This window comes from Lagopus muta, chromosome 18, assembly GCF_023343835.1.
Source record: "Lagopus muta isolate bLagMut1 chromosome 18, bLagMut1 primary, whole genome shotgun sequence".
In the NCBI taxonomy this organism is placed as follows: Eukaryota; Metazoa; Chordata; class Aves; order Galliformes; family Phasianidae; genus Lagopus; species Lagopus muta.
This window is the reverse complement of record NC_064450.1, coordinates 91,775-152,722: the sequence shown is the minus strand read 5'-3', so window position 1 is coordinate 152,722 and position 60,948 is coordinate 91,775. Positions and strand designations below refer to the sequence as shown.

Below are 60,948 nucleotides of genomic sequence, written 5' to 3'. Positions count from 1 at the left end.
CTGCTGCAAGGGGGATAGGTCCGCCTAACTTGCACCCCATCTAGAAAAATCGTGCTACAGATATAGGCAAAACTAATACATAATCAATAGTTTTCCCGGAATTCGGATACATATTTATTACACCCCCAAGAGTTCATTAGCATGCAGATCCTCCCCTCTTGCGCGTGCATAGTGGGTCATAGGATGAAGATTTGTTGTTTTCCTCGCGAAGGCTTCTAACCCTTTTTGCTGTAAACTCCTGGCCTTTCGGGGGGGCATCCCCCCAAAACCTGTTTCTTCTTGCCCTGTGGACATCTGATCACCTCCCTGCCAAATGTCCTCGGGCTGTTCTCAAGCCCTTATCTTTATGGCCATCATTCCCCTCACTATCCCAGACACAGTGTCTGCCATCCCTTATTTTCTAACAAGCTTTACATTCCTGCTTCTATAAACTATCTCTAACTATTCCCCTTCACTCCCCTTATTCTCAGTCACTGTGAAGCCTTCTTGCCTTTTTACTTTCACCTCTGGGGCCCGTCTCACCTTTCAGTTCCAAGAAGTTATTATCATATTACCCACCCCAGTTGCTGAGTTACTGTGACTTGCAGTTTGTAGTGCAATTCCTAAGTCACAGTCTGAACCAATACGTGAGCATGAGTGCCTGGTGCGAGAGAAGGCCGCATTCCTCGGCTCACCCCCCCAAACATCCCTCCCTGTAGCCTCTGTTTTGCCTTTGTTCATTCTACACCCTCTTGCCTAGTTCACAAGTGAAATGCCATTCTGAAACAATTCTAAAGAAACATGTTCCTCATAACTTGTCTCTCAGTACCACACTTAAACGTTTCCTGAACACCTCCAGGGAACTGACTCCAGTCCCTCCCTGGGCAGTCTGTCCCAGTGCCCAACCACTCTTCTGGAGAAGTTTTTCCTAACTCCAACCTGAAAGAACTCTTGTTGCTTTCAAGGTTCTTTCATTTCTTCACAAAACTGTTCAAAATCTTCATCTGGGAGGGAGCATGTGAACCTAATGAGATTCAGTAAGGTCAAGTGTAGGGTGTTGCACCTGGGTTGGGGCAATCCCAGATATATGTACAGACTGGGAGAAGAATTCATTGAGAGCAGCCCTGCTGAGAAGGATTTAGGCATCCTGCCAGATGAAAAACTTCACCTGAGCCAGCAGTGAGAGCTTGCAGCCCCTTCCGGGTTGCATCAAAAGAGGGGTGTCCATCAGGGAGAGGGAAATGACTGTCCCTCTCTTCTCTGCCCTTGTGAGGCCCCATCTGGAGTACTATGTCCAGGTCTGGGACCCCCAGCACCGAAAAAACGTGGAGCTGTTGGAGCGAGTGCAGAGGAGGGCTGCAAAGATGGCAAAAAAGGCTGGAGCACCTCTCCTCTGAAGACAGACTAAAGAGCTGGGCTTGTTCAGACTGGAGAATACTCTGGGATCACCTGATGTGGCCTTCCAGTAATTAAAGGAAACTTATAAGCAGGAGGGAAGTCAGCTTTTAACATGGGGAGAGAGCAACAGAGCAAAGGGGAACAGTTTTAAACAAAAAGAGTGGAGATTTAGTTTAGGTATCAGAGAGTAATTTTTCACTGAAAGGGTGAGGAGGTGCTAGAACAGGCTGCCCAGAGAGGCTGTGGATGCCCCATCCCCAGAGGTGTTCGAGGCCAGGTCAGATGGGGCCCTGGGCAGCCTGGTCTAGCTCTTGATCTAGCAGTTGGCAACCCCACCCACAGCAGGGGGGACTGGAACTCGATGATCTTTGAGGTCCCTTCCAACCCTGGCCATTCTATGATCCCATGGTTCTGATTCTAAGGTTCTGTATCTCCTGGCGTTGAGATGCTAAAAAACAGAATTGATAGGTCCAGTGTACAAACTGGAAAGTTTTCCAGAGCATGCAACACAGCAGGCGCCAAGTGAGATGCATGACCCTATCCTGTCTTTCCTGCTGATACAGGTCATGGCGTTCAGGATGTCAACTGGCAGGAAGCTTTTCTAGAACAATAATCATAGGAAAACAAGTTGGAAAAGGAAGTGACGAAGAGACTCACAGATGTTCAGAGGACTTTTTCTGTTTAGGAAGGTTTCTGTTTGGAGGAAGTTCAGCCTGTTCAGCCTGGAGAAGAGAAGGCTGCGGGGTGACCTCATTGCAGCCTATCAATACCTGAAGGGAACCTACACCCAGGAGGGGAGTAAACTCTTCAAAAGGGCTGACAACAGCAGGACTAGGGGAAATGGTTCTAAGTTGAAGGAGGGAAGATTTAGGTTGAATGTTAGGGGGAAGTTCTTTACTAGGAGAGTGGTTAGGCCCTGGAACGGGCTGCCCAGGGAGGTTGTGGATGCCCCGTCCTTGGACGTGTTTAAGGCCAGGTTGGACGGGGTCCTGGGCAACCTGATCTGAATGTGTATGTTTGGTGGCCCTGCTAGGCAGGGGGGTTGGAACTACATGATCCTTGGGGTCCCTTCCAACCTGGGTGATTCTGTGATTCTGTGATTCTGTGAAGTAAGGCCTCCTACTTATTCCTGTGGAAACTACAACAGATACAGAGAGACCAATAACAATGTTTGATATAGCAAATTCTCAGCTACCAAATGCTGTTTCTTGACACAGCCACTGATATCAGCTTTGCATTTTCACCAGCTCGTAACAATCTGCACTGAAGGATGACCCACTGTCTCTGTCACCACTGATGAAATGCAACACTCATGGCCCCACTGTGCTCACATCCACTGTTTTGTCTCCAGAAATGTTCAGCAACGGTCATTGAATGTCATTGGGTGCCACTTTATCATTTTACTTCTGCAGTGTGCGGGAGGTTTGATTGGGCAGGACCAGCACGGTGAGCAGATCCCCTAGTATTGACTGCCCAGGCGGCTTTTCCTACACGTGGGTCCCAACATTTGAATGTCTCAGCACCCATTGCTCTCGGTGTAGCTGTTCACAGTCCACTGTACTGTTTGATTTTCCCAGAGGCTGCGCATGATAGGGAATGCAAGGAGCTGCCGGGCTGTGAGAAGCGGCGGCTGACCATGATTATTAGGGAGGAATAATTGCATGCACCAGTACAGGCTGGGGATGAGCTGCTGGAGAGGAGCTCTGCGGAGAGGGACCTGGGCGTCCTGGTAGACGACGGGTCGGCCATGAGCCAGCAGTGTGCCCTTATGGCCAAAAAGGCCAATGGCATTCTGGGGTGCATTAAAAAGAGCGTGGCCAGCAGGTCAAGAGAGGTGATCCTCCCCCTCTGCTCTGCCCTGGTAAGGCCTCATCTGGAGTACTGCGTCCAGTTCTGGGCTCCCCAGTACAAAAAAGACAGGGATCTCTTGGAAAGAGTCCAGCAGAGGGCCACAAAGATGGTGAGGGGCCTGGAGCATCTCTCCTATGAAGAAAGGCTGAGTGCACTGGGTCTGTTTAGCCTTGAGAAAAGATCACTGAGAGGGGACCTGATCCAGGTCTATAATATCTAAGATGTGGAGGGCAGAGAGGAGAAGCCAGACTCTTTTCTGCAGCGTGTGGAGACAGGACAAGGGGAAACGGCCAGGAACTGCAGCATAGGAAGTTCTGCACAAATGGGCACAAAAACTTCTTTAGGTGAGGTGATGGAGCACTGGAACAGGCTACCCAGAGGGGTTGTGAAGTCTCCTTCTCTGGAGATGTTCAAGACCTGCCTGGACACCAACTTGTGTGACCTGGAGTAGGAACTGCTTTGGCAGGGGGTTGGACTCGATGACCTCTGGAGGTCCCTTCCAACCCCTTCGGTTCTGTGGTTCTGTGACCCGCCTGGTGACCAGGAGCAGCTCCTGGCTGAGCCGGGCAGCCCCGAAGGAGGGGCGCTGATCCCATGGATCGAGGCGTGTTGGAGCCTGGCAGTCAGGCGTGCGCCTTTGGTTCTTGCTTTGCTCAAATCATCAGCAGCCGAACCCGAAGTCATTTGTCGCTCCAGAAACAGCGGTGGAGGCACAAAGAAACGCGCTTCATCCCGCCCTGAACACCGCCGCGCACCCCCGCTCGGCGCTTTCCTGGCGGCACGGATGCGGCCCGTGCTCGCCGCTCTCCAGGAAGGCCCGCACCGAGCGGGGCGGCACGGGCACGAGCTCGGCCTCGGCCTCGCCTCGCCGCGGTCCCTCACGTCCCCGTCCTCCTCCTCCCGTAGCCCTGGCCGTCCCGGACACCGGAAGCGGAACGGGCGCTCGGCGACAGACATCGCCGCGGGCAGCCGAGCCGGGGCCAACGGGGACGCACGCGGTGATGACGCAACGACGGCGCGACATCGGAACTAAAGGACCCCACGGGCGCCGCCCCGCCCCGTTCTGCGGGCCGACCAATAACGGCGCGGAGGAGGCGGGGCCGAGCGCGGGATCTCCGCCAATGGCGGCCGCAGCCTCGCGGCCCCGGCGATGGCGCCGGCGGAGCCGTGGGGCTCCGTGCGGGGAAAGTGGTGCTCCGCCGCCGCGCGTCCCCGCTGCCCCGTGCCTTGGGGACGCCGGGCGCTCAGGGGAAGGCGGCGCGGGGGCCCGTCCGTCCCTCGTCGGCACCGAGCCGTCCTCCGGAGTCGCCGTTCGGACGGAAGCCGGTTGGGAACGCCGTCGTTTCTCTGTCGCTCTGTGCGTTCGTCGATTAAACGTTTCCCGTTCGTTTTTCGGCTCTTCTGCCCGCGGTCGTTTCTGTAGCTCCGGTAAGCCACCCCGTCCCCGTGCCCACCGCAGGGTAAGGACGTGGCGGCGCAAACGGCCGTGTCGTAGCACTGCGACCGTCGGCCCCGTTCCTCCCCCGCATCCCCTCCCCTCTTCGGCACCGCGCGGGAAATGCTTGGGGTGGGATTTCGGGAGAGCTGGGGCGGCTCAGCCTGCAGAAGAGGAGGCTCGAGGGGATCCGGGGCGCGGCCATCGGTCCGTGCAGGGAGGCGCGGAGAGGTCGGAGCCGGGCTGTGCCCGGCGGTGCCCAGCAGCGGGACCGGAGGCACTGGGCACACGCTGCAGTGCAGCAGGTTTGTCACTACTGAGCCCCCGGCTCGGGTCAGCGCCGTTGGATATTTTTGCCGGTGATCACGATGCAGGAGATGAGTGCATCATTGTGAAATCCAACGGGCATCCTAAGGCACGAGGTGCTGCTGGCATCCTGAGGTTTTTAAGGGGCAGCAAGGGGACCTGGAGGGCTCAGGACAGTAGCTGGGGGCTCTTGAAGGGGCTTTGAGGTGCTGTGGGTTCGGAATTGTTGGTATAGCAACAAAGTGCTCGGTGACTGAAGGAACTTCTGTGTCACAAAAGGCTGCTCAGAAGTGCAGAGTCAGTTTAGGACAAGTAAACAATCCTTTGAGCTTACTGGCACCACGTCAGCTTTCCTTGCCTTGTGTTGTGCATCATTTCTAGAACTGCAGAGAAACGGTGCAGGGGTATCTTATGCTGCTCAACTGTGGGTGTCCCTGTCTGCACAAGGTGCCCTAGCTTCCCTTGCACTTGCCAGCCATCTCATTGATGGAGAGCTGCTCAGGCAAATAAAAATGGCCTTACTTGGATACTGAATCAATCACCACTGACTGTAACAAGGTTGAGACAGTCAACTCACAGAGACAGCTCTGTATAAGTGTTGACAGCCTGGAACTAAGTCTTGTGGCTTGTGCTTTGTGTCAGCATAAAAGCTGGTATTTAGAATGTCCATATAGCTTGAAATGTTATAAAGCTGGTGGAAGAAGATCTCTTGATTTCTTATGGTAACTTAAAATCAGAACATTCAGAATATCATAGGAGTGAATATCATCAGGATATGCCACAAAGGGCTTATCTTTTATGCTCAGATAGGCAATCTTTTCCTGCAAAATGTTTTACATGGGGGGATGTCTCTTTGCCTGCTGAGGCTCTCCTCTTCCATGAAACTCTTATCTGTGAGCCTGTAGACATGTCAGTATTTCCACTGACATAATGCAGCAGCAGCCATTTGCTGCTTAATCTTGTGCTTTGTTGCTTTTTTTTTTTTTTTATTGCAAATGTGGTGCTGTTTTCCTATTTTGATGTTGACAAAAGGTATTGCCTGGGTCTGGTTCACTCTGGTCTGCCCAGTCAGATTTGGACCCAGGATTAAGTCATTTTATGTGGAAGTTTTGTACTTTTGCCTATGACTGCTGCGGAAGAGATTTAAATCACTGAATTAGTGGTGGAGAATTTTCTTCCATTACCCCTTTCTCAAGCCATCAAACTGCCATACCTGAGCACTGTTCCATGGCCAGGATCTGCATGCAGTCTGCTGCAGTGTGGTGCTGCAGTGTGGCACTGCAGTGGAAAGGTTCCTTTCTGTGTTAGAAATTGAGCATGAGCACTGAAGATTTGAGTTTGCAAACTTGATTTATGCAGCTTCAGTTACTCAACCTTTTTCTCATGCTACTGATATACTAATGTGAAGGAAAAAATGTATTTTTAAGTGTTTCACTGCTTGGTAGCAAAGGTAGAAAACCTGAATTTATTAGCATTTTTTGTAATAAATCTTGCACTCTGTGCTCTGCACCTCATGGTTTAGAGTGAACCCATACAGAATTTAGCTCGTTCACTTCAAAAGAAATTGTGTTCTCAGTAAAATGTAGTACTGAATTGACAGCTTTTGTTGACAGATGTTCTGACAAATCCTGCTTGTGAACTGGCACGGATCAGTTTTAGCATGTCAGGTTTCAGTAGGCCTGTGGCTTTTTGAAAATGGACGCATCGTGTTGGTGTGGCTTGTTCTCAGGACGTGTCTGTCTGTAGAGGAGGTTTTAGTGTATGTACTAATGGGAGTGAGAAATTCTTGTTAGCCACAAAGAGGCACAGCCTAAATAGGAACAAGAAAGTCTCTGTGTGTTCCTTCCTTTCTGCCACTGTTGCAATGTATAGAACTTGTTTCAAGTTTTGCGTTTATTTGAGTTACTGCCAGTTTCTAAAGGAATGATGTATTTCTCTAGATAACTGCATGTTGTTTCACTGAAACAGCTGAAATTTAAAGCGAATGTTATGAACTCAGCCGTCATCCAACCGCAGCCGGTATATTTTAAGAGCTTAAGGCTTTGGACATGGGAATGTTTTCTGCAAGCCTTGTACTTGCAGCAAGCCAGTTGCTCTGCGTGCAGTAGGCACACAGCGAAGTGGTAGAAGTGATAAAGCTCATTCCAGCAAAACCAGAGGCACAGGCCTCAGTTACCGCAGTTACTGTAGTGCAGGTTTGTGTAGTTTGCCTTGCGTGAGCTGTCTGAGTGTCCAAACTCCTCCTCTCGTTTTAGTCCTAAGACTTTGAAAGATTCAAGCTTTAACTGTCATTTTCTGTGCCAGCCAAGATGGCTGGGTGTGGGAGGTGGGAGGAAGCAACAGAACACGTGCTCTAGAAATACTGAACATGGAAGCCAGGCAAAGGATCTGGCAAAAGTTTGATTGAGGGAGCCAGAGATGTACTCTGGCCTTTAAAAAATGTCTATCCATCACTCAAGTACATTCAAGAAAAATAAAACCTGATATGCCTAACCAAAAGGGGCTTAAACTGTATGTCCGAAAACTTCAGATGCAACTGTAGGAGCCTAATTTGCAATGCTTACTCTTGAATCTTTTCCAGATGTTTCTTCCATATTATTTGCCTGTGCTAGCAGTCCATATGCTTCCCTATGCTTCTTGCAGATAACACTGCCAATGTCAGGACACTACTGGAGTTGGTACCTCTGTGGTACCTCAGTGCTTAGGAAATTCTAGTCATGGCAAGATCCACAGAAGGGTCTCTAGGAAGCAATAGTTTTCTCTTGATGAATTTAATCTTATGTTTGCCTGTTTTTTGCATTTTCACCATCACAAAAAATAGGTCTTTATTCAATGTAATGCATGTACCTTATTTTTTTTAGTACAGTATTTTTATTCATACATCAGGGCAAACTTTTTTAATGACAGGTGAATAAGCTAACGCACACTTCTTCCAATTTCATCCTCAGTAAAGATATGCAAATAAATTGTTTCACTGGGGTACAATTTTTGTTCTACTCTTTTTTCAACATTTTGCAAGCCAAAATGTGCAGTTCCATTTTTCCAAGTAACGAAACAGTTGTATTATGCAGTTACCAGCTGAACTGATGATGGTGTGTAGCCCTGCCCTCCCAGGACGAGGTACAAGGTACACTGTTAACAGAGTCCTCTTTTCTTAGGATCACCTTGTGAGACAGTTTAGGATGTACATTTTGTTAAGGACAACCAGATCCACTCTTTTGTTAATGTTGATGCTACAGTTTGGCTTCCTCTGATTGAATGATCCTATTCATCTCTTGCATTAGGCTGCAGCTGCAAAATGAATCACCAGGCATGTTAGCAGGGAAACACGGTAATGGAATTTGCTCCTGAAGAGGATGCTGACAGTAGACCTTGGTTGCCTCACTCAGGATTTGTCTGAGCTGATCTCTGCAATTCTGTCAGGTATTGTAGCCATGTTACCGTGACCATGTTCTGTTCAAGAGAGGAAGGGTTGGAAGCCCTATGGGGAAGGACCTGGGGGTCCTGGTGAATGAAAAACTGAACATGAGCCAGCAGCGTGCTCTTGCAGCTCAGAGGGCTGATGGTATCCTGGGCTTCATCAGAGGAGGGGTGGCCAGCAGGGACAGGGAGATGATTGTCTCTGCTGTGCCCTCGTGAAGCCACATGTGGAGAACTGCATCCAGGTCTAGGGCCCTCAGTACAGAAGAAATTGGAGCTGTTAAAGAGGGTCCAGAGGAGGGCATGAAGATGGTTAGAGAGCTGGAGCACCTCCCCTATGAAGACAGGCAGAGGGAGCTGGGCTTGTTCAGCCTGGAGAAGAGAAGGCTGTGGGCAGACCTGATTGCTGTCTTCCAGTATTTAAACAGGAGGTGAGTCAACTTTTCACAAGGGTAGACAGTGATGGGACAAGGGGGAATGGTTCTAAGCTCAAGGAGGGAAGGTTTAAATCAGATGTCGGAGGGAAGTTCTGTGGAGAGAGAGAGCTGAGGTGCTGGAACAGCTGCTGGAACACAGCCCAGAGAGGCTGTGGATGCTTCGTCCCTGGAGGTGTTCAAGGCCAGGTTGAATGGGGCCCTGGCAATCTGGTCTAGCACCAGATTTGTGGCTGTTGTGCCTGTGGCAGAGGAATGGAACTAGACGGCCCTTGGGGTCCCTTTCAACCCAAGCCATTCTGTGATTCTGTGCAAGTCTGAAAATCCATTGTGATGTTATGTCTGGCAGATGTTACTTGTTCCATTAAAGAGAAAGTGTTTTGTTTTGTTTTGTTTTTCCCTCCCTCTTAGGTGAAACGTATTGGGTATTCAAGGAGCCTTCCTTAGCCTCTCTGTGGAACCAATTTACTTCTCTAGCATCGTCTTGGAGAGTTTATATCATGGGAATCATCTATCCAGAGCCGTATACCAGAGGATGGCAGAGATAGAAGATCTACCACCTCTTTATACACTCAACAGACCTTTACTTAGTGGCAAGTACCTAATGGAGAGAGCCGTACCGGTAACTAAGTCTGTTCCAGTACCATTGTGATTTTGCAGTTTTTCAAAACGTTGAAAATATGTCTTGTGAGTAAATTGGTTTCTGGTTACAAAGCAGAAGATACAGTGTAAACCTTGCAGGGATACACAGACAGAGATACCATAGCAAGAACCCATGGTGAGTTAAAAGATGCCAAAAAAGCCAGGGTATGAACTGAAGGCACTTTCACCTAATTGCCATCTGGAGTGTACCCTAGCAACAGGTGAGGCAAGTTGAAGGCCCTGGCTTAATGAAACCTCTTGTCATCTATGGATAGTGCATTAGCTCTCATTTTCACTTCTCTTACAATTGCAGGTATTTATTGAATAGCTACGTCATTTATCAGTCTTCCAAGATGAAAATATTTGGCTCACAATCTTTAGGCCAATACCCAACTGAAAGTGGATGAAGAGACAATCTCAGATGTCGCTGATTGTATTTTATTTTGTTATCCATCTCTGTTGGTTGCAGAATTAGTTTTAGCACGACACCCAACTTGTTTGCATGACCTAGCTGTCACAATATTTTTATTTTCACTTCATAGTTAATGCACAAATGCTGCATTTAGAGCCTGCTGGAATGTCCTGGAGAAATATTTTTATACCTTTTTAAGTATTAGCTGACAGACAGCAGAACAGCCAAACAGCCAACCCTGGCAAGTAACCAGCAGCTGCTGTTGAAACTTCAAGCATTATTCTTTAGCACCACACAGATTCTAGACTCTAGTGGGGCTGAGAGTATTTGAACTAATTTAATAAAATAATAATTTAAGTAAGTTAAAAGTGAAGTTCTAAAGTGTCTTAAAATCTAAAAAAAAAGCTAATTACACTAATGTTGTGAAAGCTTTAAAACTGAGATCTGTTATACTTCCTGTCGTTGTGTGTATTGCGTTGTTCTGTAGAGCCAGGCTTTTGTCACGTCTGTTTATTTTCTAGGAAAAAAAGTTAAAAAAAAAAAAAAAAAGACCAGTATTTTAAAGCATGTTTGAAGTTTGACATTTTAAACATGAACATTTTAAACATGACATTTTTTAAAAATGAACATAGGGAGCTTGTTATGTATTTAATTTATTTCGTAAGGATTCCCTGGACCAAAACATACTATAATTTCAAGTGACATGTATATCCTTATAGTAGCAAGTAAGTAATAGAGACAACGTGCACAGTTCCAAACATTCTATTGTTATATTGACCTAATAGCTGATGTGTGGAGTGTTGCTGATATCTGATGTCTGGGAATTTTAAGAAATTCTTCAAGACAGCAAATTTGGAGCAGGGCACCTTGGCTTTGTACAAATCTTTTGTTCTGAAATAGTGTTAGATGACTGTCTGTCATGACACAGCATCATCTGTTTAAACAGCTCAGCCAGAACTCACTGGGCAGTAGAGAGAATTCAGAAGTGTTCTCAGCTATTGAGTTTCATGAAAATGCATATCTCAAAATGCACAGGAGCCTTGCTTGAGAGGAGACACTCACAAGAATTAGTCTGATGGATTTTCTTGTGCTGGATTAGTCTTGAAAGCTAGTTTTCTGATCTGTGATGTTGGATTCAACTGGGGCCTAGGTGTAGCTACACATCTACTGTTTGACTCACTTATTTCACAGTGTACTCTTACATGGAAATAAGCACAGCAGGAGTAGCTCTCCCAAATTTCATTCTCTCCCTTATTTGCGCCATTGTGGGATCATTACTTGTTTTTAATAATGTAGTCAACTAAAAAAGAAATAGCTGTTCAGTTATGGCATTCTGTCTTTCCCCACTGTCTCCCGAAATATTTAAATGGAAATATTTAGCTGAGAAAACATTCTAAGAGCTGTTTTTTAATCTCTTACAAGATGACTTTTGTGTCTGCAGGGACAGTTGCGTTAAGATGAAGTTACCTACTCTACTGGTAAAAATAATCTTTCCATCAAATGTTCTTTCTTTCTTCATAGGAGATTTTCTAGTTATACATCCTTTCCCCATCAAGTTAATTGGAAGCATACGTATCAGAGCAGCAGTTTTCCAGCTGAGAGTGCAGGAAATTCCTCATATGTATTACCAGTTATTTATCTTTAGTTAATTTCATCTGCCTTGAAGAGAAGCTCCAATCTGTGAATGTACCTATGCTCTTTTGCAGACAGTCTAGATGCAAAAACTCAGTTCATATTTTGTATTCAATAAGATGTTGACAACCGTGGAAGGAATTTCTGAAGATTTTAAATATTCATGCTTCAGCAGCTCTCTGAATGACTACTATGTTTGCTTTTTAATTTTATTGAGTTAGCTCGTTTGCTTTTTACAAAAAAAAAGAAAAAAAATCCTTCAGCAGACTCTGGTGATTTTTGGAGTTTCCTGGCACTTGTCATCTCTTCCACTTTGGTATTTTTAGCCCCTTACCTCCTTTGGATGAAACTTGCTGCGAGCTCTGTCAGGCTTTGCTAGTATGTACACGCTGGCCCAAAGAAGTGGTGACCTTTGATTTTGCTTATTAGACCTGGTTATAAGAATATCCAAGAAGTTCAGAGTGATGTTCTCTAAAATATTGTAGTTGTAACACTTTTCAAAGGAGAATGAAACACTCTACTTTCTATCCTATCTTTCCTCCCCATTACTAGTCTCAGTTAATTGTGTTGCGTTCATGTCTAGCCCTTGAGAGAGAAGATATGATCTACCTAAATGACTGTGAGATGCTTTGCTTTTGCAACCTTAGTTTCCTGTTCATGCTGCCTGTGATCTGCCTGCAGAGACTCCTTTGGCATTTTTCCACGGTTCATGCAGATAAGTGCTGCTTACCAAGGTGTCATTTAAGTGTACTTGAAATTCAGAGTCATTTTTGTTTGTTATGACATCAAAATGACCTAAGAAATGCAGTTGTGTAACTGCTGCTGAAATACACTGCACTTTGGATGTTATATTCGATGCCATCTTTATTTGAAAATCGCTTCTATACAGCCTCCACTGCATGAGCAAGGCAGTAGAGAAATGTAAATTGTCTCCAGTGTTTGCTGAAAGAATTGCTCACACTCTGGATGTGTTGGTCTGGGGAGGGAATCACTCACTAAAGGAATATGTAGGGCAGAATTTTGTTTTTTAAATGGAAATATTGCTTTTTCACAGTAATAAGAAAAGGAGCAAAAGGCCTTTTTTGCGATACTGACTGATACTGTTCAGTGGCACGTGAAACAAGAAAAAGTAATAGCACAAATATTTTTAAGTTAAATTAAAAATGTGATGGACTCATTTCTCATGTGGTAGCCATGCCTACTCTTGCCTCAGTAGGTTTGATAAGTTCTCCAGTATGTGCTGCCTTAAGCAAGTGACTGTTTCACATCAGCTTCATAAAACAAGCCTGAATTTACATGCATATGGAGAGTCAGAGTTTAGATTCTTTTTGTTTCTGCTCTCAATTAATAGTTCTTTTATGTGTAGACCTTCTATTATGTGACTCGTGGAGTGGTAGGGTTTGTTTGCTCTGCAGTGTTTGGTCTTTAGTGGCACAGAAGCAGTTGTGCATGATCCACTCCAGTTTTCATGTGACTCAATGCATGGATTTTTTGGCAACCATTCATAATGAACAGCAGAAGTTGTGACAATCTCACCTGAAAGAAACTGGAAAATAAAAATAAAGGAAACTGTCATTCCAATTCCATTTTTTCAACTCCTATTTTAAGCAAATGTGGAATGGTGGGACTGTTTATTATTTCCTTGGCATACTGTCTGTCGGTGACTGACAGTGACAAGGTCGAAATAAGCCAAGCATAAAAACACATCAGCATCAGAAAATTCAATATTTCAAAATGTTCATTTAGTAAGTGAGGAACTGGTTATCTGAATTTTGCTTTGTAATTTTGCATCTAGGACCTCACAGCTCTCACATACTCTCATCTTTGCATCCTATAAGTGGGTGCAGGACCCAGAAGTGCTTTAAGACCTTTAAGTGCTTTAAGGGCCAATAAACGAGTCCTGTGCTTATCTGCTTTAGGCTGACTTAACTTTGTTAGGTTGTATTTCAAATACCATCAAGAAACACATCTTGCCGCAATGCTAATGTTGAATTCATACAAATTTACTAGATTATTTTAGATGTAAGTCCTAGCAGAGACTCAGACTAGATACAAAATAAACTTTCAAAGAGTTATATTAAAGTAAAAATGGGATTCTTATTTATCAGAAAAAGAAAAAAACACCCCTGTCTCCCGTCCCTTTCTCCTCCCCTCCTCATGAGAAATTGAGACATGAAGTTTCACCACCCCTGTAATGTGTGTGAGGCCACCGTGCTGCACAGCCATTTCACAGTGCTTAAACTTAAGTGAAACTTAAACCACTCGCTGTGCTGGTGGCCCTGGCTGCTGCCTGAGAGCACTGGGGACGTGTTGAGAGCATTCCTGAGACATGCAGAAAATGGGCTGTGACATTGGAGTCCTTCAGTTGCTGTTTCTGGGCATCTTCAGCAGTAATGAGCATGTGAAGTGGAGAGGCAGCTGAAGCACAGCTGGATTTGTGAGAAAAGAGTCAAGTGTCTGCTGGTTTTGACTTTCTGCATAGGATGCTGAGCTTGGGGCTTACTTTGTCTAACTTGGATGCCCAAGCACCTCTGGCTATGTGTGTGCTAGTTGCACCATGCCCCTGTGCAGTTGGTAGGAAGGAAGTGCTCTCAGGTGAGACATCCTCTGCTGATGAGAACCAGAATGAAGTCAGACCCCCCTATGAAGGTCATTCCTCTTCTCACAGCTATAAGGAGGGAGTAAAACTGAAGTGTTACTGGTTCCCAGCTTGTCTTTCAGGCACTAAGGCTTGCATTTGAACATGTAAAACATTTATGGAAGCAGCACTGCACTACCTTTGAAGGCAGTCGTATTTATGTAGAAATAATGGTAACTCTAATAAAACATACTCTACAGCTACTGAAATGTGGATGCCTTCATGCCTTAGTTTGCAAGACATTCTGTCATCTCACACTACTGCTCTGATCTAACTCCATTTTTTTACGAGGGAAAGTGAAAAAACACTTCCAAATAGGATTGACTGCTTTAAATAAGATTGCAGTTACAACCTGTTAGCTGAACTCTAATTGTTTGTGCTGAGACATGATGAGGGTTCATCATTCTGCACTGGTTTTAAAGTGCAGTCATAGGGAGCCATACATTTAGCTACTTGAACTCTTAGAGCAGCAGAGTGAAAGGGAATTGATGGGACAGTTACAGCTAGGGAAGCTTTGCTGGATCTGCGCTGTCCGGAACTCTGCTAGTGTTGCTAGTGAGTGGGCTTTGAGGGCAACAATTACCCTGTGCAGTACTCCAGCAGCATTTCTTCTTCATAGTTATTTGCAGTCAGTAACTCATGAATTGGTTTGCCCTGTAAACCAGACCAGATATTCCTGATTTGCGTGTTGTCATTTAACCCAGCAAGCTGCTAAGTACCACTTTTCAGATATCATCGAGAGACATTACCTGTCCTTGGAGTTCAGAGCCTTAAGCTTATTGTATAAGGGCACCTGGAGAGGCGAGGCAGGTAAGAAGAGGGTTTGCCTCTGACACCGAGCAAAGACCTGTTTCCATCTGTCCACATCTCTTAGGTTCCCTCCCTCTTCCCAGTGGTGACCGACTTGGGGTGTATCACCCCAGTGCCGCCTTTGGTGGTATGGCTGTCCTTGATTTGGCGCAGCAATGCTCGTCAACTAAAAACGTTGGTGTATTATCAATGTCATTTTCATCCTGTGTTCCAAACACATCACAGTGCCAGATGCTCTGAAGAAAACTAACTCTATCCCAGCCAAAGCCAGGCTAACATGGCAAGGTGCTAATATCACTGTCCACATGGAGCTCTACTACAGTCTTCTACGTAATCCTCCACTGAGAAAGCTGGTTTCTTGTTTCTCCCCCCGATGCTTACCTGCTGAGCTAGGAATGACAGAGCGAGAGGGGATTTTTAATCACAATGAGAATGAAATATACATGGCAGTATTTCCATGATTTGGTGAAAAATCTGCAGGAGAATGTCCCCATAAGGAAGAATTGCTTGTGGTGTGATTTCAGTAGCCTAGTAAGAAGAATGATCAGCAGTTAGCGTTTATTGTTGTCATTAATTTTCTCTTCTTTCAGGTATTAGCAATGCAGAAGCACGCCAACCAGGGAAAGAACCAAATTTCAGTGTAAATTGGACAGTGGGAGACAGTGGTCTTGAAGTTATTAATGCTACAACTGGAAAAGATGAAATGGGGCTTGCATCTCGCCTCTGTAAGCATGCTTTGTACAGCCACTGGATGCATGTTCATGCAAAGGTATATATTCCAGCATGGAACATTTTTCACTTCCAGTTTATTCTTTATGGCATTTCCATGTGTATCTTTCTGTATTCAGAAGCTGTTTTTTGCACCTGTCTTAAGCTGAGCCTGACATTAGCTACCAGTCCGCACCGTAATGGAAAATAACACATTCATTTAGGTTATTCAGTTGTATAACGCCTGGTACAAAATGCATGCGAGGGTCTGATAATCCTTGGTTATAGTTCAGTAAGCAAAAGCTCTTACCTCCTTTCTTTTTGCCTTCTCATTTTAATTTCTTTGGAAATATAATCCCAGTTGCGCTGAAACCCAGCCTATAGAAATTTCACTCTGTCCTTAGAAAGAAAAGAGACAAATAGTATACACGAGCTGCTTTTCAGTGTCTAGATTTTCTCTGCCAAAGGACAGAGGTAATCCAGAAGAAGCTAAAGGCATGCTAAGTGTAGTGGAGCTACCACAGCACTGCTGAAAAGTGAAGTCCAAAGATTGCTTGTCTCTGTATGTGGTTTGGTTCTACAGGAGGGCATGGCTTGCAAGAGGGGAGGTGTGGATAGTTGTAGTGAAACTGAATACAGAGCTAGAATGGCTGGAATTTATATTGTGCTTTTGGCTTGTTGCCTTTGCCTGTACATTTGGTTGAGTAGTTCATTACCTTTTCTAATTGCTATTTTAATAATTCAGTTGCTTTGCAAATGTTGGTCTGAATAAATCATTTGCTCTCTTCTTTTCTTGTCTCTTTCATCTGCACAGCTTTCATCCAGCTTGCGCTTGAAGATCTTCAAGCCTAACCTGTACCATGAAACCAAGCAAGGAGCCACTGAGTATCAAACTGCCAAAGAGTGTTTATTTAAAGCATTCCTGAAGGCAGGACTTGGAACATGGGTGGAGAAACCCATAGAACAGGATCAGTTTTCACTCACAGTCTAATTCACAGTCTGCACGTCAGTTTGGAAGGGGAGTCGCTTTGGAAATCCTGGTGTCCAGCATTGCTTTCTGGCATCTCCATACCTGTTAAAACATCTTTTTACTGTTTTTTCTTTTTCAAAACTTGGTAGTAACTGTTTTGGTTTTGCCTAAGTATTGAAACTCAATGATAATCTGGCACATAATTGTGTATTTTGTTATGAGAAAGTAATTTCTGGTGTATTTCTAGAAATACTTTTACTGTAGAAAATCTGCAGTAAGGCCGTCTGTCCTTACAGTATACAATGACTCATTTTTTCTGGGTTAAAATAATTGCTTTTTTAATTTGATGTCATCAAGTGCATGAAGAAATAAATATTTATTCAGATTTTACACCACACTTGTAAGAAGTAGCTTAATTTTGTAAGAGGAAAATAGGCAACAAAGATGATTCTTCTCCTCTTTTAAGTTGTTTTTGAATTGCAGATGTTGCTAGCATCATCTACATCATCATACATGCTAGATGTTGCTAGCATGTAGCTAGACCACTGGGCCAGGATGAAGTCTGGACAAGTAGTTTTCCCCACTTCCTTGCTCTTTAAAACCAGCTGCTGAGAAATTCATGTCTTTGATGTATGTATTTATTAGTCTATGATCCCATTTTTAACATGCAGCTTTCTATTCTGGTTTTAAAAATACATTTACCTCCCATTTACACACATTGTGAAGTCTTTTTTTTTTTTAAACCATTGTAAACTGGAAACAACAAAACGATTATTTGTAAGTTAAGCAGTTTAGTCTATAATGTGCAGAACTCTGTTTAGATGTAGGTGATTTGTATATCCTTTGAACTCATTAGAGTTACAATAATAATTACAACATGACAACTTAGGAAAATTTGCTCATTTTGAGGTCACTAAGCTTGAATGGCCAAAAAAAAGTCATTCAGTGAACATTAATTGTTCTCTTCTTAAAGAAATGAAAAGCTATTGTATGGACAAAAAGGTTGTTAAAACTTCTCTTCTGCTTTCATTCAAGTTGTTGTGTCCTTTTCAAAATTTCATTACCTTTTGGCTTTACATGTGTGATGGTCTTCATGAAACTAATTGGGTAAGTTGCTCTTAAATGTGGTTTAATTTGCTTTGACAGTTAGTTAGGTCTTCTTCATAAAGGTGTAAACAATTCAGCTTTATGTAAAAATGTAAAATAGAAAGAAAATATTTTGAGATTTGTTTGATTAGCTGGTGTACTAAAGGCACTATTAAAAACTCTTTTTAGTATATGATATTTAGGTGTGGATTAGAGAATGTCTGAAACCAGTTATCTGCTCCCAAAGTCTATGTCCAAACCCATCCTGTGGCTCATACCCTTTCAAGTGTCATGCTTGCTTTTTGGAAAGCCCCTTGGTGATCATCATTCTTTTGCAAACAGTGAAGGAGATGTTCCTTGACACAGAAGTTTCTGACACAAAACCCAAGCCAAGTGTGTCTAAGCTGAGGGGCCCTGTCCCTCAGCTCTACATCCCCACTTCTTGCCTGCGCTGCCCAGGACATCAGATCCATGGGCTGGTCCATACTTTGAAGTCAAGGGTTGTTTTGAGACCTGCATGGGGTCAGAGATGCAGCTTTGGGTTGTGTTGGCACATTTGTGGGGGAAGTGAAGTGGAGCAGAGGAATTCTTCAGCCAGCCCTATGGCTAAAGCCTTTGCCTTCTGAAGCTGTCACTGAAGTTACCATACCTCAGACCAAGCATCTCTTGGGGGGTTACCGACTACTTGGACCACTGGAGACTTTGTAGAAAGCACTTCTGGCCTATCATGAGCGTCAAGGAGACATGCTGCTTTGTTATTTCCCAAGTAGGAACCCGTTTTCAACTTCAAAAAAGGTCAGGCCTGATAAATCACTAGTGTGTTAGTTTCAGCCTCTGGATTAGTGTCTTGGCAGTGGTGCGTGGAAATGCAATTGGTGTGCTTTTGATGGTAGTACGGATAATAGCAAGCACTGCAGGAAGGCAAGCAAATCCACGGATCCCTTCAGAAAAGACTGATGCTTCCAGAGGGTACCAAGTTTTCCAGGTGCCAGTGGAACAAATGTGCGCTGTAGTAGACAGGCTGTGTTGATTCAGCTTTGTTGGCAGCTTAAGCTGTACTGTCTGTTTCTGCATTACAACCGGGAGTGCTCTCATGGCCTCTGCCAGCCCTACGAAGCAGGAGGGCAACAGTTTCTGGATGCAGTCTGGGCCTTTGCCATTGTCATCTCACTGAGGTTCAGACTGACTTATTCTAAAGCTAAAAGTAATCAAATGATTTTTGGTCAGAATTTGCAAATGCTTGGGCATTTACTATTGAGATCAGTCCCATCTTGTGAATGTTGCAGAAATGCCTTTATGGCTGTAAATAAATCTGTGCGTATATTTTGCAGGATTGAGGGAAAGCTGGTTGCTCTGTGTGCATTTTTGTGGGATCATTAGCATTAGTAAGTGAGACACACATTTTTAAGGGACTCAGTCTGTTGATAAATGAGGTCTGTTTATAATTTCAAACAAATAACTTTTACCCATCTTTCTGAATTACTCAATGAGACGTTGATCTCTCTTTGGATTTTTTTGAACACTAGGAAAGTATTAGCTCAAACTATTTTTTTTACTAAGTCACAAATATGAGCAATATATTTAAGTATTATTATAGACATAGTTTTTTAAGCTGTTCAAATGAATAATTTTAATGAAACTGTAAAGGAAATCTGTTCCATGTCACAATCTTTTGATGAAGGAATGGTGCCAGGTTATTTATGAGGAATGAGTTCTCTCGTTTATAATTCCAGGATTTTAAAAAGTAAGAAGTTTTCCAGGGTTGTATGCAATCCATATCTGTCTTGTGGGAGTCAATAAAATACTGCTTGGCTTCCTTCACTTGTTTGCTCCTTTTTGTGCAGTTAACTTGTGGAAAATTGTGAGGGAAGTCCTCAGTCCCCTCAAGGATGAGCTGTCACACTGCCCCAGCCTCTGCTTTGCCCTTGGCTGTTCCACTCAACACCATGGGCTGGGCGTGATTGCTGATGCTCCTGTATTCCTCGTAAGTCACCATCACTGGACATGTGTGAAGAGCAATGTATGTCATTTCAAGCAATTGTGAAAAATAAGACAACTCTGCTTCCAGCAACTGCTGAATTTTGTGGCTGACCTTTCTGTTCTGTTGATTTCCTGTGCATTTTGGAAGGCTGATCTCCTTGTGAGAAGCCTCACTGCGCTGCATGGGAAGGGTGTACGGGAGCTGGCCTGAGCAGCAGTCTGCAGTGCCACTCCATGAGCTGCCTTGGTTCTCTTATTTATATGTTTTTGCTCCAGTGTTTGCCTCAGGACCTTCAAAGGATTTACATGAAGAGGAACAACTTTAATGCCAGTGAGTACTTGAAAGCTAATCTAAGGTGTTTTTCTTCACGTGACAGCCTAGTGATAATAAAGTTTGTCAGTAAAACAAGATTTAGAAGTTTGATACGTATTTATTCTACGGTATCATTTCAAGAAATGTGACCAACTCAACTTCCTTTCTACTCCCTGCTGCTCCGTGCTGGAGAGCCCTCTGGGCAAGATGCAGGGAGCACAGGCCAAATGAAATAGCTGCTCAGATGCTGGTGTTTCCTGGCCACCACCTTTCCTGGTGAAGTCCCAGCTCAGCAGGTTCCCAATAGATCTGATGGTTTCAGGATGCACTGGTTTTGTTGCAGTTTCTTTACAGCAACAAACAGTCCAGAGTATTTGCAAATCGACCACCAGGGAAGAAGGTTGCAAGAGTCTCTGTGGCAGACAGGCTGGGCATTATCGCTGCATGTTGTATGGTATTTTACCATAGGCAGGTGTTCTGATCCCCCTGACATGCAGCTGGATAAAAATAAAGGCCTGGTTTTTCTTAGAATATCCATTAGATGAAATGAGGCTGTAGATCAATCTGTGCATGCATTTTTGCAGGATCGAGGGAAAGCTGGTTGGTTAGATTTTAAGAAATGTACGAGCATTTTACTGTCAACAAGAAATGAGCCCATGAAATCTTGATGTTTGAAGATAATCTGCACCCTGGTGTTACTGTGTTGCTACAGTTTGCATTGCTTTTCTCATCTCATTGGGTTTTAAAGCTTTTATTAAACTTAAAAAGATGAGAGTGTTTGTTCTTGAAATGGAAATGTGTTTTCCTGAGCAGAGCATCTCTGAAGCCCAAGTATGGCACTTTGAAAAAGCAAATTCTTCAGAGCGTGAGTCACGAGCAAGCAAAACAGGGCCACAAGTAGACTAATGGAAATACCTAGAATGGAGCTGAGTCCCAATGATCCTTCTTTATGAGATATATCAAGAGGATCTGAGCAAATGTTTAGTGACTGTGAAATTCCCTTTTGGAATTTAATTGAGGAATTTCTACTGATAAAGCATTTTCTTTCTTCTTTTTTTTTTTTTTTTTTTTTTTTTTTTTTTTTTTTTTTTTTTTTCTTTTCCCAACAGTAGTGCAAAAGGAATAATTCTTAGACTAGAATTGTGCTGTTCTTGGAGTTGTGAAATAAAAATGCTAAAATAAGCTTATCTGGAGTCGGAAGTTCAATAGTGCCATGCCTGACAAAGTTGAAGCTTGAGGTAATTCTTAAATTATTTTTTAAAGAAAGTGAGGATTATTTAAAAAACAAACTTATGAAATCACACACAAAGGAAAAAAACAACCAAACAACCAAACAAAAAAACCAACCAACCCAGACTCCCATCTTATTTCATCGGAATTCACATGCCAAGCATTAACCCTTGGCAGCTGGCTTTGTCGTTGATTGCTTCCCAGAGTGTGCTTCTTAATAGTATTTTGTTTGTTGGTTGTAGGTGGTGATGTCAGTTCTCAGATTTGTTAAACTTCACACTTGGGTCAACACAAACAGGTTTTGCAGGTCATCCTGGCTCACCAGCACTCCCTGCACTGTGGTACCATTCCTTTTGACCCCTTCGTTCACTCCCTTTATCAACCTGATGATGATTTGCGTGTGACTCCTCCATGGTATATCGAACTGCCTAACAGACTGGGAAATGAACCTAGGGATCTATCTACTATCCATTAAACGTGGTCACAGAAGAAACCCATCATCAAGCCCTTTGCAACGTGATGTAGCGTCATGGAGTCATTAATTGTTACACCAGTCCATGAGTTCCATTCGACACATGGTTGATGGAAAGCGTCTAAGCTTTGATAAGAGGTGTGTACGTGCTGGGGTTGCCCCTCTTGTAGTTTATATTGTGGGCTATCCTATACACACTGCTCTCTGAAAATTCTGTAGACTGTATCAATATGTGAACTGGCCAAATCAGTTTTTATTCTGAGCCATTTGGACTGCTTTGGAGATGGTCAAGTGGAAAATTCTATTCGTATTTAACCTTAGAGCAACGTGCAGAGTTGCAGTGTGGTACAGTAATCTGTAAAAACTGCCCAAATTGAGTGTTAGTTCAGTTCAGAGATGACCGCTGGACAGAGAATCTCTATGATAGGAGAGAACATATTTGCTCTAGATATGGTCTGGGCAAAACATCAAAAGGTCTTTGAAAACACTACCTAGCAAATCCACATGTTGTCAAATTAGACGAGACATGCTTTTGAAGAGTTAAACTCACAAGAGCCGCAAGTACTGAAAGTGGCATTGCAACAGCAGTTACTGCTTGATGTGCTGTTACTCAAGACTTAGCAGAGTGCACGTGGCATGTTAGATCTAACCAGAGGGTAATGTATTACTGCTCATAATGCCACAACCTCCATAGAAGAAGCTTTAGACAAAAGAGATCACAGAGCAAACATCTGAATTGTTCCACTCTCTGCTGATATAAGTTGGTTTGTTTACCAATAGGATTAGTACATTAGTTTAAGAACCTGTATACTAGTTTAGCAAAAGGTATCCACGAGTGATAGTTCTGAAACCTTTACATTTCAGCTTGAGTGGGCGAATATCTTGTTTTCCTCAATAATTTTGTGCTGGGGACATAATAGAATAATATATCTTTTGCCTCAAGCGGTGCAAGGACATTTCCCTCGGGCTCCACATGCACTGTTGTTGAAAAGTGGATCACTGTGTCCTAAAAATCAATGGGAATCTTCCAAATGGGGAAAGTGGATGGCAGTGGGTCAGAAGTCCCATAGTAAAGCTGATAGTGGGAAATGGGAAATAATAGGTGGGCAGTCGACCATCCTAGGTAGCACTGGGCATCCAAAGGCACATTAGCACATATCTGAGTCCTTGAAAAAGAATGGATTTGTATACCAACGAACTGCATATGCATGTCAGAACTATTCAAATATAGATCCTGAACTCTGAGAGGGTGCGCTTGCTTGTCATGTCACCTGGTGCATGTTGCGAGGAATAAAGGAGTGGCACTTTCTGCACCACAGTGGAGTTAGTTCTGTCAGCACAGGGACTGATCCCACTGAGACTGGGGAAGGGACTGGAGCTTAGCTGCTGCGATGCTGCATGACTCCCTGGGAACGGCAGCAAATCCCAAAACAATGGGTCTTGCAGATGTCAGGGTAACCCCTCTGAGCTGAAGGAACACAAAACCAGACATGTCCCAAAAAGCAGAATCCAAGTTTAAGGTAAATCTGAAATCAGAATTGGTAAAGACTGTGCAGCCTTTGGCACAGCACAGCAGGCCTGGGGAATGCCATTTGCAGCTGGCTGAGATGTTTCCTGATGGGTTCAGCAGATGAGCCCACAGAGGTCTCTCATAGAGGTGGTTCTGCAGTGTCTCCTTGAGCTGTGGTAGGTTTCTGTATCGTTTGTGAAAGCTTTTGCTTTTTAGAAATATGTGTGAGCAGCAGCCAGTTCTGAGGTACCTCTGTTGGTACGGACACGGACCTGATCTGAGACAAGTGGGGGTCTGCTATAAAACCAATCTCAGTATCACAGCAGAATGCCTGCTCCAGGTAGTTCACTGAAAGAGAGTAGAAAACAAGCAATACAATTTCTACAGTCACAGTTCTGATAAGCAATATGTGAATATTTATCCTCAGAATTACTTAAACAAATATATGCCACCAAAAAAAAGTGAAATGGCTGAAATGATGATGAATGTTTCTAACCTTAAAGACATCCTCTGCCTCATCTTCTTCCTTAAAAAACAGTTGGGAGTGGACAAAAAGGCCAGCTACAACTTGCACACCAAAGAAAACACAAAACCTTTCCAGTATCTTCCTGAAGAGTGAAAAGAAGTTGGAAACTGGATAGTTTCAGACCATGTAGGCTTCAACATCTGGGAAGCCTCTGTTGAGGGAGTAAAGGGTCATTCATCTGAATAAGAGCCATGACTTTCAGGACAGCAGCTACTGCCACTCCTTTCCATCCAAAGCTGTAGTTTAACTTTTGCTGCACGTATTTCATGCAGCCGTCCATTCGTTCTGCAGTGCACTAAACGATGCAAAGGTATTAGGTCAAGGGAAACAATCAAATCTTCTTAATCTCCCGATGTGAAATCTTTCTCAGTATCTTGGAATAGCACTGATCACCTGGTAAAGTACAAAGGAAAAAAGTTTATCCAGTGGCAAAAGTTTAATTACAGTGCCATCTGCTGAGACCGACATCTCGAGGGAAGCAGGATATATGTTGAAGCCCAATGTGCTATTCCACCCCTGGTTTTCTCAGATGTACCCGTGAACACCACACATCTATGTGATCTATCTGTCCATGGATCTATAATGGCAGAAGTAGAACATTATAGCTAACTATACCAGAAAAGAAATGCTTGGCACTGCAGCTGACCAGCCTTTCAAGGGAAGGTGAAAAATCTACCAGCTTAAAGAGGACAGTGATATTCTAGAACCAGTTGAAATGTGCTACTTTTTTCACTTGACAGAAGAGGAAGTGCTGTACCATTATACGCACTAAAGATCTTGGCTACTGCTGTAGCACCTGCTTGAAACAATTACCATCATCTGTGTTCTCCTTTATCACTTTGGCCATCTCTCTGATTAAAATAAATTGCATTACAATGGCCACAGAAATTACAACATGAAATGAATAATAGCAAGGTTCGTATTTGTTTCAGTGCATTTGGCTGTATAAGGAAGTATCGTGCAAGTGAAACTCCCTTCACTAGGAAAGCATCATGGACATTATGGTATCATGGAACTGTTGGACTTTGTCCAGGTATACGCCTGGAAAAAAAAATACAGATGAGAGAAACTAAAAGGAAAAACTAAAAGGGATCAAAAAAATCACAGAATCATAGAATCATAATGAAAAGATTCAGTAAAACCCAGAGCTTACCTGGTGTCTCTATTGTAAGCACAACCATAGTTGACAGAAACCTCATAGGCATAAAGGGACTTGTAAAGAAGAGTGCTGATTTTGATTCACTCTTTGCACAGCGGCTGGAAGAACTGTGCACATCTCCATTATTCCTTATGCCTGTGAAAATATCTTCAGCAAGTCTCATAATCATTTCTGCCATTGTTGGGTCCTGAATCAAACAGTGCGCATGTTGAGTGTAAACATGAAAGCACACGAAGCTCCCATCTACTCTGTTCCCCTAAGGATTACGTGTGAAATACCAAATTGTTCGATCGTGTGTCACAACAGAATCTGCACAGAAGATACTGCTTGCATTAGAAAAGCAACTGAATGCCATCAGCACAGGGCCTTATCAACACTAACTGCACAAAGAGACTAGGGAAAGAGGGCCCGTGATATGCTGACTTTATTTGAGCTGCCCCTGCTTGCAGAGGAAACCCCATTTCAATCAGTGCAACCTATGCTGCCCTGTGCAGATGCCTGAAGTCACGAGCTGCAAAAGCGTTTGCAGATCTAAACATGAATGTTCAGAACGCCATTCAGGGAAGGTACAGTAATTCAAATTTTCATCACAGACTGTGCAGAAATATTGCTTCCCATGCTGCTCTGCCACACTTTGCCATCAATTTCAGCTAATCTCGCACATGAAGTGAACAAAAATGTGTTTCCTTTCCTAACTGCCAACTCTGCTAAGCACATTTATAAAAATGTATTTCCTGAGATGCTTAGACACTACTGCAACAGCGATTGCATATGTACGTAAAAATATGTTTTCATAGACTGTGCAAAAATCAATAAAATGATCTCAGAAAGTTTCATTTATGAGAAGTTTTTTTTTTGCCATACTTTTCCATTTCTCTGTTACAAATTGATGTTTAGCAAAGACAGCCAGGTTTCTATTATACATACACCCTGAAAATGTCCACTTTCTATGTGTACTTAAAATACAAAATGCCTGAATATCTGCAGAGAATTTACCTTAGTATCATTGTCTAGCTGCCTTACAAACCAGTGTATCAGTTTCATCAGGGGCATGTGCAGTTTAGGATTCACAAACGACATGCACTGGAGCTGCTCCGCAGCCACAGGCAGAAGCTGTAAAAACACACAAAGGCGAAGTTATATGCAGAATGTCGGCTTAGCATGTGAGCAGTCTACAAGTGAAAACAAGACTCCAAAAACCAAACCCAAACAAACCAAACCAAGATCTCAAATTACTCCTGAAGTTTGTCAGATTGCATGTGCAAACACGCACTGGTCAGGTCCTCTAGAGGTAAAAGAATTATCTCCTTACTTAGATTTTAAGTTTTACTCAGGTTTGCATGCAAAGCAGAGGTACGGTGTGTGAACTCAACTATCAAGGCCAATGCCAGTCCCTACAAACTCTGCACAGAATGAAGGAAAGCAATAAAGAACTCCTGAATACCACATTGGTTTCCAAGCCTTGTTATCCCCAGAGAGATGGAAGGAAGGGCTTTCAGTAGAGCATAGCATCATCTGTTATGAGTCATTATCTGAAACTTTGACATCCAACGTAGACATTAAAATATTTTTAATTAGGTGTGAGAATCTCTGTAGGAAAACATGAATTCTATACAGTGTTACACACAACATACAAGATAAATCACCAGCTGGCATAAACCACAGGTAATAAAAGACAGGCTGAAACTTGCAAGTTGAGACTGAACACGACACTTCTCCTTCAAAACGACGGCTCTGTTTTATAAGTGACAATGCAGCCATTCCATCTGACTGCTGGGATTAATACTGACTTAGTAACTGTCATTCTGCTTTCATTGCTCTATCCCAGGTCTATACAAAACAGGCTGACCTTTTCTACTCTCACAGTAAAATCAGTCAGTATATACGTGAATCTGAAAACACATGAACCAGAGCAAACTCAAGTCCCTTTACCTTCAAACACTTTCCTGGATGTAGGTTCTTCCGCTACACTGAGGTTTCTGGCCGTCCTCTCTTTCTTCTCGTTTCTTGAGTTTGCTAAGGAGCTCATCTAAGATCCAATCCATAAGGACAGTCAGGAGCCCATAAACTTCAGAGTTCGGTAGTAGCTGTAATATATTCACATCATCAGTTATTTCAGCTTTCACCTTGATGATCTTCTAAACCAAAACAGTAGCAGACAGACGTGCACGCCAGAGCATATTAGTTCTGACAAATCCTGCATCATTTAATGGTTAGTGAGACAAAGCTCAGGACAGAAGTTACTGAGAGCCCATAGAAGACATTATCTCTGCAGAAACAGTAATGTGGAACAGGCGGTGCCTGCTCTGCTGGGCCTTGTATCCAGGGATTGAGAAGCCCCCGCTGGCTATTGGAGAAATACAGGCAGCTCCTTGTTAAAAGGAGTCTGCAGACAGCTCTCACTGGTGCGGGTGACCATGCTACAACCTGCACGGACCTGTCTTTGTGCCAAGGGCAGCAGGGAGTTCTCCTGTGAACTTGTTTAGTTAGTAGAGATCTTCTCTTGTAAGCAAACTAGACAGCAGCATGGATAACCACAAAGGAGGAGTATAAGCAGAGTCTAATTTTGACAGACGAGAGAGAAGGTGAGAGGAAAACACAGGAAACAAATAAAAAGTAGATACACAATATAAAATTCCAAGGACAATTTTAGCAACAAGCTTTATTCTTTCCATTTACTATCTGCCCTCCTCTATTCTTTCTGTAACTGTTGCAAACCTCCACACAATCCCAGCCCAGCTCACAACACCTTAGCCCAGGTACCACCCACACCGAGTACCGCCCACAGTAACTAATTAACTATTAGAATGAAAAAAAGTAGCAGCTACGTTTTCTTATTTCAACAGCTGTATGGAGAAGGTTCCACTGCTGAATGGCTTTTGTGAGTGATTTTTTCACCTTGCCCAATTCTTACCTTATCCCCTTTTGATGCTGCCCTCACTTCTTCCTGCATGAAAGGTGTCATCTGTTGTGCCACTTCACAGGTATCCTTATACATCTCTGCCATTATAAACTGATGTTTCCACTACAACAAAAAAGAACCGTGAATTCTATTTTACTTGTTACCTACAAAGGAAGCACGCAAAATAAGGAAAATCCTTACTTCCAGATAGCTGAAACAAACTTCTCCTGTCCTTTTTTTGTTCATTCAATTACTTCTTCTCTACAATCTCATCATTTAACTGAAAGAATTGAAAAATACTAAAATATCAGTGAATGGAAAACACTTTTTTTTTTTTTTTTTTTTTTTTTGTAAACAACACTCTGAAATCAGAGTTGCTGAGCAGCAAAGTGATTTAATAAACTGTGCTACTCTTTTCATAAAGAAGTGATGAAAAAGAACATACTCCAAAAATGCCTAAAGAATTCAGAAACAGAGAGGGTGAGAGGTATTTATACACAATCACATCATCCCTGTATTGGAGAAACCAAATCATCAATTTTTGCAAACATCCTGTTCAGATAATTAGCAGTGTTAACTCAGACTGACACAGTAACTGATTGTACGAAATAATTCCTCTTGCCTGTTTTCTTAAGGATTCATTTGCTTCTTTGAGGTCATCCCGACATTTTGTCATCTCCCTCAGTGTCATTTCAAGCTTATTCACTTCTGAATCCTTCTGTAGAAATATCACATTTCAAACATTATTAACTGAAGTATTTTATAAACAACTAAAAGCTAAATGGAATTTCAGTATTAAAACAATCCAATAAACTTTTTCACTTAATCTCGATTTTGCTCTGCAGATGGGTCTTTGTTTTTACCTATGGTGTGACACTACAGCTGACTAAAGTGACTGATATACTCTTGAAGTAGTATCATTCCATAAAATATACTGTTTTTCTTTAAAATCTCTCTCTGAAATCTATTAATCCACACATACATGGTAGGAGGAATTTTACTAGCCAAAGCCTTTTCTAGGTTTGGATACAGCTGTAACTCCTTTCTCTTCCTGAGAAATATAAGATCTGTGCCTCACTTACAGTGTTGGAAAAGACCTGAGGCACAGTGAAAGGAGTCAGTGTTTGCTGCATGTTTTATTCATCACAAAGTGAAAATATTCTTGTCGTAGAGGTTTGAGAATAATTTTCTGAATTTAGTGACAAAAACTTTTGTAAAGACTTCATTCTTACTTTCATGTTTTGAATTTTAACTGCTGTCTGAGTGTCTTCAGCACTGCTGCCAGTGTCCCAGGCAGATGCAGAAGGAACCTGCAGATGTTGTCCTGTATTTTTCTCCCCAGGAGTTGGTTGAGGTAGCAGCGCTTTTACTTCCCAATTCAGTCTCACCTGTGATGCCTACAGCAAAGAAAAAATATTTGTGGAAAACAGATTAAGAGGTAGCTTAATGTGGAGACAATTTTTGGCACCTACATTGTAAGTTATCCTAATGATACCCATAACATCTTAAAGCCAGGCTAGAACTTTTCAGATAGCACCATCATTTAAGAGTGGCACAGGAACTGCATATTCATAAGGCTTGGTTTTCTGTTGCTGTCAGGGAACTTCCATGCAGTGATGAACATTTCAGTCTTGCAGTTGTCAGTACTACTAGCTTCCTTTGACATTTACTTCCATTTCTGATAGCTGAATATATGCTAACTCTTTCAGAAACATCAATCTACAAAAAGTAGCAAGAAAAATGGACTTGCAACTTAGGAGTTTCAATTTAATTCAACACTATATAAAAAACAGCACACACTGTTCTAGCCGTGGAGAAGTGCTAGATTCAAAGAAGTAGCTCAGGTCACAGAATCATTTATGCACAGGTAGTTATGCTCTAATTATGTGAAGAGGAAGTAATTCTACAATTATTGAAATGGTGCTGACATTTCTGGTGCACTGGTATGGATTCTAAGGCAGGAAGTAGGCTTTAATCACACCATATTTTCAAAGCCCTTCTAACTTCTTGTTAGAACTGAGCAATGGAGGATAATTCTGTATTCATTCAACCTCCCTTTTTTACACTTTGAGATAATCAGCATGACTTGTCTCATAATTGTTTACAGTATGCTGACATCCAGTTCCAATCAAAGAGATCTGTATCCGTATTTTCACAAATTCTCTTTTCCTTAAAACATTTGTTGTTTTTGTTTTGTCACAGCCAATTTTCCTTTCTCTTAACAAAACGGAATTTGCAGGACCAGTGGTGCTTGTCATTGATTCTCCCTCATCTGATCTGCTTCTTGCTATTGAGTTGGTTCTCCCAGGAGTTCTGTTCTGCCACAAGCAAATGACAAAGGATCATGCCTTTGAACTAGAAGAACAGTTCCGTTACTGAAATTAAATAAAGAAATCTTTCTGATTTTTCTGTTCAAGAATACTGCCAGTGTTTTCATATTTAACTGTTGTAGTGGAATTTCAAGGTCTCAGCCTGAACCAGTGGCTGAGCTCCACGAGTACATGAGTGTCTGGAGTGAGCCACCCCTCTGTCTCCATGATATTTCAGGTCCCATCTGAGTCTGCACAGGTCCCCATTCCCCCTGCCATTCTCTGCTGCAGCCCAATGGTACGAACGAGATAGGGTCACATTCCTCTGCTCATCCTTTTCTCTAAACTGTTACCAGGAGGGGTGAGTTAATTTCTCTTGGATATCTTTTCCTATGGCACCTATTTCTCAAATAAAGGCTCTGTCATTACTTTGCTCTACAACTGGTTGAGACTTTGACTGTAGTTCAGAATACACAGGATTCAAAGTTAAAGCTAGAGGTTACCTTATGTGCAAAAACTGTGACACAGGTGGGCAGCACATTTCCTATATGTAGGACAGAGACTTTTCATGCTTTTTTCCCTTTGCAAAAGACAATTATGATTATTATTTTTTTTCACTAGTTTATCCTCTGGGAAGTTCTTTTCATGTTTTAGATGAGCTCCCACGTGGTACATACAAGGTTCTATTCCCTTTGGCCAATAATTAGATACACACTGTAAACTGCTTTTCTACAGTCTATGTAAAACAAAACAGAACAAAACATGTACAGTTTCCATAGTTTACAACAATATTTGTTCATTCTAAGATCAGGGTTTTCTCATTGTCCTTTATTAACCTAGAGCATGGTTGTCCAACGTTTTGGCTTACCTGGGCTGCACAGAGTAACGGGAATTGTCATGGGCTGCATATAAAATCTATAATAAAATGCATGTTTTACATATTTTTGTAAAAACATGAAAAACAGGGAACAACAAAAACTAGTGGGATGTTAGACCTTGCTTTTGTGAAATTGATACATCAGGTTTGTTCAATAGCAGCGGTTGCCACTCCTAGTGAGTTCTCAAGGTGTTCACCAGCAATTTTTGATGAAATATTACTCTTCCGGTGCTTCACCTTTGACAATAATTTTTCACAAATGTACATATGTACAATCAATGAAAGGACAGATGCTATAGCTATGAAATGTACCAAAGGGCTGGGCTACGCGGTCATTACACCAAAGCAGAAAAGATAGAAGTCTTACCGACATCCTGGGCTTGCTTATGAAACTGCAGTGGAACGGATCTCCAGAAGAGATCTTTCCCCACTGGCAGTCAGCTCTTAAATGGGCCTAGGAGAGGTGGAGCCAGGCTCCATCCCTTCCGGCAGCACAGCTGAATTGCCTTCACCTGTGTTCCCGTGGCTGACTCATTGCTCACCTCAGATGATCAACCAGAGGTTCAGGCCGTCATTCAGCAGTTCCCATACAATGTACAACCAAAAAAGTGATATGAATTACAACTTTTCTGGGCAGCCTGTTCCAGCAGCTCACCACTCTCTCCATGAAATAGTTCCCTGACATCTAATATGAACCTCCCTTCTTTTAGTTTAAAACGGTTCCCCATTGCTCTATCGCTGTTCATCCATGTGAAATTTGACTTCCACTCCTGCTAATAAGCTCCATGTAAGTATTGGAAGGCTACAACGAAGTCTGCCCTCAGCCTTTTCTTCTCCGGGTTGAACAAGCCAAGCTCCCTCAGCCTTTCTTTGTAGGAGTGGTGCTCCATGCCTCTGATTGCCTTCCTGGCCCTCCTCTGGACCCATTTCAAAAGCTCTACACCTTCTCTTTGTGGAGGGTCTCAGGCCTGAAGACAATACTCCAGATGGGACCTCACAAGGACAAAATGGGGGGAACAATCACCTTCCTTGCACTGCTGGCCATCTCTCCTTTGATGCAGCCCAGGATACTGTTGGCCTTGCAGGCCTTAAGTACGAATTGCTGGCTCAGGTTATCTTTTCCATCTACCGGGACCCCTAAGTCCTTCTCAGTAGGGTTGCTCTCAAGGAGTTCTCCCAGTCTGTATGTGCGTCTGGGACTGCAACAGACCAAGTGCAACACTTTGCACTTGATCTTGTTGAACATCATTACTTTCTTGTGGGAAAAATTTTCAAGCCTGTTCAAATCCTTCCAGGTGGCATCCCTTTCTTCTGTTATATCACCTGTACCACTTAACTTGATGTTGTCTGCAAACTTGCTGAGGGTGCACTTGATCCCATCATCTATGTCTATTAATAAAGTTGTTAAAGAGCACTGCTCCCAAGAGATACTACTGGAAGTCGCTACTCCTCACCAGCCTCCACCTGTTGACCACAACCCGCAGGCTGTGACTTTTGAATCAATTCCTTATCCACCAAATAGTTCACCCTTTCAATCCATAACTCTCCAGTGTAGAGATAAGGTTGTGAAATGAGACCACATCAATGGCCTTGCAGATGTTCAGATCAGACAACCCTTCGCTGACTTGTTTGAACTCAATCATTTTATCACTTCATAGTTATGCTGTGCATTGCTGCAGTTGTTGAAAAAAAGGACTGATTACTAAGGAATACTCCAAAATATTCCAGCACTTAAAGTATGAGACTTCACCAAGCACTGCTAGAAAACTGGGCTTTGTAATTCTCTGGTTCATCCAATTTGCACGAGTAGGACAGATTTGGGTTTTGCTAAACTGCATGAATGAGGGAATATTTTACTCCATACACAATTGTATGTTTCACAGTTTAGATTCTTGCAAGGCTTTCTATAGGTCTCCTTTGAGACTCTGAATTAACAGGCTAAATAAAAGGTTTTGCTTCATGAAATATATTAATACCTTACAAGTAGGTATTTCTGTTCTTTCACAGTTCCCTGAATGAGTACATTCTGGTACACAGTCATTGTTCACAGAATCACAGATCACAGAATCACCCGGGTTGGAAGGGACCTCAAGGATCATGTAGTTCCAACTCCCCTGCCTAGCAGGGCCACCAAACATACACATTTAAATCAGGTTGCCCAGGACCCCGTCCAACCTGGCCTTGAACACATCCAAGGACGGGGCATCCACAAACTCCCTGGGCAGCCCGTTCCAGGGCCTAACCACTCTCCTTGTAAAGAAAGGAGATTGTTCTTTGTTTCTTCCGGATTATGGGAGGAAATGTACCACACAATGGGATGTGCCTGTGGAGAACACACGACTAAAAGGAGTGGTGGTGAATGGAGCTAAATGCAGCTGGCGACCTGTCACGAGTGCTATTCCCCAGGGGTCGGTGCTGGGGCCTGTCCTCTTCTATATCCTTACTGATGACCTGGATGAGGGCATTGAGTGCACAATCAGGAAGTTTGTGAATGGCACCAAGTTGGCTGGAAGGGTCTATCTGCCTGGGGGTAGCGAGGCCCTCCAGAGGGATCTGGACAGGCTGGAGAGCTGGGCTGAACCCAATTGGATGAGGTTCAACAAGACCAAATGCCAGAATCACCGACCCTGGAGGTGTTCAAGGAACGGTTGCATTTTGTGTTGAGGAACATGGCTTAGTGAGTACTATTGGTGATAGGTGGACGGTTTGATTGGATGATCTTGAAGGTCTTTTCCAACCTCGGTGATTCTGTGATTCTGTGATTCCTGCACTTCGGCCACAAAAGCCCCAGGCTTGGGGTGGAGTGGCTGGAAGACTGTGTAGAGGAAAAAGACCAGGGAAAAAACATTGAAGCTCTGGAGCGGGTTCAAAGAAGGGCAACAAAGAAGGTGAGGGGTCTGGAGCACAGGCCTGATGAGGAGTGGCTGAAGGAGCTGGGATTGTTCAGTCTGGAGAAGAGGAGGCTCAGGAGAGACCTCATTGCTCTCTATAGCTACCTGAAGGCAGGTTGCAGTTAGCGGGGGGTCAGCTTTTTCTTTCGTGTAGATGGTGATAGAACTAGAGGGAATGGCTGAAAGCTGCACCAGAGATTCAGGCTGGATGTTAGGAAATACTGCTTCTCTGTAAGAGTGGTCAGGCACTGGAATGGGCTGTTCAGAAAGGTGATGGTGTCACTGACCCTGGAGTCATTCAAGGAATGTTTCAAGGATTTTGTGTTGAGGGACATGGTTTAGTGAGAATTACTGGGGACAGGTGGATGGTTGGATTGGATGATCTTGTAGGTCTTTTCCAACTTTGGTGTTTGTGTACTTCTGTGATACTGTGAAAGCAGTTCTGTGAGCAAGATTTACTGATGTTAGATTTGAATTTGCAGCTCACCTTCTTTGCATTGGTCATTTGGTGTTTCCAGACCTGCTTAAATTTGATTGCAGTTATGTGTTTATTTTCCAGGTGTCTTTTTTTTTTTAATTTTGTTTGTTTATTTATTTACTTCCTGTGGCATGGTCATCTTTTCAGTGTAGTTTGTAATTTGTTGTGCAACATTTCACTTTATTCTATTCTTACATCCTCATCACTACATTGCTGTTATTAGAATGCTGACTACACTCTTTTTCACTGAAAGAAAAGCTCTCCTTTTTCTCCTTTTTTTTTTCTCCTTTTTTTTTTTCTTTTTCTTTTCTTAACACGTATAATAGTCTATCTAGAAAGCTGCTAAATCTAAGAACGTTTTGCATAACAAATTCAGTATATTGTTCAGCAATATGTTCTTGAAAGTGCAGCCGAAACATAATTCATATTCTTCCTTTCAGCAAGTCTTCAAAAGAACGTTTTGAGTTCAAGATAAGTGAGTGTTTGTACAGCAAGGTAAAGGTGATTTTCATACTGCTTTCTCGTGCACACAGCTAATTTGGAAGTAGGCAAAATTGTTTTAGAGGCAGAATGTTCTTGTTTCACAGTATTGCATATATGCAATCCTGCATTCGAGATGGAGGAAACCTGCCTAGGTATTTTTATTACTTGAAGAACTGTAGGAAATAAACATCGTAAGTTCTGTCTCCATTCCAAATCCTGTTATTTCAGTCTGATTTTACTCACTTTATAGTAGGCCGCTTCATTAGTACTTGGCGAATTAAAACATTGGATAGACTGAAGTTGCTATCCATATTTTTGACATTAATAATAGTAAGAATTGAAATTGTGAAACCCTGATTATTTTGATTTATTTTCTGTTCAAGTGAAACCCCCGTTGAAATCAAAGATTTGACTAAGGTTTCAATATTTTTCTATTTTAATCATCCACTCCTGCACTCTTTCTTACCACACCTTCCATTTTTTTGACTAGTGAAGGTTTTTCATAACCTTCATTATTTTAATATTAAGCTTTAACATGCACACTTTTTTCTAACTCCTAGCTTGCTTAGTTTATAATTGGGAAAAAAATCATGCTGAACAATAGAAAATGTGCTTATATTGTCGTTTGGAGAAACTGATAGATCCTAAGCCTTTTCACATGTACTGTTCTCATTAATTCTTAAAATTTGGAAAAAAATATATAGAAGCCTTGTAATGACAACATATTCTCACGGCAACTGGGCTTATTAGCATCTTAGTGGATATTCTTTTTCATGTATTTTATTATTTTATTTGCCTGAAGTATGCCAGCCATTTGAATCTCAGAGGCCATGCATTAACCTACAGCTACCATCTAAACTATCACAAACTGCTGGTCTGAATACTGATTGTTCAACAGTGTTAAGCTCAAGGAGCAGATCAATGCAAAGAATAGATTACTTTGTATTATATTTAGTTATGTCAATATGTTATATCTAGCATGCACTGTGCACTGCTGTAACTTTCTGAAATATCTGTAACATTCCAGTTCTTTACAGTGACTTTGGAGTCTTATTACATATAGTGAGCAAATATTATCAAGAAAATTCCCCAAATATCTCTTCTGCATTCACCTGTCATGCTTTTGCTTGCTATCAAAAAATCACATGGAATGTTTATAAAGGATGTTATGTGCTGAAGACGTATAAATTGTTTCCTTCCATGTAACAGACATGCACACTGACAACTGATTCCTGAGAAGACTATTGACAATAAAATAAGTATTTCACTGAAATAAAACCCAATGCGTGTTCAGGGTTTATAGACATTCTATTAGATATAATTCCATATAAAAATGAATTCACACTGTTAAATTTTCAGATGCAGGAAAAAAATAACTGAATGTTTGTGGAGATTTTAACTGGTAGCAAAATACAGGTAGAAGCCCAAAAATTACTTCCCAAGCAATTCCACATTATCTTCAAATCCCTTACAATCTTTCATTCTTATTCTTTAAAAGACAAGTAGTACATTTTTCAGTCAAATTAACTTCATTGGTTAGGTATTGTTAAACTCATATTCAGTGCACTGAAATGTTACAGTCTGCAATAACTTAAAACAGAACACTATTTTAACCGTATCTAAATGACATTATTGTAAGAAAAAAAAATTAGTCAAATTGTTGCTCCACCATCAGGGTTTAGGTAATAACACATGACTATTTATAATAACAATAACAATAGTTGTTAAAAATTCTACAATCTGCACTACTTCTGGGCTATGAAGGCAATCTTTGTATCCAGTACAAGAATTTAGGATCAGCCTATTATTTTGATACCATGATTTATAGTACCGTCATTCAAATCCTGAACAAAATAAAACTTAACTTCTTACTTTGGCCTCTACCATCTGAAGAAAATGATTTATTTTGCTCTCAGTCATGGTATATGCACTGACACCGAGCACATTACTGCTGTTCTTTGCTCAGTTCATACACACAAACAGAAATAGCTTACAGTACATTTTAGACACAATGGCAGCGTAACACCAGCAGGGATTGGACTTGTGATACCTAACAAAATCATTCACTTAAATTAAAATATTTAGCTCTTTTATCCAAGACTGGAGCAGACCATACCATATGAATTATACAGTTACTAGTAGTGCTGTAAAAATACTACACTGGGATTGATCTTTGCGTAGATATATTTCTATAGGACTTTGTTTTACAACCACATTCATGTAGGAGACTAAGACACTATGCTGCTGTTAGAGAAAATAGATTTATTGTTCACAAAGAGCTTCTGCTGAGGAATGTTAAAGTCACCTTTAAATCAGTACTATTAGAGAAATGTAAATCAAAATCTTGTGGCAAAAGTTATTCCAGGTAATCATAATAAAATAAATTAGCTATCAATTCCAAATAATGTGCTCTATCTTTTCACTAGTAAAACATTTCTGATTGCTTACACACTGGATAGAAATAAAATATCATCCTTAAAAAAAAAAAACAAAAAACCAACAATCTTTCCAATAATGACCTAGTTCAAGGCAAAGGCAAAGGCCAAGGCCAAGGAAAAGGAAAAGGAAAAGGAAAAAGCTGGACACTGCTCTGAAACGTGGACACTCACAACTCCTTGGTGCCAGATGGATTGCATCCTGGAGTGCTAAGGGAGCTGGTGGATGTGGTTGCCAAACCACACTCCATCATCCTTCAACAGTCCTGGCTAACTGGGAATGTCTGGGTGGACTGGAGACTGGCAGATATGAAGACCATCTTCAGAAAGGGCCAGGAAGATGATTCTGGTAGCTACAGACCTATCAGTCTCCCCTTGGTGCCATGGAAGGTCGTGAAACGGATAATCTTGGGAGCCACCATGGATCAATTAAAGGTCAGCCACGGGATCAGGCCCAGACACTATGGGTCTATGAATGGAAGATCCTGTCTGACAAACCTGATTTCGTTCTATGACAGGGTGACCTGCTTAGTGGATGAAGGTAAGGCTGTTGATGTGGTCTTCAGTCAAGTCTTTAACACTGCCCCCCACAGCATCCTCGTGGAGAAGCTGGCTGCCCATGGTTTGGATGGGCATTCGCTCTGCTGGATGAAACATTGGCTGGATGGCCGAACTCAAAGAGTTGTGGTCAGTGGAGTTAAATCCAGTTGGAGGCCAGTCACGAGCATTGTCCCCCAGGGCTCTGTTCTAGGGCCGCTTCTATTTAACATCCTGATTAATGATCTTGATGAGGGGATGAGATGACTTACCCTCAGTAAGTTTGCCGATGACACCAAGTTGGTAGGGAGTGTTGTTCTGCCAGAGGGAGGAAAGGCATTACAGAGGGACCTGAATTGATGAGCCAAGGTAAACTGCATGAGTTTCAATAGAATCAAGTGTCAGGTCCAGCATTTTGGTCACAACAACTCCAGGCAACCCCAGGCTTAGGGAGGAGTGGCTGGAAAGCCGCCTGACAGAAAGGGACGTTGGTGTGCTGATGGACAGTTGGCTGAATATGAGCCAGCAGTGTGCCCAGGTAGCCAAGAAAGCCAATGGCTTGTATCAGGAATGGTGAGCATTTGAAATCTGTAAGTAAACCAGGAGATGATTAGACAAGCTGTCTGGAATTTGAGGACAGTCAGTTACTGATAAACCATGATGACAGATAGCCAACAATGCTTTCAAAATATCAATGTGCTTTCAGAATTGTTTTCAGGCACAATATTTCTAAAGACCTATTCTTATGTTTCTTATCTGTCACACTGGTACTTGTAAAATGCTATTGAGATTGTGGTTTGCAGCTAACATAATTTCATACTATATAACTAATATGCATTTAATTTCTGGTTAATGCCTTTGAATTACAGTAATTGCACTGAGGACCATTACTGCTGATGGGCACAGAGGCCGGACACATGGGCAGCATGAAAGAAATATAACAGATGTATGGGCTTACTTAGCTACTGTCAAGGGCAGAGACACTACGATAAACATTAAACTTTACATGAGTACCAATCTAATGTTTTAGTCCATGTTATTGTAAATACTGCAAAGTAGGTTATGTAGAAGATCTGTGCTTCAGCTTTTTCACATTTCTCTAGGTGCACGTAAACAATGTATCTTTTCTAATCACAGCTAGATAATTCTGATGACTTCTTCATGCTCTCTTTTTTCCTGTGATCTCAGTTCTGTTTAAGCTAGCTAAATATCAAGTAATCATTGAATCTGAGCAAGCTCTACTAATTCAAGTGAGGAGTTATACAACGACTACTGTACCTGTTACACTGAGTAATGCATTCTTATATGTCAGTATATGGAAAGTTTCTGTGAAGAAGAAACCGAATTCAGCACTTGTATTAAGTAGCTCAAATGTTCAGCAAAGACTCAGTAGAAGAACATTTGCATATACATTTACCATTCCTTTAAACAGAGAAAATTAATATTAGGAAAATGATGTTCTCAACCTCCCTTTATTTCTGTATTTGATCTTAAGAAAACTAACACTAACTCTTTCTGTTATCGTAACTCCAACTCACGTATTTCACAGAGTCACAGAACTGCAGGGTCTGGAAGGAACCTCTAGAGATCATCTAGTCCAACTTCCCTACCAAAGCATGCTCCCTTGACCAGGTTGCACAGCTAGGCATCAAGGTGTGCCTTGACATTTCCAGAGAAGGAGACTCCACAGACTCTCTGGGCAGCCTGTTCCAGTGCCCTTACTGTCAAGAAGTTCTTATGCACATGTGTGTGGAACATCCTGTGCTTCAGTTTGTGGCCATCTCCCCTTGTTTTATCACCAAGCACTGTTGAAAAGAGCCTAGCCTTGTCTGTTTGCTTTCCTCACCTTAGGTATTTACAGGCACTGACCAGATCCCCTCTGAGTCTTTTTTTCTCAAGGCTGAACAGCCCTAGGTCGCTCAACCTTTCCTCATAAGGAAGGTGCTTCAAGCCTTTTATCACCTTTATGGCCCTCCACTGGACTCCTGCCAGGAGATCCCTGTCTTACTTACCTGTTTCACTTTACGTCTTTGCTAAAACAAGCAACCTAACAATAGTAACAGTAACAATGACAACAACAACAACAGTAATTATTGTAATAATAACAATAATAATTCAACATAGCAAATGTTGCACTTAGCATATATAAGGCTGGGATGCAGTTCTGCATATACTGGAAATCTCACTTGCATCTTGCCTTCACAAGATCTCCAGAATTTTAGAATAAATATGGCAGCATAAACTTAGTTGAAGAATTCAGGAGGAATTTCTGATGCTACAGTAATATTCCCACAAGACAGTCAGAATATCATCATTATTTTTAATGAATATTCATATTGAACTTCCAGCTCACAAAAGATGCTATCGTTATTTCCTGAAAGGTGGTGGGTTTTTAAATATATTATGACACTTTTTTCCTTTCAAAAGATGTACTTATAAAAATATCTGCATTATTCAGTTCTGATCAGATCCATATGAATACTGTATGCATAATTCCACTCTAAAATAGAAGTTTTCCAGTAGCATAAACATATCATTCTGAAGAGTAATTAGATACAGAAAATAAAATACAATCAATGTTGAGAACTTACAGAAGTGCAGATAAACAAGCGCTCATGACATTTTTCAACAGATGGTTAGAAAAAATCAGAATAGCCTTCTAGATTTTCTCTTCTAGGTTCAGAATATACAATTACAGTTTTTATAATTCAAACTGAGAAAAATGTAGAATCAAGAAGGCTTCAGCAGATCAACAATCATCCTTTAGAATAATTCTGTAAACACATAAAAGCATTTTATTCAAACTTAGACACAGTTCCAAAAATCCTTTTCGGTCCTCTCTGTAATCATATATACTTGTTTATTTGCTAAAAATCTAACAGTGGATTTTTTTTTTTTTTTTCCCCGGTGAATGACATAATATTATTGTTTCTTCTTTGGCTTTGAACTACTATTCAGAATTGTAGCCAGTGTCAACAGCTCCTCTAATTTCAGGTCGGAGGTTTCTTATTCTCTGGTCATCACTCACAGCTATAATTTGAAAATACTTCCCTGTCCTTCATTGAGTCGTTTTAAAGCACTTCAGGTAAGTGCAGTAAAGGAAGACAGAGTTAGTACAGTTCAACCATAAATAGTTTCTCATTCTTGTAATACACTTGGGATGAGAGAGTAGAAGATGATAGTGACCCAAGTAGCAATCACTAACTAGCATTAATTTACAGAAGAAAAAATTAAAAAATAACAACAATAATAAAAAAAGAGAGAGATCAGTACAGGAGCTTAACCAGAAAGGTATCTTACACAGACCTTGGAAGTTGGAAATCAATAAATAACAAGAAATCCAGTAAACTTGAGAGTAGGAAGAGAGTTGCAGGGATGGTGGTGATACAACTGGATATCTTATATTGTGATGAAGGCTGAGCCTCGGGAAAATCTAAAATAATTCCTTCTTTTATCCATAGGACTTCAGGTTGATTCAGTGATATCAGAATGGATATAAAAGGCAGCAGGACTAAGACTCCATCGGGAACAATAAATCTTGTATGTACTGCTTTTCCAGTTCAACTTCAAGTATCTCCAATTAATAGAGTGTCAGGAGAGGAGAGTCAGTTAATTCATTTTTATGTCATTAAATCCATTGTCCTGAAAAACAACTGAAAATAGTGTGTAAGCAGCCTTACCTTCAGATTACAGAAACCAGATTCAGTAACTAAGACAAGGAACATTTATATGACCTCTAATGCTTCTGCTTAGGTCAGCGTAGGATAGATTTGTACAGGCAGGTTCTGTTCTTCCATCTGCAATATAAAGGAGTTCATTCTTCTCTCAAACAAATTCCATTGTATGTACTTTGACAAAGCAGGTAAAATAAAATTTGTCTATTTTTTCTGCCAGCTCTCTGAGGTAGTGTGTTAAAAGGTGTTGCTTCTCCTCACAGACACTGAATCAATTACATGGATTTCTCTGTTTTGCTGCTGAGAGGTTACAGATCAGTAGCACTATGCTGTTCACTGATGTTGGAGTATCAAACCCTCATTTCAGAAGTTTTCTGACGACACAACATTAGTATACAGCTCTCAGAAAGCTGAAATAACTCAGTACTCAGTAAAGTATCACACATGCTTGTCTTTCCAAGTCAAACAAATAATGTGCGTGCATCTTAAAGCCAAGCAGAAGCTTAGTTACATATGTTTTCTTGGGACAAATCTACTTTCAGTTATTTTAACATGCTTAATAGAATGGTTTCATGTAAAATTCATTTATCATAAATACTACATTTCAAAAGAGTGTGCAAACAGTACAGTGGATATTATTTTTGTAGTGTTATGATACAGTTACGTAGTCAAAAAAGTTAGTTACAAAAAAGTAGGCAAAATATCAAGAAGGAGAATTTTTTTATATATATATTTCAGTGTCTGCTGAAGTGAAACAGGGAGTTTCTTTCCACTTTTATTGTTTTTGGACTAAGGTTCTGCAAAAAGAAGCTCGTTAGCCAAGCGGAATGTGTGATACTGATATACTGATTCAGGTAGGTGCTATAAGACTATTACAGAATTGCTGTTAATAGAACAGAGAGAAAGTCGTGATCCTGTTTTAACTTTGGTTAAGGACATGTGTACCTTGGAATCAGCTACCTATTAGTGTCTGCAAAGATGAAAACATCTCTGTATGTTTATAAATAATATATAAATTAAACTTTTTTTTTTTTTTTTAGAGAGAGAAAGTGTATGGCAACTGGAGAGAGGAAGATATTATCAGAAAAAAAACACCCGAACATTTATCTCTGATTCTAAGTATAGATATAGATCCTTAAATTTATACTTTAAGAACTGTGTCCGATGTTTCAAAGTGCCTAAACTCTAGAAATATTTCGGTGATCTTCGCTTAGCTCAGTGTTAACTGGTTCATACCAAAATTAAATGCAAGAAATAAATATCTTTGCTGGGTAACTTATATTACTTGAGTTTAGTATTATCATAAAATTACAGAATCTTCTGAGTTAGAAAGTCATCTAATCCAACTCCCTTGAAATGAATATGAACAAGTTGCTCAGAGCCTGGGCCAGCCTGATCTTGAATGTCTCCAAGGACAGGTGATCCATCCACCACCTCTCTGGGTGATTTCTTTCAGTGCCTCACCACCTTCATAGTAAAAAAAAAACTTCTTTGTATCTAATGTGAATTTATCCTTTTATATTTTAAAACCATTTACATTTGTCCTATCGCACCAGACCTTGCTGAAGAGTCTGTCCTCTTCTCCTTACAGCCCTCCTTCAGATACTGAAAGGCTACTATCACATCTCCCCAGAGCCTTCTCTTTTCCAGGCTGAACAGTCCCAGCTCTTTCAGCCTGTCCTCACAGGGGAGGTATTCCATTTCTGCTCATGCTCTAACCGATCCATGCCTCTCCTGTACTCCAGAACTCCACGTCAGGATGGAGTACTCCAGATGTGGTCTCACCAAGGCAGAGCAGAGGGGCAGGACCATCTACCTTGACCTGCTGACCACCATTCTTTTGGTGCAGTCCAGCACAGGAGTGGCTTTCTGGGCTGTGAGGGTACATACTGCTAGTTCATGTCCACTTGCTATTTACTAGTATCCCTATGCCCACTGTGGCAGGGCTGTTCTCTGTCCTTATATCCTTCAACTTGTACTGATACAAGGGGTTGGTTGCCATTACCCATGTGCAGTACCTCGCACTTGGATTTTTTGAACCTCATGAGGTTCTCCTTGTCCCACTGACAAAGGCTGTCTAAGTCTCTCTGAGTGGCATCCCATCCCTCAGTCATCTTGACCCTATCACATAGCTTGTTGTCATCCACAAATTTGATGAGAATGTACTTGATCCCACTGTCAATGTCACTGCTGAAGATATTAAAGAGCATTGGTTCCAGTACTGACCCCTGAGGAGCACCACTTGTTACTTTCTCTAGCCAGACATTGAGCCAATGACCACCACTCTCAAGGTATGACTAGACTAAACTTTGTTCATCAGTCCACCTTTCAAATCCACACATTTTGAATTTGAAAAGAAGGATATGATGGGGACGATGTCGAAGTCTCTACTGACATTAAGATAGATGACATCAAGCATTTTCCTCATCCGCTGATGTAGTTATGCCATCATGAAATCCACTAATTAGCTTTTCAAAATTAGTTCTTATTTGTAACACTGAACATTATCAATTGTATTTTCTTTACATAGCAGTAGCTAATAGCTTTTCCCTGAAATGAGCTTGTTGCAGAAGAAACAAAAATTGGATTCGCTACTTTTGAACATTTTATATTTTTTCTTTGTCAAATCCTAACCATTTTAAATGCATAGGTTTTCTTCAGTTTTGTTTCTTTTGCGGGGTAATTTGATAAATTAACGCATATTTTGTAAAGCAAACAAGTGTCTGGCAGTTAGTACATAGCATGATAACAGAATTGCTCTTCGATTTGCGTAGCAGTGTTCCTGTTAAAAATTCTGCTTGCCAGTCTTTGAGATTAAATTCTTTTATATAGAATGAGTGCGTTAAGTCAAATGATGTGAATCTGCCTAAACCACTTTCTTCTTGTATCAAGCAGTCTCAGAATTCTATAATAATCCTTCCTTCCTAAAACTTTGGAATTGCTTTTTAGACACAGTCTTTGTTTCTGTGTTTAATTGTTACAATATCAATATGTCTTATGTACTTTGATACATTCAATAAAGTGCACTAGCACAGCAAAATATCATGGCTCAGTATTAACTGATTCATAGCAAGCAAAGAAATATATTTCCAAGAATAAATAAGAATTGTAATTTTTTTTTTAAATTGTCAGCAATACCTGTCTAAAAAGTAAGCAGCTAATCAGCAGTATTTAACCTGTAGGAAAAAAAAAATTACTGTGCTTTGACTAATTATAGAAATATAAGGCCCCATCCATACAGAATTCAGAGATTTACAGTGCTTTCCTTCACACACACAACAGTCTGGCTGAAGTTTTGGCCCTGAAAGCATTGCCCCAGCAATCTTTACATTAAGATCTGCAGCAGTGAACTACGGCATCAAGTTAATTACAGGTGACAAAATTTACTGTGCTATCGTGTACCAATAAAAAATCTCAGTTGTCATATTCTTCCAGATAAAGATTTTTCGCATGCTTTGAACCATTAGGACCAGGTGATCCAGTGGTCCTGAGGACAATAATAGCATGCATTACTGAGGGATATTTAAAAAGGTGTATGTCATTAAAACTTGCTTACAACGTGCAATTGAACTTCAGTGCTATTTTCTACTTGGAACTTCACAGTCTGATGAAAAACTAACTACCAAATGGGATTATTATGTTTCTAACATTTCTAATGAATAAACAGCTTTCTTTCAAACAACCAACACAGAAGATTGTTTTTATGTGTTATTACTCTGAGTTACATTACCCAGTTAAAAATACCCCATATGTAAGGGAATCTACTCCTCTGAACACAGAAAATAGGTGGTTATAGAAATTCAAACAACAAAACGTTCCCTCGTGTTACATAAGAAGACTGGAGAAACCAGCAGACCATCTAGCAAAAATAAAAGTGTACTCACTGTACTGAATGTGAACTTGTGGAGGCTTTTTTCTTAGCGTAAAACCAGCCAGCATTCCTTCACCCATCAACTATTTTGAACATGCACTGGAAATCAAGGGTTGGCAATGAAGATAAACACTTTTCTAAAAGGGAGGCATTACAAAGAAGTTGTTCTTACATGGTAAATAATAGAAACTCACTGAAGAGTGGGATGAAATAATGCAGTTCTTCCAGTACTTTGCTGCGTGGGTGAATACGGACATGACTCTGCCAATCTTATTTCTAACTTCTGAAGAAAACACAATGGCTCAGCTGTGAAAAATTTCCTGGACTGTCAAGTAACTGGAAGGAAAGAAAAAGAAAACAACAATAAAGACTGATCATGCTCTGCTTTACCTAACATAGTAATTATAACCTCATGTGCTGTTTTATCCCCTCACAATTACTTGACCCTGTGCAAATGTTTCAATATATTGATATTACAATGAAAAACAAGTAGACAAAAGCGTGGTTTTATGAACACGCCTCTTTCAGAAGCCCTATTTATTAGTATGCCAGTTTCAAATTTAGCGTTAACATATATTAAGCTAGGAAGAGAGTCACTATCATGTTAATATCTAGTAGTCATTGTAATTATGAAAAAACAATTAGATATGTGTTGCATCACCTTGATTGAATATCCCTGTGATGCATCTCTAGTTTACATCTACTGACCTCCTGATCCTCTGGGAGATTAGCATAAATGAACCAAATAAAACAAGACTTCTCACCTGGGGTTTGGTTTCCAAATGGTATTCAACACCCAGCGCGTACATCTTCTGTCATCCTGGTCTATATTTGTGCTGTCTATTTTCATGTCACATCACCAAAATCTTTTCTCCTTAGGCTTGTTTTGAAGTGTTAAAGATGATGTCTCAGCCAGATGGAGAGCCAGCTCCATGTACAAGAGGTGTACCAGCAGAACCAGGAGTTACTAGGGTAGGAAAGTACAGGATGGCATCCCTTTTTGGTGCTGTCTGCCACACTGTGGGGTCAGCTTACAGATCCCCAGGGAGAAATGCACGTCATCTCCTCGCACAGCAATTAAAGACCGCTGTGACATTGTTTTAGGATTTGGCGTCCTCAGTGGGTGAACCCAGCACCTGCCTGTATGGCAGCATGAGGCCTTTTGGCTCAAACATCAATCCCAAACCCCACAGAAACAGGGAGGCTGCAGCGTGTGTCCTTTGTGCAGCCCCTGTGCTTGAGTCAGAGATCGCTGACGTACGGCAGTGCCCCATTTCTGCTGCGGTACGACGCGGGATTGCTGAAGTCGCTGCAGATTTGGAGAAAAGACAGATCATCTCCAGAAAGCACTCCCCATACAACTTGCCCACATGCGTGGGGCACAAGCCCCATTTTGGGGGCAATGACTCACACCCCCCTGTCACAGCCGTGCGCCGAGGGCACCATCACCCCCCTGTGCACAGCCATCAACCTGTCCCAGGACCCCACGCACCCCACAGGCATCCCTGCCCCCATCCTCAATCCCATGGTGACATCAGCATGGACTGAATTGGGGCAGGGGATGTGGGGGGACTTGAGACATGAGGGGATGTGTGGGAACACAGGGACATGTGAGGACATGGGGAGGAGGTGTGGGGTCAGAACTGCAGAGGTGAGATGAGGTGACACGTAGAGGTGACACAGGGAGGTGGCAGGCCGGGCCAGGAGGTGCCGGTGCCATTTGAGCAGCACTGCAGGGCAGATGAGCAGCACCAGCCCAACCTGGGGGTGATGGTGACACTCCAGGATGTGGAGATGCTATTGGTTTTCAAGCAGGAGTTCGTTATCCATACATAATACTGCACTTGTTTGTTTTTGTTTTAGTTTTTGGGTTTTTTTTTGTTTTTGTTTTTGTTTTTGTTTTTTTTTTTAAGTCAGTGACAGCATGCAGCCTGATCCCATGTCTTTGAAAAGTGCAGTTTAAGGATTGTCAGCTGAGAACAGCAGCAGAACATGGGGTCGTCACAGGGCGAAGGCACAGGGAAGGAAGCGAGGAAAGAAAGGAGAAAGCCTGAAAAAGGAATGGGGAAGGCACAGGGCGAAGGAAAGGGCAAGACATAGGGGAAGGAGGGGGAAAAGGACAGAATAGCTGTAGAGCAGCCTAAAAAGCAGCAAGAAGCTCTGGGAGGACTGTCAAGTGCCAGATTCTGTATCAGGTGTGTATCTGTGTGCATATGTTGCCATTACCTGCTTTGGTCAGGGTTCTTGTCAGTTCTGAGCTCCTGCAGTGGGAAGAGCTCGAGCAACTGGTGCAGTCGCTGCAGACCTGCGCGATGGGGGAGTGCTTGATAAGGACAGCCCTGCAGCCCTCAGCTGGACAAACTTGCTCCGTGTGCCCAGACTGTGAGCTGCACAGTGCCCGGCTGCACTTCTCCAGCTCAGAGCCCGCTGCCTGCAGCTGCATCTTTGCTTCCTTCCCTCCTGCCCAGAGCCTTGAGGGTGCTCCCACAGTCCCCTGCCCACCCCCAAAATGTCACAGAAGACAGCTGGCAGCGAGCTGCAGGAATCCCAGCACCCTGTTTTCCTTCTGCCTGCAGCTCTCTCCTCCTCTGCCACACAGGGCTCCAACCTGCAAAATGCGAATGGCCAGGGGGAAAGGGAGTGCTGGCAGGACCGACTGCTGCAGCTGGCCGGGGAGGGTCTGCGTACCCCGTGCCCTTCTGGGCTATCTGTCCAGCTGCAGGAAGACCAGGGTAGGGCAGCTGAGAAGCTGCCCCATCAGGGGGGGGAGCAAGCTGTCCTTCCACAGAGACATTCCTCTCACAGCCAGATGCACCCACACAACTCTCGGGCCATCTTGCCAATGGCAGCTGTGACACATCAATTCTTTCTAGGCAGGTGAATTAATTTTTTTCCATCTGTAAACTTAGGGGGAGAACTGCAGTTTTTGGTAATCTTTGTAGGAACACTGTCATGGTCCACACAGAACTCAAAACTGCAGCTTTGTGCTAGATCTGGCTGCTTAGACTTGCTAGGACCTAAAACTTCCCATTTTATGGCATGGCAAGAACAAAAACCCAAAAATGAAACCCACAGGGAAAGAAAGGCTTTTGAAGAAAAATACGTGGAAGTATAAATAAGACAGAGGCTGAGTGAACATTAATATGGCTCTGCACTTTCTGCCAATGGGCTCTAATCCCATTATCGTTAAATTTGCTGGGCAGTTGCATTTTGGTATTTGAACATTTAGAAACAATGCAACAGACGCTGGCAAAAAGAAAGAAGAAAAAAAGAAAAAAACTCTTTTTTTTTTTTTTTTTTAAAGCTATTTATATGCACTTGGCACAGCTCTCCTGGGTTTGGAGTAGTTTCCCTCTTTCCTCTTCGTCTTTCCCCCCACAACCCATTCACTTCTAACTTCGAGCTCCTCTCCCGTCCTCACAGCACACACACCGGATCGCCAGGCACTGCGCCGCCGTTCCCCCAGTCCCGTCGGAAAAGTTCTTTCCGCGGTCTCTGCTGCCACCTCCTGGCCAATGCGCGGAACGGCAGCTGCGTCCCGCAAGCACGCAAGTACGCATGCGCGTACAAAATGCGGAAGTGCCGTTCTAACCGCTCTACTCAGCTAATCCGCTGCCTCTCTATGGTCATCAGTCCTCCAGGTAATAGCGAACATAGCGGCGAACAGCCCCGGCCCGGCAGGTGATTTCGCATGATTAGTTTCGAGTACTCACCTACGCGTGCGTTGTTTTCGACTCCTCATTACGCGTACGAGGGGCGCAGGGGCCGCTGGAAGCCACAATAGTCTGTTCCCGAGGCAGGCTCCAGGAATCGACTGCTCGCCTGCACCTCGAGGCTTTGTAGATTTGAATGCTAGCGATGAGTGTCCTGGCGCATGCGCTCTGTTGCCTCGAGGACTAACCATAACAAAGCTCGGCGGATTTGCTGCGCAGAGCTAGGAACACCACCGCCGCATGCCTGTGCGCATGCGCCCTGGTGCCTGCGGAGCCAAACAAACACGGCTGCAATTCCACCTCTTGGCCACGAGAGGGCACCGGAGACCGCGGAAACAACAACGACTGGCTGGACGCGCAGCCGCGCCGCAGCTTCTGGCGCTCTTCTCCCTGCCGCGATGGCAGAGGAAAAACGCAGTTCGATGGGGGTTGAGGGAGGGGAAAATTACGTCAATTGGAAAAAGACGAAGAAAACCAAGGAAAACTTCTCTACACCCAGCAAACCTCTGCTAAGCACGTAAGAATATTATATCTTAATTTTATAAGTCTCACTTTTTATCACTCACATAATATTATTATATCTTAATTTTATAAGTCTCGCTTCTTTTTCTTAAACCAACTGTCACTGGAGCACTGTCAGTAGATGTACCAGAAATATTGACAAGGGTTAAAGAAAATTGTTCTAATGTTCTTTTGGTTTTTTTCTACTTCACATAAATCAGGAGAATTATTTGTTTTTCAATGCCACCAAAGGAGCCATTTCTTCACTGATATTGAAATTCATTATGAATGCCTCTAACAAAAATGATTAGTTGAGCCATTGTATTTAACATGAGCATTTTCACCCACAGCCAAAGCATAGGAATTGATATTAGCAGTTTAACTCTCCAAATTTTGTTCAAAAGACTTTCATATTTCTTCAGTTCAGCTGGCTACAGTCTTGTGAGACAAACTCACAATCAGAAAATGGTTTTGATTTTTTTGCCATCAGATTTGCTGCCACATTATCAAGTTCTATTAAGGAATCCCTTTGAGTTTTAACTTGGTTCAAAGTTATTTGTTAAGGTGACAGGCTATTTCCAGTTGTGCTGTTTTGTTTTTACAAAGCATTTCTTGATGTGCAGCACATTTTGCAATGTGTTTCTGCCTATAATATTGTTTCAGGATATGTTTGCATCGGAGAGACAGGGTGTCTCAGGAGCAGAGGCAAGCAAACTACACAGTCAGAGCAGCACAGAGTTATGAGTTTTATTTGGCATATGCGCACACACACAGGTATCCATTTTTGATAGCCCCAGAAGATGGCAAGCAGAAACTCCCTAAGCAAGTGCAATAGGAGCACTAGTAAGCTAAACCAGAATCTCTCTAAGCAGGCACAATATTACTTACTGACCTTGAGAGAGGGATGAAATTCTGGGAAGGAGTCTGCCTGCAGTGCTTTCAAAACATATCAGCAGGGCATTCCCTACTTCAAAGTGCATCTTTCCTCTCTCCTCCACTGCAGCCTCCCTCCTGCTTTTACTCTCTTCAGAGTCTGCAGCATTTTTTTCCACCTGCATGCTGTATCCATGCGGCCAACACATGATACAGAGCCCAAGTGGAACACCTGCTTGCAAAACAAATCCTTGTAAAACAAGATAAGTCAGCAAGGTTTCTCCCTAATTAAAAATCAATAAAATAAGATGAAAGGAACATATATTTGCATCTACAGCCTTTAAAACCGTCAGAATACTTTGTTCCATCCCAGGATCATTCTCCTGTTGGGCCTCTAGACCCTTTCCAAATTCATCTATTTTCAAATTGTAATCTTTGAAAGCTGACTCCATTTTCTTGCAAAGCATTAAGCATGGGGCCATGCTATTTGTCTGCACTGCACTACGCCCTCCCTGTGCCCCTTGGCCAGGCTGGGCTGCTCCAGGAGGCAGATGATGTGGCAGGGTGAGCAGGTGGAAGGGTGAGCTGAGCTGGGCTGTGTGTGTCCTGTGAGTTTCAGTTAGGACAAGCCTAGAATCTTAGTAGAACTGGTTTTTAGCCTTACCAAATAAAAACCAAACCAAACAAAAGAAAAAAAAAACAACTTGTTATATTATGTTTATGGTAGTTATAAAAAGTTAAAAGCCTTGTGATATAGAAATGCACAACATACTGTGAACAGGAAAAGAAAGATACAGTTGAATCAGAGAAGGACATTAAAATAGCAGGAATAGTGAAAGAAACCACCTCCTTCCCTGCCTTCCTCTATAGGAAAATTAGACTGCCTTGAGGAAGGTACAAAACAGATAACCTTGCTCCTTATAACTTTTAGTAACAGATAGTGCAATTTGCAGTTGCCTTTTCATACTTCTCCAATTTACATGCAACCCTAGCATACTGCTGACTGTCATGCCCTGACACACATAACAGATACTGCTCTAATCCAGTTCAGGATATGCAAAAAATGGCAGAGCTCACAGCCCTGAAATTAAGAAGAAATCACTCACCCCTTCCTGAGGGCCAATACTCACCCACACTCTCTGGAAGGCATTCTGCAGGTAGAGGTGGCTGCCAGCCCTTAAACATGGCCAGGACCCCCTCCCTGCCCCCCAAAACAAAACAAGAGTTCACAGCCCTGAAATAAAGAAGGGACTACTCATTCCATTTCAAAGACAAACACTCACCCCACACAATAAAGAAAATAACCACCAGGTAGAGATGCTGCCCTTATGGCTGCCAGACCTTAAATGTGGTCACAAACTCCCCTCCCCCCAAAAAAAGGTGATCTCACAGCTGTGAAATAAAGAAGGAATCAGTTACCCCCATTCCAAGGGCCAGAGCTCACCGCACACACCACAGGAGTCAGGTTCTGAGAAGAAATACTGCCCTTATGGCTGCTAGACCTTAAAACCTTAGATGTGGTCAGAATCCCCTCCAAAAAGGAGAGAGATCACAGCTCCAAAATAAATTAAAAAAATCACTCACTCCAATTCCAAGGACTAGAGCTCATCCCACACTCCTAAGGAAGCAGTCTTCAAGTAAAGATGTTGCCCTTACAACTGCCAGCCCTTCAGTGTGGACAGGATAACCCCCCCCAAAAAAAAAGTGCATTGCTGCCCTGAGATAAGGAAGTAATCCCTCACCCCATTCCAAGGACCAATACTCACTAATGCTCCAAAGAAAACAGCCTCCAGGTTGTTTTCACCCCTCCATGCCCTTCTACATGGTCAGGATCTCCCCCTCCTCAAAAAACAAACAAACAAACAGGGAGAAGCTCACAGCCCTAACATAAAGAAAGGATCCCCACCCCAAAAGAGACAGTCTCCAAGAAGAGATGCTGCCACACTGCTTTCCAGCCCTTAAATGTGGTCAGGGAGGGGTGGAGCCAGGCTGAGCCCCATCCCATCCCAGGTGAACTGCTCCCACCAGTGCTTGCAAGGCTACACCCCTCACCAAGTGCTCAATCACTGTTTTAGGTTGTGACCTCACAGTTCCCATACAGCCATGAAACAACAGAAAAAAGAACACATCACCCCATGGTCACTGTGCATCACCCCATGTTGCATTGCGGGTGCTTTCAATGTCCCCCCACTCACCCCAATGTCCCAGTGCTCCATCTCCACTCCCACCCCCACGTTCCCATGCCCACCTCTGTGCCCCTAGTGTCCCCATTCCCTCCATCCCATCCACAGTGCCCCTACAGTCACCTCCCCAGTGTCCCCAAACCCACACCGTGACCTCATGCCCTCCTCCCAGTGCCTCCCAGTGTTCATCCACCCACCCCCCACATCCCCATGGTCCTTTCTGTGCCCCCAATGTCCCCACGCCTTCCTCGCCATCCCTAGTGCCCCCCTGTCCACACTATCCCCACGTCCACTCCCAATATCCCCGTGGTCCTCTTTGTGTTCCCAATGTCCCCACACCCACCTCTACCCCCTTCCTGTCCCCATTGCCCCCTGCCCACCACCACCCCTCAAGGGCAGGGGGGTCTGGCAGGGAGTACATCTTCAGGGCAGAGAATGATTCCCATCCTGAGACACGCTGCATCCTCATCATCGTCACTGACTGCGATGCTACCCACAGCAGCACCGTGCGCACAGTTGATGAGTGTGGCATCATGCGCTACATCGCTGGGGTACAGCCCACACTGCACCATGGGGCCGTGCAGGGACCACCGTGTCTTGAGAGATTGCCATCCAGGAGCATTCAAGAGGTTTAAATCCCTTAATGTTCAGTGCTTTAAAAACTATGTTATGATAAGGCAATTAAAAATGACCTGCTGCAGAAAGTAACAGGATCCCAGAGTGTGTTATAGGTATGGCTCAGCAGAAAATGAGCACTATGTCCAATTTCTCCCCTTGGCCTCTGCTTATCTAATAAAAACTGTAACTTTCAAAAAATAAAGGAAGCAACCCAGATCTCTGCTGGGTTGAAGGATGATGTTTTGTTGCAGGGTGGAAAGTTGCAAGTTCTGAGAAAACAATGATTGTTGAAAGGGGTCCGTTCATGGTGCAGGAAATCTGATTTCTGGAGCTGTGTGTGCATGTGTGTTCTCACTTCACAACTGCTTCCAGATAATGGGGCTACCAACTCAGGCAGGAATGGTAGGGCTGTCATCCTTAGTCTAAAGTTCAGATCTTCTTTCTGCCTTGTTATAGTTCCTTTGAGGTGTTTGTAGCAATGGTCATGGCGTTCTGTGTTTGGCTGCAACTCTGACTAAATGGAATAGAATGATGAAGGAAAATACAGAAGCTGGTATTCTCTGGGCAAATTTGCGTGCCAAATCCACCTTTAGCAGAAGAAAGATGTGGTTTTTCAGAACTCAGGAGAGCTGTACCCGCAAACACTACAGGCATATTTGATGAGCTTGCATTCCCCTTCTGTTGAATCAAAAACCTGGGCTAAGAAGGAATGTTCCATGTAGGGAGAAGAAGATGATAGAACGTGTTCCTTTCAAGGCTGGCTTGGGAAATGTCAGGTCTTTCTGAAGGCACCATTCAGCCACGGGCCTTTTTTGCCAAGAAAGTAACAAGACAGGCAGCGCTGCAGAACTGAGTATTCTCCATGGATTTACTCATCGCCTGAACTAGACTGTGGCAATTGTCTTCATGATCATCAGCATATAGTTAAAAGGGAGCAGCTGAGAAAGGTAAGGGCATACCAGTGAGTCTTTCCATTTTGAAAGATTTTCATGTAGTCCTTGCTCATCTCTAAGTACTGAAGATTTATCACAGTCACAGATTCCATCTGTCTTTCATCATCACCATGGAATATTATTCCAAAAGCTGTTAAGCTATTGCAAATGACCTTATCTGAGCCATGCTCTTTTTTCTTTTTTAACTTGAAATGCTTGTTATGTATTCATTTCATGTATCTCTTATTTTTGCCTTGCCTCAAGCTGGAAGTCACTTTAAGAAAGCCATCTAAAAAATTCCCTATTTACTAAGTGTGTACATCTCAGTGTGAATTGTAGTGTATGCTATCTGTGGTTCATCCTGTACTCCGTGATGTGGCAGTATGGCTGTACTCTTTCCAAAGCAGCATGCCTTTTCAGAAAGCACTTCACCTACAGCTGAAGTTGTTCCTGTTTTATTGAACTGTAAGGGGGATAAGAAATGCCACGTGGAAGAAGCAGCTGTGCTGGCTGCTTCTCCTCTGTTGTCTGGGGGAACATCTGATAAGGTGCCCATCTTGTACCTATCTGTGGCTCCAGTGGAATGTGTGGCAAGGCAGAAGCGAAAGACTTGAACTTTGCAGCTGGGAAAAAGCCTACAAAATAAGACAGTTACGCACAGATTGAGATAAAAGTGACAGATGTGAATGATGAAGAAGTCCGTGTAATATCTGACCTTCTTCCTCAGAGCAGAGATTCACTGTCAGACAGGCTGCTTCAGACATTGATCTCATCACGCAACCGAAGCAATGACAGTGTTTGCTTACTGCTTAAAGGGAGACCTCCAGGGTAAATGCACAGACAGGTGTACAAGAAGAGTTAGCAGTTGTCACTCTTCCCAAATGCACTGTGATATGGGATGTGTTCAAGGTAGCAGACTTGCTGGAGGGGCAGATTTACTTGCAGCTTTATAGGAGACCTGAGATATCAGTGCAGAACTTCATGATAAAACACCGTTAGTAAAATCTATTGAAGAGGTGAATCCTCCTGGTTTCTGATTTCCATGAAGTTTGTGACTCCCTAATAATGAAATTAAAATTTGTATTATTGAAAATCATATGTTTGGTTATTTTGATCCAGCTGGACTTTCGTTTTAATATTTACCTTCCTGCCTATCGGGGAACTTGAGTAATTTTAACCTGCTATGATATTGTTCAGCTCCTCCCTTTGACAGAGTGGTGTAGGCTGTGATCAGCTTGGCTGAGGGAGCTGGGATTGTTGGATCTGCTGAAGAGGAGGCTCAGGGGAGACCTTACAGCTCTCTCTAACTACCTGAAGGGAAGTTGCAGTGAGCTGGACTCGGCCTCTTCTCCCATGTAACCAGTGAGACGACCAGAGGAAATGGCCTCAAGCTGCACCAGGGGAGATTCACGTTGGACGTTAGGAAATACTGCTGCTCTGAAAGAGTGGTCAGGCACTGGAATGGGCTTCCCAGGAGGTGGTGGAGTCACCGACCCTGGAGGCATTCAAGGAATGTTTCAAGGATTTTGTGTTGAGGGACGTGGTTTAGTGAGAACTGTTGGTGATGATCTTGCAGGTCTTTTCCAACCTCGGTGATTCTCTGACAGCAGGAGAAACAGTTATTGCATATACTTTTTTCTATTCCACGTCACTTTGTATTTGGGCTGCTGCTTGGGATCTGCTCAGGAACACAGATTATCTTAGATACTTTTGATCTGTAAAGATGAAAATGAGAATGAAGATGGGGTGGATTTTAATATCAGCTATTGGGTGAATACCAAGGATGTAAAAAGGGATTTGAAATATTGGATGGACTGAGATAAAAAAGACCTAGTGGAGATTGTAGTGATTGAACTGTCTTTCCTTCTTCATGTATCAAATTGGAAAGTGCTCTTCAATATCAGGCGAAGGTGACAAATTTCAATTAAATCATATCTCTACAGATTTTTTTCTGTTCTCATAAAAACGTTGTACAGAAGACTGCAATATTGAAGAGGAAGAGTGAGATTCAATTTCCAGCCAACTACTTTCCTGAACATAGGTGTCCTTCTGTCGGTGTCCACATGGGAGCTAGGAACTTGACTCAGGTCCCCACATAAAGGCACCTGATGAAAGTTGAGGTGCTGCAGGGTGCTCCTTGCTTCCTGCTGCTGGTACAGACAAGTCTGGGTGTCTCCGGAGCTGCCTGTCACATTCAGCAGTCCTGTATGTCCTGAACTGCTGCACAGTTCTGTGCACTTTTCAGGCCGTGCTGTTGGATAAGGTGATGAGAGCACTTGACCAGTATAGGACAATACAGGAACACAGGATTCAGTCTTGTCTTGAGACTTCGGAGAGAAGAAATAAAAGTCAGCTTCAAATAGGCCCAGAACTGGGAAAGGGTCTTCCATCCCAGGCAGATCCTGCTGATGAACTGCTCAGCGTAGAGTTGTCTCACGCTCATAGTGAGGAAACATCAAGAGGAGCAAAGCTGAAAGCCTCATGGTCAGGGGCTTTGCCTGAAAGAGAGTTAAATGTTAATCTGCTTAGTTTTACACAAATTACTTTGCTCCGAGTCCCCAGAGAATGCCAGATCCTGGCCAAAATGCAGTGCAAGGAACAGCTGTGCACTGCAGTAGAACCTATTTGAAGGTAAATCTGGATTTCTCACCTGTAAGATGAAGCAGACAAATGCTCATAAAAGAAAGCACTTCAGAAATGTTTAAAATGTATATATCGTGGATGTGAAGTCAGAGAGCCCCATGACATCCAATTCTCCAAGTTTAACATTTGCGTAATTAGTCTCTAGACTAATGTTACTAGATTGCCAACGATAATAATTACAGATCTGTACTAGTACCAATGAGGCAACCAGGTGATTCAGTTCATCAGCTGGAAGCTACTCTTCTGTCAGAGGTGGGTTGTACGCTGCCTATAAGAAAAGAATGTATATTAAGCTGGCTAGTTTACCCAGAATATCAGTGATTAAACAGATGCTCTTCAAGGTTTCTTTGAGTAGATGTGTGCGTGGGAGATACACATGAACACAGAAATCTTTTAAGGATACGAAGAATATATTAAAATTCCACATGTACAAAGCTAAGTATAACTGAATTGTTGTATCTAGTATTTTCTGTTCTCACCTCAGGACCAACTGCAAGTAGAGTTCAGTATTTCACTGCTAACTGTAATGTCAGAACCTTGAGAAACTCAACAAATCAATCAACAGAATTATGCTCTCCTTTTAATATAGCTGTCCCTCCTTGATGATAGCAGAGAAGGGACAGTTTGCATTAGTGTTTAATCAGTAGGTTCCCTGACTTGGTCTTGAAATGTCAGTTCTTAGTCCCCCTTGCCTTGAAAAATGAAGATACTGGAATTTGGTGTAACTCCTTTGTGTGAGAGGTACAGTCCTCCTCCCAGTATTTGCCTCATGGAAGGGCTTGCTCATAACCCATAGTGTAGTGCTCATAACCTCACGTAGCGCAGTGAGTTTGACAGAAGACTCAGTGGTAAACTCAGAAGTTTTCTCTGTTTATTTTCTTCAACCTTAAACACATTAATTTTTAGTCATTTTATTTAAACCTTGGTTTCGAGAAAATGTTACCAGTAAAACCTGGTCAGGAAAAAAAGCATGATAAAATTATTCACTCTGCTACAAGTTTTCAAATTATGAAGGTGAATGAAATCCCATCTATTTGAAGTTTCATTAGAAATACCCAAGCATTTTCCTTCCTACCCCGATATACCTTAACCTAGAGGTGGCAATTAAGTATTTGTTATCCTACAAAAGGAGGTTGAGTATGAACTGAGAAATCTGTCAATTTCTAATGGCATTTCTGTACGCCTTGTGGTGAAAGTGGTGAAGACAGATGAAAGGCAAGTAGGTTGGTCTATTAAATGATCATTCTTCACACTGAATAGCAATTTCATGCACTTTGAATCCAAGAATTAGAGCCTCTTGTTTTGTAACTTGATCACAGCACAGTAACTCCTAAGCTAATTTCTTAAAAGCTCATCTGTAGTCTTAGCTGATTATCCTCCCACAGTGAAATGTTTGGGATGGAAGACAAAAGCAAGTAGAGATTGCTGATTTATTGGATTGCAGCCATTATGGCTACCCTAGGAGGACTTGGGAGCAAATTCTGTTTTCCATGTATTCAAGCTAGAGTGAACCTTTGCCCCAACTGTACTAAATGTAACTATGTGAAATGCTTGTTAGTGTATCAGTAGTAAGGGTGAGCACTCTATTCGGAATCACTGCAGTCAAAGACTTGCAGGTAGTTTTCAGAGTTCAAGACAAGTGGCTCTGTGGGCATGTTGCACAGCCACGGTCCCTCATGCATCCCTACTGGTGGACTGCCAGAGTGCCCTGTGCTTCCCTTTCAGCCTCTGCACCTTTGTTTCCTTCTCAGGGAATCAGGGTAAGAGATGAAAGGCAGAGATAACATGCAGAGTGCTTTGCCCACCTGTATTTTCTGGAGAAGTGCCTCCAGATGTCTTGGCACAAGTTTTCCCTAATGATTTCGTAGTGCTTTGCATATGGCTGCAGACTAGCACTGTAGGCCAACTTTGAACACACAACATAAAGTTAATGTAGGTGCCCTGCTCACAAAGAAGCAAAACTGCTTCTGACAGATTCTTGGAGATAGCAGGCAAAGTATTCACAGGTAGACCAGTAATCATAGAAAGAAAAATTGTGCTCACCCAACTAGTGAAGGGGCTCTATGGCTACACAGCACTCCGTCACAGGAAGCAGCCTCAGTTCAAGAGACACTCTCTTGTCCTGCTTTTATGTTTTTTGGTCAGTATTCCACACCATCACATCTCGCAGTGCACTGGAGTTAAAAAGTTAGTACTGCCGTTCTGTGGCTTGTCAACATTTCTGGTTTCCTGGTCTCAGAAGACAAGAGGACTTTGTTGTTCCATTTCCATTCGAACAAACAGATAAGACCTTCCCTCTGCATCTTTATTCTAGGCACATCCTATGTGGCTCTAGAACGGTTGCGTTTGTTGTACTGTTTGGCCCAGACTATAACGTCCCTCTGTAGTGCTGCTTTCTCACAGCATCACCTGCTGGCTGCCCAGGGCCCCTCTCTGGGTGGCCACCATTGAGTCACATCCTGCCCTCAGGCACAGCCCCTCTGTCCCTGCCACAGAGCTGGGGGCTTTGGGGCACAGGCAAGCAGGCACCACGAGAAGAATGCTGCTGCTGCTGCTGCCACTTCTGGCCCTGGCTGAAGCCTGGTTGCATCCATTCCCCTCCCCATGGGAAGCAGCAGCAGGAGGCTGTCCTGCATGCACCTGCAGGCAGCAGGCTGGCAGTGCTTGCTGCCTTTTCTCTCCTTCTGATACACGGACATGCACAAGTGCTGCTGCAACAGAGTCCACCATCTGTTACCAGAACGAGATCCAGAACTGTGAATATTGAGTACAAAGCCGAGGGCATAGATGACTTTCAGAATGCCTACATCTACTGGTACTGACAGCTGCCTGCCAGAGCTCCTGAACGGCTCCTTTCTGTGACAGCAGAATTACAAGTTTCCTATGATTTTGAATCCGATAGGAGCAGATATTTGTCTTATAAAAGTGAGAATATAATCTGCACTCTGTCAGTTAACAGCACACAGGATGGAGATGAAAGTACCTACTGCTGTGCCTACTGGGAGTCTCATAGCGGGAGCAGCCTGCAGGCAGCCCTTACAGAAAGCTGGCTGCAGCCTGAGCGGCACACTTTGATACAAGTGCCGAGAAACACAGCAGCCTTCCTGCCCCCATCTCTCAGCCTTCAAGGCGTCCCCACAGGCTTAAGCAGAGGAAGGAATTCCAAGACGAAAGCCAAGACACTTATGTGGCACTGTCTGTGTCACTATTCTGTGCAGTCTGAATCCATTGTTTCCTCTCCCTACCAGCAGCCATCCTGCCCCTAATGTTCACTTTTTCAATGCTGGAATGGCGGCACTAAAGGACTTGATGCAAAATGATGGATCTGTCACAAGGAAACTGGCAGTAGGAGTTTAGAGAACATGTCCTGATGTGAGGTCTGTAGTGCATGCTGCAGTCGACAAAGACCTGGAGAAGATCCAGAGTAGATTCACTCTCTTAGTCAGAGATGGGGGAACATAACTCTGGAAAGAACATGCGGTGGTAGGGGTGCTGTTTGTGGAGACAAACAACATCCAGGGTTGGTGCAGATGGCTGAGGAGGCCCATGGAGTTGTTCCAGGCATGAGGAAGTCAGGAGTTCACCATCAACTAGTCAATTTGTGCTGCAAAAGCAGGCAGCACTTTCTAGGCAGGGCTGATGAAAGATGCTTCTTGGACAGACCTGGGGGTCTGAGGAGAGTAGAGTGACCTGGGGAAGGGCACAGCTGAACAACCCTGCTTTCTACGTGTGTGCTTAACAAGATTTATGGGTAAGATGAAATGGGATGTAGCACATAGATAGATAGATAGATAGGTGCACACAAAACAGTTGCTGGATTGAATATTTTAGGTGTTCTCTACAGTGAGAGAATTGAGTCAGATGGGGGCCCGCATTTTGAAAGTTCCCTTGCAAATACTTGGGCCGAAGATCTTGGCATCGAGTGGACTTATCTCACATTCCCTTGCATGCACCAGCTGCTGGTAAAATCCAACAGTACAGCGGGTTGTTGAAAATGAAGTTGAAGGCAATGGGGGAAGGAAGATTAAAGCAGTGGGAGGAGCATTTGGCAGAAGCCACCTGCTTGGCCAGTGCTCAAGATCTATGAGCCTAGACCGGTGCAGTGGAAATGCTGATA

General features: G+C 42.8%; 2 protein-coding genes, 2 long non-coding RNA genes and 1 pseudogene across 21 annotated transcripts in view; 2 read left to right on the top strand and 3 right to left on the bottom strand.

Moving 5' to 3' along the window:
- The first annotated feature begins 4,339 nt into the window (after positions 1-4,339).
- On the top strand, positions 4,340-17,375 carry LOC125702381 (uncharacterized). Of its 3 annotated transcripts, none has more exons than XR_007380561.1 (5): positions 4,340-4,656; positions 8,254-8,392; positions 9,235-9,445; positions 15,548-15,726; positions 16,480-17,375. It is a non-coding gene; the product is annotated as an uncharacterized LOC125702381 (long non-coding RNA). The 3 variants fall into 3 exon arrangements; XR_007380562.1 differs by having other exon boundaries at positions 9,235-9,686; XR_007380563.1 differs by lacking the exon at positions 4,340-4,656 and adding an exon at positions 4,838-4,968.
- Positions 17,376-21,053: 3,678 nt separating this feature from the next.
- LOC125702382 (uncharacterized) lies at positions 21,054-24,845 on the bottom strand. Its single transcript, XR_007380564.1, has 2 exons — positions 23,723-24,845; positions 21,054-23,574 (listed from the first exon to the last, which is right to left on the bottom strand). It is a non-coding gene; the product is annotated as an uncharacterized LOC125702382 (long non-coding RNA).
- Positions 24,846-25,549: 704 nt separating this feature from the next.
- On the bottom strand, positions 25,550-49,598 carry CCDC138 (coiled-coil domain containing 138). Of its 16 annotated transcripts, XR_007380558.1 has the most exons (8): positions 49,082-49,598; positions 47,595-47,673; positions 46,133-46,677; positions 45,563-45,704; positions 45,382-45,467; positions 40,415-41,620; positions 39,102-39,149; positions 31,387-38,411 (listed from the first exon to the last, which is right to left on the bottom strand). XR_007380558.1 is itself a non-coding variant. In XM_048965562.1 (7 exons), exons 2-6 carry the CDS (start codon positions 41,546-41,548, stop codon positions 26,846-26,848), a joined length of 570 nt encoding a protein of 189 aa, XP_048821519.1. In that variant the 5' UTR covers positions 41,549-41,620; positions 49,082-49,598; the 3' UTR covers positions 25,550-26,024; positions 26,844-26,845. The 16 variants fall into 16 exon arrangements, 1 of the variants encoding a protein (XP_048821519.1); XM_048965562.1 differs by lacking the exons at positions 31,387-38,411; positions 39,102-39,149; positions 45,382-45,467; ... (1 more) ...; positions 46,133-46,677; positions 47,595-47,673 and adding exons at positions 25,550-26,024; positions 26,844-26,998; positions 27,826-27,936; positions 28,436-28,531; positions 29,046-29,210 and having other exon boundaries at positions 41,504-41,620; XR_007380559.1 differs by lacking the exon at positions 39,102-39,149 and having other exon boundaries at positions 31,383-38,411; positions 41,504-41,620.
- Positions 49,599-54,212: 4,614 nt separating this feature from the next.
- LOC125702378 (uncharacterized) overlaps positions 54,213-60,948 on the bottom strand; it is a 15,598-nt gene continuing 8,862 nt past the window's right edge. Inside the window, exon 5 of the transcript XR_007380542.1 lies at positions 54,213-56,686. The gene's annotated coding sequence lies outside the window, so the exon portion shown is untranslated. The remainder of the gene's footprint in view (positions 56,687-60,948) is intronic.
- Positions 56,693-60,948, top strand: part of LOC125702379 (uncharacterized) — a 13,117-nt pseudogene continuing 8,861 nt past the window's right edge.

Coding starts and splice junctions, on each gene's coding strand:
- CCDC138 (XM_048965562.1), bottom strand. CDS start 41,548: ATGTTCCTTGTCTTAGTTACTGAATCTGGTTTCTGTAATCTGAAG. Junction 28,532..29,045: donor TTAAAATTCAAAACATGAAA/GTAAGAATGAAG, acceptor ATATTTCTACAG/AAGGATTCAGAAGTGAATAA. Junction 27,937..28,435: donor ATGAATCCTTAAGAAAACAG/GCAAGAGGAATT, acceptor TTTTTGTTGTAG/TGGAAACATCAGTTTATAAT.